The sequence below is a fragment of the Nicrophorus vespilloides genome, unplaced genomic scaffold (genome assembly GCF_001412225.1).
Source record: "Nicrophorus vespilloides isolate i.1.1-1 unplaced genomic scaffold, Nicve_v1.0, whole genome shotgun sequence".
NCBI classification, from domain to species: domain Eukaryota; kingdom Metazoa; phylum Arthropoda; class Insecta; order Coleoptera; family Silphidae; genus Nicrophorus; species Nicrophorus vespilloides.
Window position 1 is genome coordinate 45,611 of NW_017098356.1, and position 62,379 is coordinate 107,989.

Genomic DNA, 62,379 nt, shown 5'->3' on the forward strand with positions numbered 1-62,379 from the left:
AACAGATAGTACATCTTCCAAAAATATTATATTTGAATAGAGAAATTATCAATTTTTGTTTGGACAGTTATTTTTTTATCACTATAACAAGTTAGAGCTTTTAGAATTTTGTTCGTAAATCCGGGAGTTCGTAAGTCGGGTGATACCTGTATATATATTTATGTAATTTATTTATGTTTTTCCGCTTTTAAATATTAACAAACTTGTAAATATTTAGATTTATAGCAACGTAATTTAACAAAAATTTCAGAAAATTTGAATTTACTAAATTTACTTGATTAATTTCATCATAAAATCTTCATTATTTCAATTTAATTTAGAAAAATCATATATATATACAGTGATCAAAGGAATTATTTATAAAATGAAATAAATTACTTTTTATGATACATATATTTATAATTCTATAGTTAAATTTAACGAAAGTTCCATTAAATTTAAGAAATTTACTTTTAACAATATTAATAAAATTACAAAATTTTAACTTTTAACTTAACCCTTTGACATACGAATAAAATATAAATTATGTATCATTAAATTGTTTAATTAGTAAATAATTCAAGAAATATTAAAGACTACATTTTCTTAGATACTATATAATTGTTTCTTTTACTAACATTACGAAAAGTCAGTTTTTTTTTTCAAAACTAAAGCATTAAATGGCTTTATATTATTATTCAATACTTCTTGACGAATTTATTTTATTTTTATCGTTTACGAACAATTTTTTCATATAACTTCAGAACTTTCGCTTAAACTACTGACTACACTTTCGTTAAAAATACTTACGAGCTTATTATTTATTTCTCTACAATTTTACAGATTTGAAACTTTACTAATTATTATTTTTACCGCGTAATTAATTGAAAATTCTATAACAAACTTTAGACGTCTGGGACACGTCATTATATGTCAAAGAGTTATTTTTTATGTGACAGTTATTACATTTATTCATTATTCAACATTATCTTGTTTTGTATAACCGTTATTGTTGATATTATGTTAGCCCTAATTATTTTATACATATGCATGTATGTAAGTCATTAAGACTAAGTACAAATACCACTTTGGAAGATCCCATAACTAATCATTATTTAACGAATATTGTTAATCACCATGTTGTGCACAAATGCAAAGGGCCAATGACAACTAATATGTACATCTGGAAAGTTAGGTACTATCTTCCCTTACCAAATATTGTACTCCCACTATGCTAATTCACTACTATATAATATGATATTTATATAGTACAAGGTTAGTCCTAGATAGTCCCTAGTCCTAGCTAGTCGCTAGTCCAAGTTAGTTTTAGTCTTAGAGGAGAGTCCTCTCGAGTCCTAGTTAGACTAATAAAAACTTTAGTAATAAACATAGCAACTGGAATCTAGACATAGAAGTTATTAATAATCTTTTAGAGAATAATAAAGTGTTTATTATCATAAAAACTCCACTAGTACTCCACAATGACATAACAACGAGATTTTCCACAGTGTCCATAGATATTTGAATCCCGAGACACGACAACCTATTGTTAAAAATACATTAGCTTCAATTTACATTAGTTGCTTCCAACAGTTTTAATAGTTGAAAGACAAAATTGAATTTCAAAATTAATGATACTATTTGAAATCACTGAGCTAGAAAGGCTTATACTTGTTTTAATTAATTAATTTCCATTATCAATATTTAACAATTAATGAAAATACGAATTGTTAAAATATTTGAATTGTCTATGGAAAAGTCTTTGCTGTTTTATGCTTTGTTTTGATATGTTTTATAAATATAAAAATAATCTATTTAACGCAAAAAGCTTTAACTATATAAAATGCTAACTATGCTCGATCTAGCATATAAGGCAACATTAATATGATTTGTTATAATTAATAGTGTAAATCAGTGTAAATGTCAATGTCATCGCTCTGATGAAGATTTCTAATTTGAGAATGACTCGGACTCAGACTAAAAAAAAAAGAGAAGCATTCTTTTTCCCATATCATCTGTTGACCGATTCTAAAGAATATACCTGTTCAACGAGTCTTGTGTGCTTGCTTGCTTGCAAGCAAACGGTCACTTCAAACGTCCGTCTGCACATGTTCAAAGTCAAACGAATTCCAATATATTTCTCTACCTAATTAGCATCTCTCCCATAAATATATTATTTCATTTCTTAAACCAACAATAAAAATACATGTAAATAAAATATAAACAATAAATAACACTAGCTAAAATGATAATTTTAACGGGATTCTTGATACCTGCAATTATTTAATATAATAAATGTCTTCCTTGTTTTATTTTCCACAGAAATACGATTAGATATTCATATTTTATTTGTTGTTGTCTGCGTTCTTTTCGTGTTAAAAATTATTGTTTGGAATTTCTTTGAATGATTAAAGAATCTTGATTATCACTTTTCTTCCTCACGTCCTGTTTGAATCGAGCCTGCATCTTGATCGACGGTAAACGTTCTACAACACACACCGAATTCATTTTCTTCCCGCTGCAGCCTCCTCCTTTCTTCCCAACAATTCCCGGCAACGAGTTCTTAGAAACCGAACGTTCGTCGTAATTAACGCATTTCAATTGAGCGACGGTGGTAAAATAACTGTCCTCGGTTATTCCCGACGCGTAACTCTCATCCGTAACGTAATTAACCTCTTGTTCCTCGTAGGATTCTGAATATTCGCTGTAACATTTTGAAGGTGAAACGATTTCGAGATTGGATTCAACCGATTGCTCTGAAATGATATTTGATGACTTTTCCGAATCGAATTGTTGAACGAAGGGGATTGAATGGCTGGCGTGGACATCGATTGGCGACGGTTGCGGAGCGATGTCTTCCTCCCAAGTACCAGATTTGTAATTGATGATTTTCTCGTCGTAACTCTTCAGTTCCAGGCCCAGAATCTTAACGCACGCTTGGTGCCAGCATTGCACTATGAACTTCCTCCGCTGCTTATCCAAATAGTGTTGATAGCATATATCCAAAGCGTTTTGGATAATCTCTTCGCGGATTGAACAAACTATAGAAAAATCGTCTTCCTCGCTGAGCGTATCGTTTAATTTATTCACCACCGATTTCGATTGAGATTTAAGCTTCAACATAACGTCAGAACTGATAAACAATAAAAAAAAAAACATCCTATTGCTTCGATTTCCTGAAATTGAACCTCGCCAATTGCCTAATCGGTGGTAAATCATTGATGTAGAACCCGTCACCGGTGTGAGAACTAGACTTCTTCATGCTACCCTTCTGCGCTTTCGATTGATCTGCTTCTTTAACAGGAGGACAACTGTCTTCGAGGTACGGTAAATTCGTTTCCGGCTCTTTGGCCATCGCCGTGAAGAAGGACATCTCGGATGAAATGTCTCCGTAATACGAAGAACCTTCTCCGAAATCGACTGATACTTCACCTGTGATTTCCTCGTATCCTTTTCCGCTGCCAATTACCGACAAAGACTTTTCCACCTCAGCGGCTTGTTGCGACTCGACAGTGATACTATGCTTCTCCTCTTCCGGTTGCTCTATTATTGGGAGCGAGAGTTGAGCCCAAGTGTCTTTCGCGCACGGTTCCGGCGGTGCTTCGTTCTCCCAAAGCAACGAGTCCGAGCTGATGTTAACCACGTCCTTGTCGTAATACATGAAGGCTGTCTTCAAACCGCTGATCCAAGCGGCGTTCAAGCTATGCACCAGAAACTTGATGCTCTGCTTCTGCACGTATTTCTTGTAGCAGATGTCCAGTGCGTTGTCCACGATTTCGTTGCGCACCGAACACACGATTTGGAAATGCTGATCGGCGTCGAGGAATGCTTCGATTGAGCTGTCGAAGATCTTCGAATTCGAACGGGACTTCGATGATAGGCTTCTGGGGCGCTTCTTCTTCGCATGCTTTCCGCCTGCATCGATACCACTCTCAACACTACTCATAAGAAAATTGTCTGCGTAAATCTTTCAGTCTTATGACAAAACCGAAAAACCGTACAACTTGATTATTATTTCAATCAAATGTTTAAACCAATTCATATTGAACTGAATCACATAATAAAATATTTTAATTCAATAAATTGATTTTATTAACCTTTGCAAAGGTTAGTTTATTAAGTTTTTTTCTTTAAATGTCGGTTATTCAATAAATTAATATAATAAATGTATTTATATACATTTCGTCAAATTTCAAAATTATACAAAAAAAAAACAAGTTCAATTACTAATTTGGTCATTTTGTCAAAATTTTTAAGAAATAACTAATTTTTGGATATATTAAATATTATATTTTGATCAATCATAAATTTCCATATTTCACAAGATCTTCGTCATACACTACAATTTCTGTTAATAGATTTGACCTAAATCAATTCAGTTTCCTGAACAATCTTATAACAATTATTTTGGCTTATTCAATTATCATAATTTATCGCTATTTCCTGAACGAATTTCAATATAATTCTAAATATATGAGATCAAAAACGATGACCAAATAATATATGTTTTCTTGTTGTAAATATGAAGAAATTTCATGTTGCAAAATGATGTGTTTCGAAGAAGGTAAAGTCGCGTAGTGAATAGACATAGAGGGGACGACGCATTGTGTCCGAATTTAGTGCGATCGAATGGGATGAACCCAAACCGAAAGATGAACGTAAAAAAAAGAGAATATGTAGAAAAGAAGACGAAAGACGAGCAGATAAACCACCGATTTCGTAACTTGATTACCTTCATAATTATAATATAAAAGTGCCGGGATCATCTCGGATATTGTTCAGTTTTGTGTCAATCTTATCATTAGACAGAATATGGTAGGTGAACAAGCATCATTCTCAATTTTTATACAAAATAACATTACTAACAAATCGTTCGGTATTATTAGTTTGTGATCGAATTTTGGATTAAATCATCTCTTACACTTAATTGCATCTAAATCAATTTGGATTATTAGATTATAAACAGGACAATTTTGATATTTAATTCGTTTAATAGTTCATTTTGAAACTAATTAAATTTAATAATAATTGTTTTTATTCGTTTTCTTTGATTCAATAACATAATTTATTTTTAAACTTTTGTTATTTTATTAAATTTAACAATAATTAGTTAATTTTATATTAAATATGTGGAATTATGTAACTGAAATCAGTTAAAAAATCATAGTTATTTGTCATAATTAACAAAAGTTTAAATTCACAAAGAAAAGTATAAATTCATTAAATCATTGCATTTAGTTGTAACAAAATATCGAAAGTAAGTAATTTGTTAAAATTTGATGATAATAATTAATTTTTAGTTTAAATTTGAAATATTATAAACTTTTAAATTTAAAAAAATACTTGTAAACTTAATCTGACTAAGAAATGAATAAGATTTTAGTGCAATATAAAGAAATCATAGTGATTCGATTTCAATAAGTATTTATTTCATATAATATAAAGCAACAAATCATTTTTATAATGTACCAATTTTATAATCATTGATGAAAGAAAAAGTGTGCAGATCTTAAAGAAAATATTAATTATAACAGATTAATTATTACATTTGGAATGTTGCTAACATTTGTGACTATTTATAATTGAAATATTAAATTGTTAAATCCGGGTTTATACTAAAAAAGTTGAATAATTAGAATTTCCTGATTAATTTAATTTAAAAAAATTTGCATCAACGTTTAAACTGGTTTTATTTGTAGTAATTAGATTTAAACATTATCAATTTTTTTTTAATCGTGATCAATTTGCATCAAAACCAACGTAATATTGAACCAAAGACAAAAAATATTAGTAAAATGTTAATTTGTATTTCACTTTTCAAAGACAGTTCAATTACGTAAAGAAATTGACTCAACGTAATTATTATATAATGACTAAATATGTATTGATGCACATAAAACACAAATATTAATACAAGTTTGTTAATATGATTACAATCTTCGAATTCATTCAAATGCATCTTCGTAATTAATTATATTTAAACATATTTTTAATTGTTATGCATTAAACATAACTTGGCTTCGATTAGTCCGGTTTTACTATAAAAAAATCCAAATTTTAATTGGAAAAATAAATTCTCAGAAATCGGTAGTCAAGTCTCTTTTTGTACTGCTTATTTTAATGCTATTTTAAAGTCTTCGATTAGTACGGTTTTAAACAGATATTGGTATGTATTATGTAAATAGTAAATACATCAATATCTTGGCTTCGATCAGTCTAGATTCACTATAGAAAATTCAAAATAAACCAAATTTTAGATGATAAAATAAACTGTAAAAAATCGTTAGACAAATCTCTTTGTATGCTGTTCATTTCAATGCTATTTTTAAGCCCTCGATTAGCACGGTTTTAAACAGATGTTAGTATCTATTATGTAATTAGTATATACGTCAATATCTTAGCTTCGATCAGTCCGGATTTACTATAGAAAATTCAAAATAGACCAAATTTTAGTTGATAAAATAAATTCTAATAAATCGGTAGACAAACCTCTTTTTGTATTGCATATTTCAATGGTATTTTAAAGTCCTCGATTAGTACGGTTTTAAACAGATATTGGTATCTATTATGTAATTAGTAAACACATCAATATCTCGGCTTCGATTAGTGTTGATTTACTAAATTTAAATAAATTAACCAAATTTTATTATCAAAATAAATTCTATAAAATCGTTAGTCAAATCTCTTTTTGTACTGCTTATTTCAATGCTATTTTCAAGTACTCGATTAGTACGGTTTAAAACAAATATTGGTATCTATTATGTAATTAGTAAATGCATCAATATCTCGGCTTCGATCAGTCCGGTTTCACTATACGAAATTTCAAAATAAACCAAATTTTAATTGGCAAAATAAATCGTTAGACAAATCTCTTTTTGTGCACCTTATTTCAATGCTATGTTAAAGTACTCGATTAGTACGGGTTTAAACAGATATTGGTATGTATTATGTAACTAGTAAATATATTAATGTTTTGGCTTCAATTAGCCCGGATTTATTATAGAAAATTTCAAAATAAAACAAATTTTAATTCGCAAAATAAATTCTAAGAAATCGTTAGACAAATTTATTTTTGTGCTGCTTATTTCAATGCTATTTTAAAGTCCTGGATCAGTACAGTTTTAAACAGATATTGGTATGTATTATGTAATTATTAAATAGATCAATATTACGGATTAGATTTGTCCGGATTCATTATAGAAAATGTTAAAATAAACCAAATATTAATTGTCAAAATAAATTCTAAGAAATCGTTAGTCTTCTATTAGTATGGATTTAAATACATATTGGTTTGAATTGTGTAATTAGTAAATACATCTATATTATAGCTTCGATTAATTTTAATTGACAAAATAAATTCAAATAAATTATTAGTCGAGTCTCTGTTTATTTCAATGCTATTTTAAAGACCTCGATTAGTACGGTTTTAAACAGTTATTGGCAACATCGATTATCCGCACTATGCGTGGTATTGAAAGACAGAAAAATATAAGTAAAAATTTGGAAGTGTAACGTTAATTTCTATTTCGTTTTTCAAAGACAATAAATAACAAACTCGACAAGCGAACCGAATTCTTCACAATTCGATCATAAATAATAACACCTACGAAGTTCTTCGCATAACAAACATTACGAGAAACGAATGTTATAATATTTCATAATGTCAATAGTGCAAAACTATTTGAAATATCCTTTAAATAATTTATAACCGGATTTCGTCTTCACATTCAAATGAATCGAGAAAATAACAAACATATAATTATTAATAATATATCAATCTTTCACAAAAAAAAAAAACAAAATTATTATAAAGCATTCATTTTTTTTTTCTTTTGACGTATTTCAAATGCAAATGAGATGTCAGAAGTGTCATTTCAATAATTTGATCATTAGTTTTTTTTCCATCTTCTGTTGACTTTTAGTATTAGTTTTTTTTTCTTTGATAAATTTAACATTTAAAAAAATGTATATTTATTTAATATAGACTGAATTTTGATTAGTATTTAAATTTACTCATTGTTTTGATGCATTAATTTAAGAAATTATTTGAAAAAATTGAAGAAAGTAAAAATTGTGTGTGTATTTAATTTATAGTTTAAATTACAATAGAATTCAATTATTTGAAGAAAAAAATATAAACATTGTTGAACGGATGTTGACCTTTCCTCATCCAGATTGTTGCAATACTTAACACTTATTTACGAGTAGTTGACTAATGCTTGCAACGTCGATTTCAATGTTAGGAATGGTAATATGAGTCTATTAACATATTTTTTTTTCACTTTTGGTGAGAAGACGATTAACAAATCCATATTGAAATTTATGCGTATTTCCAAAAAGGAGTGGAACGAAAAAAAAAAATTGTGTGTGTGTGTTAAAAGATGATACATTTTGAAGGTTGCCTTCTTGTTAAGGTTACAACATTTAATTTATTAACAAGCCAGAAGACAACATCCAACGCTAATACGAACATCTTTCATCATTCAATTAGTTCCATCCGCAATAAACTAGTATTTCTCTCAATATAAAATATGTTTAAAAACCTTCAATTAATTTGAGATTTGTTAATTTTAAAATTCATATCTTTGTTGTTGCTGTTATAAACTTGTTTATTACAAAAACAAAATCGTGACATTCTGTAAATTAATAGGTATAAATTTAGAGAAATAAGATAAAAATGGGAGACTCTTAAGAAATTTATTACTGAATGAAAACGTCTTGTAATAATTAATCATTGCGCAAATAAACAACATATGTATAAATATGAAATTGCATCATTTTATCGGATCTGTTATCGATCTGATGGATTAAAGGAATCCGAATCTTTAAATTTGTGACACACGCAAACTAGGATCTTTCTGTATCCTTGACATTTTCCAGCAAGGGGAAAGGTCATAAACCCAGTACATCTCTGTACTATTTTCTACTTTTTTTTGTCGTTTTTGAGCTCACAGTTTGGTAATATGCTAATCTCGGATGGGCGAGTTTTAATTCCTGTGAATTGATTATAGTTTTTTTTGGGTATTTCACGTGTTGCAATGATGATTTGAAGGATCATTTATTTATTGTATTTATGCTGTTTTTAGTGTATTAATTATTTGTTTTTCTTTGCTTTGCAGCGGTTAGTGACATTTTTGGTTGTTGCTGCTCCGCTGTTGCTGCTTTCAGCGGTGACAGCCGAGAAGGAGAAGAGGGCTGTTTCTTCGTTCTCCAGTCCGAATAACATTTTCGGCTCGCAGCAAGGATACAACTATGATTCTCCGGGTTACAATTATCCAAAGCCCGAGATTCCTTTCGAAACGCGCACAACTAGGTTCATTGTTACTACTCAGAGGCCGACTACTCCTAGACCTACCACCAGGCCACCTCCGCCACCATCTCCAAAGGTTGTCGGATACGATTACCCAAAGCCTGTAATCCCTTTTGAGACGCGCACTACCAGGTTCATTGCTACCACCCCAAGACCAACGACTCCTAGGCCAACCACCACAAGACCTACTACCAGGAGACCACCTCCACCACCATCCCCAAAGATCGGTTATGATTACCCAACGCCTATTATCCCTTTTGAGACGCGCACTACCAGGTTCATTGCGACCACTCCAAGACCAACAACTCCAAGACCAACGACTCCTAGGCCAACCACTAGACCTACCACCAGGAGACCACCTCCACCACCATCCCCAAAGATCGGTTATGATTACCCAACGCCCATAATCCCTTTTGAGACGCGCACTACTAGATTCATTGCTACCACTCCAAGACCAACGACTCCAAGACCAACCACCAGACCTACCACCAGGAGGCCTCCACCACCACCATCCCCAAAGATCGGTTACGATTATCCAACTCCAAAAATCCCTTTTGAGTCGCGCACTACCAGATACATTGTGACAACTCCAAGACCGACAACACCACGACCAACTACTCCGAGACCTACAACCAGAAGGCCACCTCCACCAACCCCCAAGATCGGTTACGATTATCCAACACCCCCAGTTCCTTTTCCATACACCACGAAGACAACGACCAGGAGGCCAGTTCCAACCACCACTAGGCCACGCACCACCAGATCCATCACGACCAGGAGGCCACCACCACCAATCACTTACTTGCCACCAGTTACTACCACCAGAAGACCACCACCACCCCCAATCACTTACTTGCCACCAGTGACAACTACCAGAAGACCACCACCACCACCAATCACATACTTGCCCCCAGTCACTACCAGGAAACCAACTACTACCACCAGAAAACCAACTACTACCACCAGAAAACCAACCACCACTACCAGAAGACCACCACCACCACCAATTACCTACTTGCCTCCAGTTACCACGACGACCAGGAAGCCATACACTCCCGCACAGACCGTTACCAAAGTTTACACGGCACAAACGTTCACCACCAGGAGACAAACTCCACCAAACTATTATTTACCACCTGTCACAACCACCAAGAGGCCACCACCGCCACCAATCACTTATTTGCCACCAGTGACCACTAGGAAGCCAACAACAACCACCAGAAGACCAACCACCACAACCAGGAGACCACCACCACCACCAATCACCTACTTGCCACCTGTAACCACTACCAGAAGACCACCACCTCCACCAATCACCTACTTGCCACCAGTTACAACCACCACCAGAAGACCAACCACAACCACCAGAAGACCAACCACAACCACCAGAAGACCACCACCACCACCAATCACCTACTTGCCTCCAGTAACCACAACCACTCGTAGGCCACCAACGACCAGACGTCTGACTCCACCACCAAACACCTATTTACCACCTGTGACCACCAGAAAGACCACCACCACTCCAAGACCAACCACCAGAAGGACCACCACCACCCCAAGACCAACCACTAAGAGACCGACTGTGAGGAACACTTATCTGCCACCCGATACCGGCTACAGATCAAACGTCAACACTTATTACGCCTTCTAAATTTAGTTATTACAATTGTATTTATTGTGTTCCACCTGTCTCACTATCAAAAAGTGTTACTACTATAAAAACATAATGACTATTATTAATTCGACGACCTGAATAAAAATGTTTTGCATATAAGATTGATATACTACTACTTCATTGATTGCTGTATAATGTAAATAAAATACCTACATAAAAGTGTTTTCGTCTTAATAATTATTAACTAAAACAGATCAACATAAATAAATATACCGACTTTATCAACAATGTTATACTTATTTCTAATTAATAAGTATTATCAGTTTAATTAACTTTTGGTATCTAAGTTTATTTGAAGTTTTCTGTTTGACACATATCGAACAAACTAATTTTTCTCGTTGTTACCATACATATTCAAATATTGACAAAACTTTTACATATACCGTCTCGCTCGTCTAAGCATTTCTGTCGCAAAAGCAAAGATGCCTTTCAGGAAGAACCACAAGAACAATTCTAACATCCACACGACTCTTTACGATCAACATGTCGTCATTGTCCCGCCGCCTCCACCAAGGTAAATCAATTCTTGTAAAAACTTTCAATTGAGTTAATTTAACAAATGTTTAGATTCACCATAACAGAATGGTACCTGAACAATCGGCAGAGGTACAGGGCTTGCGACGATCAGCAAGCCCTGGCCGACAAAGTTCTTGCGGAATCGGATCGGGTCAGGGAGCAAACCGACGAGGAAACCAAATTGAATAAGCGAGAGGTTGACCATCATCTCGGGCAAAAGATACAGGACATCGAGTTTATGAAAGGGGAGATCGACAAGCAAAGAAAAGAAGTTGTAAAAGAGATGGACAATCTGACGCTGTACGCTGATAGAATAAACGATGCGGTGCGCTGCATCGACGAGTGCTACAATATATGCAAGAAGTGCATCATAATGCGCGAAGTCAGATTGGGAATTGATTTGGTAAAGTAAGTTGATGTAGCGATCTGATAATAATTGATGAAAAATATTTGTTTCAGTGCCACGACGATGTTGAAAGGGAGCTGCTGAAAGAAAGGGACGTTATCGAGGGCGCAAAAGCGCTCTTAACTCGAGATCTTCAGCAATCCAACGAGCAATTGCGGCGTTTACGAATGACCGTATACTTTATGGACAGAGATTTAGAAGATAAATGCAACGTGCTCAAAATCGATGAACACAATTTGGGGTTGAGAGAAGACTCTTTAAATCTCAGCATGTACCATGGATTCTGTCCGCTAGATCCAGCGTAATTAATTTAATTAAATCAGTTAATTAAGCAATTACTAAAATATATTTTTTAGCTCAATCACTGCAGAAGAGTGGGAACAATTTTCGAAAACGAGCATAGAGAATGGAGCCAAAGAAATAAACAGCGCAAGATTGTTAAGATCCTACGTTGATACCATTATAAATCAGGCGATGATGGATCTGAAGAATCAGTACCACGTCGTGAACGATGCTTTCCGTCGGCGCATCGAGGAAACGAAGGAATGCAAATCGAAAATGGAAATTCAGCATGCAGAGGTAATCAATCTTTATATGTGATTCCTTTATATAATTTTCGGGTTTAAGGTTGTGCGGCAAGTGAACGAGATAACCAGATCGTTGACCCGTTTGCAAAAGTCTATGGCGGAGAAGGAAGGTTTCATGGCTTTGGCGCATACGCGTTTAGGGAACAGGGCGCAAAGACCCGGTATGGAATTGTGCAGGGATTTGGTTGAAACCAATTTAGTGAAAGAAGTCACCGAACTTCGGTACAACGTATCCAGATTGCAACAAATGATGGCTGAGGTTAATTATTATATTATCCTAATTATACATGAAAGAGTTAAGCAACTTTCTTTTGATGCTTTAGGGCCAAGCTTCGATGCGGTATTTACTGAAGACTCAGATACAACTCGAGGAAGACATCAACATTAAAACGAACACTCTGAAAATCGATGAGGTGGATTGCATGACTTTGAGACAAAGCATGAACTATCAAAATTACTAAATACATAAAGTTTGTTTTTTGCATCAAATTATCGTCACAGTAGAATAGTACAATTCATATCACGAATAAATTACAATCAACCAAGATATATATTGTATTTTCTTCTTCATAACACATTAAAAATTATATTACAAGATATAAATATATTAAGTATAATAAAAAAAAGCAAATATATGTAAACAACACGAAGAGATTGAAAATTGTCAACAAAAAAAATCTCCTGGTACCTAAACCTAAAATGCAACTTCATAAATTAAGGCACAACATCCATCGTCCGTGCTGTTTACGCAAAATGTAACAAATAATAATATAAATAAACTAAACTAACTGAAAATCATGAATGAAAAACATGTGTGTCATAACAAGTATAAACACGAACTTTTCCTACTAATTATGAAACAGTAATCACATAGTTGAACGTTACGAAGCGCAGCGCAAAGGCAAAATTTAAAAAAACTAACCGTTCGTTAATTAATACTGAGCATAATTTCCCTGTGCAATCGCTCAAACAACAGAATGGGATCGTTTTTCTATCCTAAACGGATCTGGATTTAGTTGTGTATTGCAGATGCAAAACTGTTGCATGAGCTTACTTTTTCTTGGGCTCTCTTACTGGCTTATTGAGATCATTGAGCGATTGCAGCGGTTTCGTTAGTTTCGTCGGTTTCCTCTGGGTGAGCAAAGACGGCGTCCAACTGAAGGCAGAAGACGTCGATGGAAATACTTCTGAAATACGAGAATGTAAATAATAAACAATGCATTTTTTTTTTTAAATTTTAAATTTACCCATCAATCCTGCCATAGATACGTCGATGGGTGGCGAAGCGCTCATGGTAGGACGGGCGGTCGCGAATATCGTCCGACCCCCACTCGTTGAAGCTGCATTTTGATTAGTTCTTTTCTTATCCCTCGATACCTTCCTCTGTTGCTCGAGCTCGGGATATTGGATCGATCGGAATATCGATTCCAAAGGACCGATGCCGGATTCCTGCAATTGTAACCAGTTATAACCTGCACGAATTCGTACACCTTCATAATCATTCTTGTTACAGTCATCTTACCTTACAAAATTGGTTAATTGGGACAGTCTCTGTCCAGGAATCCATATTATGTGTATTTGGTTTTTGCCTCGAATGCCTTCTAATCTTTGCCACCTCAGAGTTTTCTAAAATAAACAAGTTAATTTCCAGGCAATTTTGTTGACGTAACAAAACATCTACCGGAAATCGGCGAATCCGATACATTGAAGTTGTTCAAATTGTATTCCGGTGATGCGTTTAATTCCAAGAGTTGTAGAAGTGTTGGAGAACCGTTCAAATTGTTTCTATCTGCAAATAGATAGAATGCTATGTAAGTATGACTTATGTCAATGAAAAACTGTATGGCACGAACTTTGAGGCTCCGGACTTGCCAGGAATGAAGTATCCAAATCCGGGAAACGCTTCACTTTGTTCGTATGTGATAGAACATTGTTTTTCTTTGGTGAACTATGACGCAAAGGTATTCCTTGTGCCATCGAGAGCTCCGCATATTCCACATCGTTCTCACCTAAAAAGAATGAATTTACACATTACACATTAGTAAATTGATTCTCTTTAGGATCTTATAATATTTTAGTTTCACATTTATTGCATATAATATTAAAAATCTTATAAATGAAATGAATGCAATCACAAGACATTATTTAGTTTATAGTCACAGACTAAAAATTTATTCAGAATCTATAGTGAAGAAATTTAAGTGCGAGTCATGACGATGAACTCTGTATTCAGTAACTTAGGATGACGAGGTAACGGTAGGTTCGCCGCTCTCTAAATGAAGATCTTTTTCGGCCACCTTGTCTCCGGAATCTGGCGCATTATTTGACTCTAAGGTTAACAAAATGTCATCTCCATATCCATTACCTTCAATACACAACAAATCTTTGATAACTTAAAAAAAATTTAACACATGCGTACTTTGTCTTGAGATTTGTACCTAATTTAAGACTGAATGTGATCAAAAAAAGAAAGAATCTTACCAGACATAGTTTCATTATCGACGTCGTTTTCGTCGTTCATATTATCCTCAAAGATAATATCCATTTCAGTCTCACTGAGATCGTCCTTTACCGAAAATTATATAATAAGAAACTTATTTTAAACTTTTATAGCAGACTTACAGATTCACTGCTATTAGAACTAATTGTCAAATTTGCAGTGGGATTCAGTAAATTTGGAGAACTCAAAGATACACCGAGTCCGAGCAACTGTCTCGGCGTGGACATACTACTACTCTCGGCAACTTCCTCCTCTTCGTTATTCACAGAAGTTTTATTCAAAATTTGAGTTTGCGTAGAAGACGAAGACAATATACTCGTGTTACTACCCTCTAGGGCAGTCGCGTTGCAATGGCCAATCTCAGTATTAGAAGCACGGTTTCCTTTTGGTGGTATAAGGACCATAGAACATCCAGCAGTGGTCGAATTGTTCTTTGTGGCCACTTGCTGAGTGTTTGTCGATGCAACGTTTGTTTCCATATTGCTTCCAGCAGCAAACGGCTGCTGTACATTTCCCGATTCCGCAACATCTTGAGGATTACTAACCAAATTAGCTGCAGCCACAGCATTCCTCGAAATTTCAGCTGCCAATCTCTAACAACAAATATACGGTTATAATTTCATTGACTTAACTATATTTTGTTTAAATTACTTCTTTAGACTCGTTAATTTGAGATATGTACTGGTTCTGCACAGTTTGCAATTGATTAATGTACCATTGCTGGTCTCTGCATCTTTGGTAGAAGGTAGGTGCTCGCACTTGGAACCTGTAATTTAATTTTATATAAAATATACTAAAATATTGTTTGTGCTTTCTAGTTTACCTTAGCACTAGCGTATCCAAAGGCACGTTCAAGTATCCTTCACTGGCCAACAGATCTAAACGGAAAAACCTGTTGTAACCCCAACACTCGCCCACTTCAAAGTCGGAAGCAAATTCGCGGACGATATTCTTTGAAGAATCTCTGCTTGCTTGGTGCACCATTTCCACGCGATATTCGTATCTAATAATTTAAAAACTCAATTATATAAGCAATTTGAGAAGCGTGCAATAATAATTACTTGGAAGTCTCTGGGTATCCTGCGCTTAACTCTAGGAACACTGAGAGGTAATTGCCTCTAACAACACCGTTACCATCGGGGTAAACCTTCAATCTCCAGCATAAACCGTTACAATGCAGCGGCGTAGAATAAACGGGATCGGCTTTCCTTTGAAGTTGCGAGAAGCCGTGCATTAAGAACGTACTGCTATCGTAGCTTGGTACAATCTCACTAAATAAGTAAATAAAATAAGTTATTTAATTTACAATATGTTAATTAGAAAGATTACCTATGGAAATCTGCTGGAACTGGCGCAGTTACAAAACTAGTCATTGGCTTCTTGCGGATGGCATGGATCATCCGCGATAAATCCCCACTTTTGGTGATTAGCTCAGATCTGCTGCAAGTATGCAATTGATGCTCAATTTCATGGAGCAAATGTTCAAGTTGTTCAGTTTCCTAAAAATAAAGAAATTATTAAATGTGAACTTTTTTTTTAATTCAATTAAATCACCTGAGTTAACGAATCCTTTTGACCCATGAGCGTCAACAACTTCGTCTTCAACTGAGAATCCAATCTAGCTATCATAAGCTCAACGGCATTCCGAATCTCCCTTACCCTTTCGTCCTTTGCCAATCTAACAGATTCCACGTTCCTTTCCTACGATTAACCATGTTGCAAAATTACAAAATTAAGTCATTTTACAGCGTACCACTTCTTGTACGATGCTGATCAATTCCATGAGGCGACGTCTTAATTGCGCGACTTCGTCTTTAATTTGTGTGATGTGCTGTTCGTAAACCTCTTCAAGAGGTTTGAAGGTGTGTCCGGAATGGGTTCCGCCCCAAAGCGCGCATTGGTGGCAGATGCAACAACGGCACGTCCAGCAATAAACGGATAATTTTTCGAAATGCGTCATACACCTTGAGGAATCAAGAATAAAATGCTTAAGTTTCAGAATGTAATTATTGTGTTGAATATTATTACTTGTCACGGTCGCCATCCTCGGCTCTTGTAGAAGTCAGAGAAACGGCCTGCAAACAATCCAACTGTTGGGTCACTTCCTCCACCCACCGGCAGTTCACCAGCTCGTGAAGATGCAGGGATGCCCGGCAATGCGGACACTGCGATCGCTGCTCTGTCAACCAACGTCGGATGCAGACGTAACAGCATAGTTTCGAGCAGTGAGGACACAGGTGCGCGTCGCGCAATTTTTCCATACAGATGAAGCATCGAAAGACCTCGGCGAGCGTCTGAAAAGAAAATATAATAACAACATTTAAATCCAATTTGTGGCGTTCGGTGAAATAAATAATCTAATCTGAACTCACGGATTCAGACGAATTAGACCAACATTGGGGGTTCATGGTTTTCTGATAGTTCATAGCCTCAGCGCGAAATCTATCCTATGTGTAAATCGTAACTTCAAATTTTGACTGTACGTTCAATTTTTTCCCGCAATTCGCCGAAATAACTGTGACATTTGATTTTTTTTCACGCTCACCTCATGCAAAACAAAAACAATCATCAATGCTAAAACGATCCCAAACTAAGACTTTTATATTCCTTACAATTACAAGTAAAATTCTAAAAATCCAATTTTTTTTTTAAATTAAATTACTAATAAAGCTTATGGTATTAATTCCAAAAGTTGTGTTTAATTTCTAACGAGAGTGCGGATATAACAAAGAAACTGCGGTGTTTTTGGTTTATTGATGAAATCAACTGAAACATATTGAAATAAACAAAGCAAATTTAATGAAAGAACAAAAAAACAACAAAAAAAAGTTGTTCAGTTCAGGATGCGTAATTACAATTGGATGTGGTTACGTGCAATTTATATTTAGAGCAGAAAGCCTACAAATTATTCGGAGAAACCGGTGGTAATTAAACACCGTAATAGAAATAAATCGAATACATTCGTTTTTTTTTTAGAAACTACTTTTTCAGTGAAATTAGATTAATGGTTAATTGCTCTAGAAATCCTCCTCTTTTATAAAATTTCATTAAAACAAAGAAGAATTTTGAATGTAACACGTTAACAATTCCAATGGTTGATAAACAAGAAACTTTATAATAACTTTTCGAAATAAGATGTACTTTTTTTAACGTTTTGATATAGAAGTAATAGCTTTATTTTAAAAGATACCTACAGGAATTTTAAGGGAATTCCAAGAATTTAAAAAAATGCCATTTAAATTTTGTAAATATTAACGTGACACTAATTTCTATCCTTAAATTAGTAGATTAAGGAGAGTAATTTTTTTAATAATTTTTTTTTATTATGGAAATTATGATATTATTTTCATATAAAGGTTAACATTATAATCTTGATTAAACAAAGAGCTTTATTCCAAAAAGGTAAATATGCTAATGTGACCCTGTTGATTCAGGGATTTCATTGGAAATACCCAACAATAAACTTTGTTTATGTGACTAAGAGAGGTAGGATGTTGATTTTTCTTTGTTGTTGTGTTTAAATTGTCTTCAACAAATAACGCAAATACCAAAGTAATAAAACTGTTGATAAGTTATGTTAACATTTTGTTATCATATTTACTATAATCAAGTGCACTGATTAACATTCAGTTATCAGTATAGTTGGGTAAAAACAAAATCAATACACGTACTATTGATAAAACAAATAGAGGAGGAAACTTAAAATTTCCATATTGTGTCTGCAGCATAGAAAGAACCTACCGGTAACAGGAAACAAAAGAATCTCGAGCAGAGGATACGAGCGATGTGCCCCATTTGTTTACATGTCGAGCATAAATTAAAAAGTTTACTAACCTCAACCGAATGGTCGTCGTTCTTGTTGCCACTTCCTGACTTTCCTCTGGACGTCATGGTGACAGACAACCAACAAGTTCTTTGGATCGACAAGTCAGAGGAGAGAAGATCACACGAAGAGCATGAAGATCGCACTGCTAATTTACCATCGTCCTCTCTTCCTTCTGGTCCTTCCTCTTCTTTATTTCTGTCTTTGTACCTTCTTCTTCTTTACAGGAGACTCGTGTCCAAAACAAAAACGCAACGAACTTTCAACGGATCCAACCGAACACCCACATTGGCCGAAAACAAAACAAAACCGTTCGCAGCTCCAAGGTGAAAAAAATCCTACCTACTAACGGATCGCGACCGTGACACCTGTCAAACAAGGCGGAAGATTCGCGAACTATACCACAGCTGATTTTTTCCTTTTAATTATTTTACATGTTATAGGCAACTTCTTATACATGATTGTACTTGAGATCCTTGAGATGCAATATTATATACAGGGAGTAGTTTTAAATTTAAGTCCTAAAGCATTTCGCTTAACGAGCAAAAATAATTGTAAGAAAAATGATTCGCTTAACGAGCAACGTTTCGCATAACGAGTGACGATGAGAAGAGAAATCCCGGATTGCGCGTCTTCTACATCCTTTTTAAAACTTGTGTACACATATTATGTGTATTTATGAATATGTTTCAAAATCCGCAAATTTTGGAACGGATGAAACTCATTAAGTGAGGTTCCACTATATACATATAGGTAGAGGCTCTTCCAAGAGGGAAGAAGAGGAGAAAAGTAAACATTTATTACGGATTTCAAACTTAGTTGGAGGTGTAGTTTACATACATTAATTTCTTCACATTATTTGACGAAAATATAATTGCAATTCTTTACTTTACTCATGCCATCATAATTAAATAGTTTGTCTACTTATAAATCTTTTTTGTTTTAAGCAATAGAACTGCTTGAACTATATAACTTCTTTCAATTCTCACTAGTATTTTCTAACTTAACCCTGTGATTCCATTTGGAATCATTAATATTTAAATACAATTTCGACGATTAAAACTGTTGGATGCAACTAATGTAAATTGAAGCTAGATGTATTTTTAACAGTAGATAATATTGAATAATGATAAAAAAAACAGCTTTTATAAAGATTTGAACAAAAAAAATTGGGTTGAAAAGGGTTAAATTCAATGAATTTATATATTTTTTTCATTCAAAAACACAAAATTGCATAAGATCTACTGTATAACTTCTTAGAATTTTTTAATAACATCTTCAAAACAGAAAAAAAAACTTACAATTATTAATTAAATATTTATACTTATAAATTCTGTCATATAAGCAAGGTATAATAAAATAAGAAGTAGAAGAACTGGATTCGAGCTCTACAAATTTGACTTTCTTTAATTAATTGAAATAAATGTACGTTTTTATCATTGTTGTTGATGATGAGGAGTAGTAAAGGAATGTCTTTCAAACATTGATACTTGACTTACTTGCATTGCACGAACTAAATTCTAAATTAACTTGACTTGATGTGTGTCAAATACAACAAAAGATTTGATCGTGCACAATTAATGTATAAAGGGGAAGGCAATTTGAGAATTTTCTTTAAAATTATAAAGAGCGCACACACGTTACGACGCTTTAGTGGGTCGAAGAAGAAGATGGGCATCAATGAATTCATTTCGTCCGTGCGTGCATTGTTGTCTATAAATAGAGTGATTCCAGTGTAAAAGAGTTTCAGAGCAAGCCGTGTGCGAGAAATTTCTAAATAATCTAATTATGGATACAAAGGACGCACAGAACTGTGAATTCTTCTCCCCCCTTTCCTTTGGGAACGCAACGATCCGCTCGGAAAATCCGTAGCGTACAATATAAAAATGTGTGCACATTTTATATTATTTATTTTATTTTTTTCCCACTAATTATTTCACTATAAACAAAAACTTAATGCACACCACATCAAAAGAAATTTTAACAATTCAATTGTTTAGAATGAAAGAAACATTTGTTTTTTTTTTAAATTATTTATTTATAAACGTAATCTGTAATTAAGAAGTTTATATGGACTGTAAAAGTAATAATTGTAGATTTGTTAAATAAAAGATAATTATATTATTTATTTTATTTTTTCTCAATAATTATTTCACTATAAACAAAAACTTAATGCACAACACATCAAAAGAAATTTTAACTATTCAATTGTTTAGAATGAAAGAAACATTTGTTTTTTTTTTAAATTATTTATTTATAAACGTAATCTGTAATTAAGAAGTTTATATGGACTGTAAAAGTAATAATTGTAGATTTGTTAAATAAAAGATAATTATATTATTTATTTTATTTTTTTCTCACTAATTATTTCACTATAAACAAAAACTTAATCCACATCAAAAGAAATTTTAACAATTCAATTGTTTAGAATGAAAGAAACATTTGTTTTTTTTTTAATTATTTATTTATAAACGTAATCTGTGATTAAGAAGTTTATATGGACTGTAAAAGTAATAATTGTACATTTGTTAAATAAAAGATAATTATATTATTTATTTTATTTTTTCTCACTATAAACAAAAACTTAATGCACATCACATCAAAAGAAATTTTAACAATTGAATTATTTAGAATGAAAGAAACATTTGTTTTTTTTTTAATTATTTATTTATAAACGTAATTTGTAATTAAGAAGTTTTTATGGACTGTAGAAGTAATAATTGTAGATTTGTTAAATAAAAGATAATTATATTATTTATTTTATTTTTTCTCACTAATTATTTCACTATAAACAAAAACTTAGTGCACACCACATCAAAAGAAATTTTCACAATTCAATTGTTTAGAATGAAAGAAACATTTGTTTTTTTTTAATTATTTATTTATAAACGTAATCTGTAATTAAGAAGATTATATGGACTGTAAAAGTAATAATTGTAGATTTGTTAAATAAAAAATAATTAAAAAAAAATAACTCTCGTGGCCCTTTTTCTGCCCCCTTTTGGTGCTTATCAATCTCTAGAAATTTTTGTTGTTGTTGAGATTCGAATTGTGAACTTTTGTATCGAATTGGCTTTGATTTAGTTTGTTTGAAATTGGAATGAAGGAGAAGCTGCAAGTGTTGCCTAGGTTTGCACAGCGCGCTCAGATGTAGTAACTGGAATAAAATTCAAATCTGTACCAGCGATGCGATATTTAATTTATTGCTATGAATTCCCTAAATATTCAATGATTGCAATGTTTTAGAACAAAAAAGTTGTTGGTTTTTTTTTAATATGCGAATTATTTCAATGTGTTATATAAATCAGAAGACATTATTATCAGGAGTGTTGATGGTTGTAATTTGTGGCGCGCGCGTTATGTAATTCACATATAGATATAGAGAGTTATTAACGAGTCCATGTCGCGAGATTGGATGTTGTTGTTACATAAGTAGGCCGGTTTCTTCAGTGTGTCGTGTCGCATCCGCGCGTGCAAGAAGTCAAACAAAATAACGTTTCGCTCTTTGGTCGAGTCGAGTGGACGTGTGAAATTGTAAAAAGTTTTCGGTAGTAGTAGTAGTAAACTATCGACGCCGGGGGTGCAGGCGTCGCGTGCGAAACGCGTCGGAAAGTTGCGAAGAAAGCCGAAATGACAGGTGGTTTCGGGCTTAACTACCTTCAAAGAGCTGCAAGTGAAACATTCAGTTCTAGAATTCACCTGGTACAGAGCGTTTCATCCCCCTTCAGCAATCGATAAACCAAGCGCTACGCCGCCTGCATTCGATTAACCAGAGTTTCAGCGACACAAAAAAATATATTACAATAATAACAAAAAAAACTTGATTAAAGTACGAATAAAGTGAATCCTCTTCATTGGAAGACGTTTCTTGATACTTCTCGCAAACTGCGGCAAAATGCCAAGGAATTATTATGCGAAGCTTTCGATTTGATTCGGTCGCGAGGGAAAAGCGCGTTTTTTGGGGACAAGAAACAGCAGCAGTGGTGTGAATTGGGACAAGAAAAAAATTATTTTTTTTTAAATAATCTAAAGTTAAGAAGCGATGATGAATAACCACCGGAAGTCGTCCGGATGCAATGGACCAATTCAAATGAGTGACGTTTCCGTTATAGACAATTGGAAGGACGCTGCGAACAACGGGTATTTGAAATCGGGCGCCGTCGAGGAGAGCGTCGGTCCACTCCTAGGGACCAGCGGCCCGGTTACCACCGTCGTCCAGGTTTCCGGTTCCGGTGCACGAACCATGGTACTGCCGGGAAGGTCGAACTACGCGAAGCAGAAGTGTCTTCTGATTGCCCTTCTCGCTTTATCATTGATAACAGGCGTCGCACTTCTCATGCTTATTAACGTCAGCGACACTTGCAGCTCTACCGGTAAGTTAACAATTGCTTCAAAAACAAATACTTAAATACTTCCTACACATTTCTCTTCTATAATATTTATTTACGACAACTTCAATTAATAAAATACATTTATAATATTCTCATGTTTTCCTATTATTTTAATTCAATCAACGTCGATAAAAAAAATCCATGTACAGGTTCCGTTCCAAAGGGTTGTACGTAAGTCGAATTTGTTCGTAAGTCGGGGGAATTTAAAAAAATTAACTTAACCACACTTTATCATGGTTTTTACTTTTATATATGTTAAATTCCGTATAATTCCTGACTGCATAAATTTGAAGAAATACATTAAAATAAACAAAATACTTACAAATACTTTTTCAATGTAGACACGACAATTATTTAATAAAAAAAAACGACAAAAGAAACAAATGCAACAAGAAATTATTAATTTTTTTTTGGTCAGTTAATTTTTGTTATCACTATATATCTTCTTGTAATAAGTTAGAGCTTTTAGAATTTTGTTCGTAAGTCCAAGAGTTCGTAAGTGGGGGTTGATGTGTAATTATCAGGCGTTTTTAAAAACAATATTTATTATGAAAAATGAAACATAAACATTTTCAAATAACATTTTTAAATGATTATTCCTAAGCGTAGTCACTTCAATAAATGCTTTACCTTTGTAAATAATAGTTTTATTGAATAAATATTAAAAAACACAGCAATTTCATTAACAAAACGCCTGATAATTATGCACCAACCCAATATATTTGTCTTAATTTTTAAATTCCTATAGGGTTTTATCAGAAATACGACAAGAAACACATATAATCAATTGATTCAACAACAAACAATTTTTTTAACATTCTTCTGATTCCTATTATTTACATTGTTATTATCAAATACATTTATTTAATAGAGATTATAGAGATTAAGAAAAAAAAACATAACAAATTGCTTCAATAATAAAATTGAGATTTATTTTTGATTGTTGGAAATTCACTACTTTCTAAGTTATTTCGACATTAATTGAGTTAATTAATTGCACTTGTTATCTTTAATTGTAATTAACTATATTGTAATTAATTTGGGACCGCCTCAATATAAATAAGCAAATAAATTAATTAATTAATTTGACAATTAATAAGATTTTTTCTTGTTATTGCAATTATTAAAAACAATTTGACTTACATTAATAATAAATACACTCTGTATACTAATTGAAGCAGGAAAATCGATCTGAACAAGATTCTTCTTTGAGTCGATTTATGTACTTGCAATTTAATTTAAACAATTTACTTTAATTATAGAACGTATATAAAATGCATTTATTCATGAAATTATTACTTAAAATCTTCTAAATAAGTGTTGAAGCTTCTGGTAAATGTCCCAAGAATATCTTATATGATCCGATATGGTCTAGTGGCTAGGATACCTGGCTTTCACCCAGGAGGCTCGGGTTCGATTCCCGGTATCGGAATTCTTTTGCTGAGTGAACTAAAATTATATAATTTTAATTACAAATACAATCGATAATAATTATATTGTTTTAATATGTATTTGAGCACTCTTAAAAACGAATTCCAATATTAAACATGCATCATTTTCGAAATGTAGATAAGTTTATTTTGCTTTGAGCTTAAGAGTTTGGAGTGTATTGTTTATGTTAAGACAAACTATTATCATATAATCCAAACACCATAGATAATTTCAATAGACTTCTTAGAAATTTTTAATCATTAACACTTAGTAATATAAACTGTGAAATTAGTTATTATCAGTTAAATAAACTAATATTTTGTCTGTTGAAACAAAGAAATACAATCAATTTTATTATAACAAACTATTTAACAATAATAAACAAAATTTGAAATGCAAATTGTTTATTTAATTACAAAGTACAAAATGTATGTAATTTTTATAATTATTTTAGTTGTTAGTTGTAAAAATTATGTTGTAACTAAATAAGTATAGGTAAATATTTAATTTCATTATTTGTTATCCAACAAATTTATCTGATTTCTGGAGTTAATTTTCTTGCAATATTTTTGAAATAACTACATAAATTAAAAATAAACATTAACTACGAAATATTGAAAACAAATTAAAAAAAAATAAAATTCCGACTACCACAATCCCGACAATCAAAATCCCGACTATATCGAAATCCCTACAGTGACTTTTATTATTATAAATTTCTACAATAATATTTTTATGGTAGTCGGGATTTCGATATATTCGGAATTTCGATATAGTCGGGATTTTGATTGTCGGGATTATGGTAGTCGGAATTTTAATACAGCCGGGATTTTGATACACTCGGGCTTTCGAACGTCTGGATTTCATATATTTCAATATTTATTGAAATATAATGAATTACAAAGTAATTAAAAAGTAGTGGGAAACCGTAGTCAAGGATAAGACGGCATATGGATTTGTATATGGATGTTTGTCACTTTATGGATATTTCGGAGTTACGAAAGGTTAAGGAACGGAAATGACGGGATCTGGATTTAATTTTGGATTTGAGTTGTTTGGAATGGGTAAAGGATATTATTACGTATTTATAGCATTTATAATTAATGAAATAATTACATGAATAAAAGGGAAACATAAATAACGAAGTTATCAAAAAAAAAATCATAATGTTATGTATCTATGTTAGTTTCAAATTAATAAATGTATCTTTAAGTAAATATTTCAAGTAATTCCAATATCAGGAATGAAAATATTCGTTTGCTTAATAACATTAACATTTTTTATTTATTTACAAATCTATGTTAACACTCATTTCAAGCAAATGTCTTAAGTCTTTCAAATTTTATATTATTAACTTTAAGCTTATTTTCATAATTCAATTATATGGGTCTATATCACAAGCACGACAACCGAAAGGCCGTCTATTGAAATCCCGACGTTTGAAATCTCGACTATATCAAAATCTCTATAACCATAATCCCAACTGTATCAGAATCTCGACAACCATAATCCAGACAAACATAATCCCGACTATATCAAAATCCCGACTATATCGAAAATTTTTACAATAACATTTTTACATTGCTATACTTTTATTAACAATATATTATTATTAATTTATTTGATTTCACTGAATTGTTCATAATAAACCTTAACATCTCAAATACAATTAGATTATTAATTGTTATTAATTATTATTAATAACAATTTAAAAGTGACTACGCTCCGGAATAATTTAAAAATGTTATTGTAGACATTTTCGATATAGTCGGTATTTTAGTTGTCGGGATTTTAATATAGTCTGAATTTTGATATAGTCAGGATTATGGTTGTCGGGATTTCGAACGTCGGGAATTTGATTGACGATATTTCGGTTGTCGGGCTTGCGATTACCACCGGAATTATATAATATGGATTATCCAAACATACACATTTACACACAAAGAAAAATAAATATTGAAATTTATATTAAAATTAAAAGAATTCATAACAAAACAATTATGAATACTTGTGTATATAATTATAATTACATAATTTTGGTTCATTAAATAGTTTTTTGGCAAAAGTATTCCGATACCGGGAATCGAACCCGAGCCTCCTGGGTGAAAGCCAGGTATCCTAGCCACTAGACCATATCGGATTTATATATAATTTTAAGCACTAAATTGATTCACATTCAACGAAGAATTACGTAAATTCCTTTCTAATTATAACCGAATTAAATTTAGCCTTTAACCCTGTAGTTCAAATTTATACAATCTTTCATATAAGTCCGATATGGTCTAGTGGCTAGGATACCTGGCTTTCACCCAGGAGGCTCGGGTTCGATTCCCGGTATCGGAATTCTTTTGCAATTATTACCTAAAAAAAAGAATTCATTATTAACAATTATTAATTGTAATTAATTATTATGCATAATTTCATGTGTATCATATTATAACATTTTGCGATGGTTAATAATTAGAATTATTGCAATAATCATAATTAAAAAGTAATTAATTAATATAAAATCAAATTTGTTGTATTAACTTTGTTTATAACTAAAAATGAAGAATATTTTTAAAACAAGATTATTATTATGTAACTTTTACAATGATTTATGTATAATTATGAGAATTATAATCTAATTTTCTTGTATCTTAGAATAAAGCAAACTTTGTGTAAGCTGAGATTACAGGAAATTAGTTAATATCATTATAGAAAGCAATGCATTTCATCCATTTAAGGACCTTAATCAGGCCCTTGGATTAAGGTCAGTTATAAATCGTACTGGTTATGCCGTAATCCTTTCAACTTGGAATATAACGAAACAGCTTTCGGTTATTGATGAATGTTTGACCGCAAAATCCGGATTGCTGAATTTAATTTAATAAAAAAAAAATAAAACAAAACTTTAAACGTCGATATAATTTCTTAACGTTGCTTTTTTTTATAACTGCAACGAGTTTTATACATTTTCATCTGAAAATTTACCCCCTCGGCATTATAAAAATGGACATTACGCAATCCCCGATAAGTAACTATCAATATTAGCATACCGTAATACATCGTTGACAAACGCGTCTCTCGCTAAATCAATATTTAGTATGAATTAGTCCAGAAGAAGCATCGGCGACACACAAACAATACCACTGCTGCACAGTTATAATTGAACTTCGCCCATTTGCACAGTTTATGATTAATTAAATCGATTATTACGTGCTGACAGTTTCAATTGACGCATAAAACAAAGACAATTGAATTTAATTCATTTATTTTTGTTTGCAGTCTTTGATTAAATATATTCAAGTTTTGTACTAAGTTACAAACAAATTTTTTTTTTTCCAATATATAGTAATACCTCGCAGAGTGCGGACTGTTTGAAATAAACGGCTTGACAAAACTTGTATAAAGTGAAAAAAAATTGTATAACATTATTTATGTACATATAAAAATAATACTGTGTATTCATTTGTTAGAAGCGACTTAATAAAACTTAAAATACTCATCAAATTATTTATGTATAAAAAAAATATTTTTATTTTGCTCAATATCCGGATTGATCGAAGCTTCCGCACTATGCGAGGTATTATTGTACATGTTTTCTAGTAGCTTGTAAATATTAAGTTTGAAACAAAAATTGTTAATAAAATAATGTAATTTTTGGTTATGTATCATTTTAAGTCGAGATAGAAAATAACGCGATTTTCTCTTGTTTTTAACTTGTTTAAGATTAATTTCATTGATTCTGACATGTTGACATTTTCAATTAACGAAAAAAATGTATTTTTTTAAGTCTTTGATGAAATATACAAGTTTTTTAGTAGTATGCTGTGTATATTATATTAGAAACAAAAACAAAAGTTGTTATTAATTATGTCATTTAATTAACAGTTTTAATAGCATTTAAAAATTACATTAAAATTAGAAACAAAAATTTGTAAATTAGGAAGAAGAAATAAGAACTGTAAATTTTTTTTGAAGTGCAAGTTTGAATAAAAACCATGTAATTAGAAGCAAATAATAGCAATATACATAACCTGTAAGTAATTTATAATTTTGTAAAAAGATGTCTGTGTGCAAATATAATTGATTGACGTTGATAAAGTAATAAAATATTATAATTTTTGGTTATGCATCTTTTTGAGACGAGATTTTCGGCTATTTGCATAACTTTAAATTAATGTAAATGATTATTACGTAGTAACATTTTTAATTGACGCAAAGACAATGAAATCTATATTATTTATTAGAAACAAAAATTATAAATTAAATGAAAAAAGAAAACTGTCAGTTAATTAACTTTCCCAGTTAAAAAATATGTTTTAAAGATATTAAATTAAAGAAAAATGTACTACACGTAAGTTATTTATATTTTTCTCTTTAAAAGAATATTGATTCCAAATATTTTACTATTAATTCCAAACTAATAAAATAAATACAATTTGAACGGAAATACTTGGTTAATATCGTTTTGTAATAATAGTTGATCTTATTTGTTTTATTATTATGACTGTAATAATATTATTATGAAATATTTTCAGGAATCTGTTTGAAATGAAAAAAATTGGTTTCTAACTAATTGGACTTTGTCTTTACAAATGTTATTATTACAGTTAAGTTCGTGTTATATGTTATATCGTATTCAGTATTAATTTGTTAACACGGTATGGATCGAATATAAGAAAATCAGAATTTGTGCAAATCAGAATAATTCGTATCGCGTTATATGAAAATCGTGTACATTGTTATATATAATTCCGCGTTATTTAGAGAAACGTATATAGAAACCACGAAATAAGTACATATAAATCAGATTGAATTGTTTTGTTTTATATGAATGCTGCTTTGTTATGTTTGTACGCTTGTGTAATAAAAATTTATGGATACAAAGGCAGTAAATATTTCATTGTAGGGTGAATTAGATTATATAGAAATCGTGTAATAAAAGTACTGCGCTAATCGCAATATTTTGCGTATAGGTTACACTTTTTTGGTATCTTTGATTTAATATACAAGTAGTGTATATTACGTTAGAAAACTGTCATTTATTTACGCCACATAACAAATATTGTAAGAAGAAAAACTCAACTCAAAACTCATTAATTAATTTTATTTCAATGTGAATTGAAGCAAATAAACATAATTTGTATACAATTTAAGTTATTTGAATAATTTTCTGTGTAAAAAGGAATATTGACTATAAATTAAATATTTTTTGTTTATAATTAATCGATTTATAATTAATTGAACTTTCCCCATTTACAAAGGTTTTTATTACAGCCAAGTCTCGCCTTTAATGTAATAATAAATTCAGGATTAGTATAGATCAGATTAATTTGTTAACTCGGTACGAATTAATCCGTATGGTACGAATATAAGAAACTCAGAATCCGTACAAATAAGTATCGCGATGTGTGGAAATCGTGTACCGTGTTATAGTAAAACCGCGTTATAAGATTTGTACAAATCAAATTAATTCGTACCTCGTTATATGGAAACCACGAAATAAATACGTATCGAAGCATCAGGTTATGTAATAAAATTGTATAGATACATAGGCAAAAAATATATGTTTACATATCTCAAATTCACATTGTAGTTAAGTTGGATTATATAAATACCGTGTTAAAAGAGTACTCAATATTTTGTTCCGTGTTATATGAAAACCGCGTTATGAGATAATCTATTATTAAGTGGTGCATTCAAGTTATGAATAATGAAGTTATGTAATAATATTTTATATATAATAAAAAATCAGTAAATATTTATTTACATAGCTCAAATTCACATTCTAGGAAATTTACTTAAAACCGTGTTATAAGAGTAGGAAGGCTGTCCTATTATTAATGAACTAAACTCAAAACTCATTTAATTATATTGAAATTATTTTTTCATTGTGAACTGAAGCAAATAAATGTAAAATGTGTACAATTTAACTTATTTGTACATTATTCTGTTTAAAAAATATTTACTGTAAATATTTTATTGATTAACGTCGATGGAACTAATAAAATAATTAAATTTTTTGGTTGCGAATTGGCACGGAGCGAGAGCGAAAATAACGAGATTTTCAGTTCGTAATTAATCTTCGACCCAAATAGAACGGAATCGGGCGAATAAATCCGTCGAACTTAATTGGTTTGTTTATCGTCCGTGATCATGCAAATGCGAGCGTTATGTAAAGAGAACCGAAATAAAATAATAATGAAAAAAAAAACAGAAAGATAATTTTAATTTCGATGAAGGATTCGAAACGTTAATCGGATTTTGTAACGACCGCATCAAATTGTATTTGCGTAGTCCAAATTTTTTTTTCTCGAACTCTTCCCTTCTATTGGTGATAGGTGGTTTGGCTTTTGTGCAATTTGTGTGTATATATCGAGTGGTCACGTAAACATTGGAGTGTTTCCCAAATGGACCCCACCCCACTTAAGGATGGGGAAGATCGATTATTCATCAGCACTACCAGTCACCGCAACATTGTGGCTACTGCATTATTAGAAGCGCGCTGACCACATCATCGCAACAGCCTCTCTTTCCTATGAACACCATCAGCAGAATCTGCAAAAACAACAACGAAAAAAAAATAAATAGTAAAGTCTACAAAACGTTCTATGCATTATGCAGCACCCAAAAGAGGCATTTGCGTCATGCATTCTATACTATACACACCAACCTACGTTCTCTGCTAGCTCTAGCTTCAACATCCTGGCTTCTTCAAGTTATTATTATTATTATTATTATCTTGCAAGCCGCGAGGCATCGCGCGCTCTGGGAAATTACACAGATATGATCTATATTTCCCCAGTCGGATCAAACCGAATTTCGCAACGTCCCCTTTAATGTTAGTATTATTCCGGGTAATTTCGCATTCCGTTTCCTCAAATGACTTCCATATTTGTTTTGAATCATATAGAAAATCATTTCCAACATCAAATTATAATCTCAGACAATCTCATTGAGTTTAATAATAAAATTTACATTATAGGATATTTACTTAAGTTAGATTATATAGAAACCGTGTTACAAGAGTACTGCGTTGTAATAACTATCTATTAAAAACCAAAAAAATGCTTGATTAGTTTAATGATGTAAAGAAAGTTATTTATATATAAAATTTGTTAATTACATTTGCAAATATTGTCCAATTGTCGGATCAAACCGAATTTCGCAACGTCCCCTTTAATGTTAGTATTATTCCGGGTAATTTCGCATTCCGTTTCCTCAAATGACTTCCATATTTGTCTTGAATCATATAGAAAATAATTTCCAACATCAAATTATAATCTCAGACAATCTCATTGAGTTTAATATTAAAATTTACATTATAGGAAATTTACTTTAGTTGGATTATATAGAAACGTGTTATAAAAGTACTACGTTGTAATAACTATCTTACATTGCAGTACTCTTATAACACGGAAATATTTTCTTCCGCGTTTTATGAAAGCATTACAGGAATGTTAAGTCTCTAATTAAATCTATTAATACCAAAAAAATGCGTGATTAGTTTAATGATGTAAATAAAGTTATTTGTCAAATTATAATCTCAGACAATCTCATTGAGTTTAATAATAAAATTTACATTATAAGAAATTTACTTAAGTTGGATTATATAGAAACGTGTTATAAAAGTACTGCGTTGTTATAAGTATCTTACATTTGCAGTACTCTTATAACACGGAAATATTTTGTTCCGCGTTTTATGAAAGCATTACAGAAAAGTTAAGTCTTAAATTAAATCTATTAATATCAAAAAAATGTGTGATTAGTTTCATGATGTAAAGAAAGTTATTTGTAAATAAAATTTGTTAATTGCATTTGTTTACAGTGAAACCTCGCTTAACGAATTTCCGGATTTTTACTAGTATAGTGAAATATATTCAAAAATACAAATAATATCTGTACATAAGTTTTAAAAATGATGTAGCAGCACGCAATCTGGGATTTCTCTTCTCATCGTCACTCGTTATGCAAAACGTCGCTCGTTAAGCGAGTCATTTTTCTTACAATTCATTTTGCTCGTTAAGCGAATTGCTCGTTATGCGAGGTGCTCGTTAAGCGAGGTTCCACTGTATCTTTATTTCTTATATTTAATTAAGAAGTTTGTTCCGCATTATATGAAAGCATTATAGGAAAGTTAAGTCTATAATTAAATCTCTTAATAAGTTATGACATTTCCAATTGATGGTTTAAAAGTTAATTTAATTTATATTTGTTGGTATCTTTGATGGAATATACAAGATAACTAGTAGACTGTTGTGTATATTACGTTAGAAAACTCATTTAATTAAGCCACATAATAAATATAAGAAATAAACTGAACTCAAAACACATTTCATTACATTGATATTTTTTTAAATGTGAATTGAAGCAAATAAATTTGTATACAATTTAAGTTATTTGTATATTTTTCTGTTTAAACCAAATTTACTGTAAATATTATTGTTTAATGTCAATGAACTAATAAAGTAATTACATTTTTGGTTGTGAATTGGTACGAACCGACAAAATCAAATTATAATCTCAGACAATATCATTATTTTTAATTCAAATAACACATTTTATAGCTTAATAAAAATATTCTCTTGTTTTATAATCTAATAATAATATTTATTGCAACAATAAAGTATAAAATTAAAAAAATACTTAATACTATAATATAAAAGAATTAAACTGCTGCAAAGGCCTAGTGACAATAGGTCATTCTGCCCGCATAATTTAATAATTTTATTGAGAACATCTCCAAGTTACGACTAATATCAAACATCAAATTATAATCTGATACAATCTCATTGAGTTTAATAATCATTTTTAAGAAATAAAATTCTCATCTGCAAATAACACATTTTATAGCTTAAAAACATAGTTGTTTTTTGTAATTTAACAATTTTGCAGAAAATATTACCAAGTTACAACAAACATCAAAATGTAATCTTAGACAAGAAAAAACTTAACTTAAGTTTCATGGTTAAATATAAGAAATAAAGATAATTCAATTGGACAATATTTGCTAATGCAATTAATAAATTTGTATATATAAATAACTTTCTTTAGATCATTAAATTAATCATGCAATTTTTTTGGTTATTTTACAATTTAATAATTAAATAAAAATATTTCCAAGTTAAGACTAATATCGAATATCAAATTGTAAAATAAGACAAAATATAAAAAAAAGGTATTAAATTGGAGAATATTATTATGCAACTGCATAATAATCATCAAATTAATCACGAAATTATTTAATCTCTTGTTGTTTTACATTTGCGAATGATGTGATCAACGCTTTGATTTTGAGTCAAATTAAACTCTTCTTTATGCCCTCCTACAAGTACTGAATAAAGAAATCATAGTAAAAGATACAAATAGATATGTAGTAAAGAAAGTAATCTGTAGTATTTTTTAAATTATTTATTAATGAAACAATTATTATTAACTAAAGAAACTGCACAAAATCAACGTACTGTTGTGTCCAACCATTATTATTATAATTGTTAATATTCATCCACGGCGTCTCTTAGTCGCATTATTATATAAACATATACATCAGCATAATAGAACCTCCACCGTGATTCCGGTTCGATACACTTTAATATAAACAAAGGGGACCAAGAGTAAACATTCCCATCGATACTCCTATACCTTTACTCCGAATTCAAGACCTTATTATAAACACATAATGATCATTACACGTACAATCGTAATCGATCATCTTTTTCATATAAACAAAGCATAGGATTATTTTGTCCTGGTCTTATAATAAACAAAACCAACAGGGCAGAATCCCGTGGGAACGCTTAATCATCAATATATACAAACCTTACTACCGATCACAACTTTCACGAATTTTCAAGAATTAACTTTGTAAGTAGAATAAGTATTTAGAATTAGTCTCAGTAAAACCTTCAAAGACTGATATAGTCCCAGTAAAACCTTAATAGATTAACATAGTCTTATAAGAATCTAAATATGATGAGCATAGTCTCAGTAAATCTTAAATCGACCAAATAACGATTAAAGTTATATAAAACCAAATGAATTTCATTAAATTTCCAACTATTGAGACTCCACAATGACAACACCAGACAATATTCCACTGTGTCCAGAATTCCATTCCTGGGACAAGACAGTACATAACTTATATTTTATTCACATAATTTTCATTTTAATTAAAATTATGCAAATTTTAATATGTATTTAAATGAAGTAAATATATATAAAAAAAATACAACAATTACTTTTAATTAAAAATACGAGAAAGTCGTGATAATTATGAAAATCACATTTTTAATTAAATGTTTACCAGTAATTTAATTTGTTTTAATTTTTTTATATATAATAAATTCGTTTAGTTAAATATTAAATATTGTACAAACTTTTTTTTGTTGAACATCTGCATTTGTACCTTTGTTTTTTTTTTCTGTTGCACGAGAATTCCGAAAAGTAAACCGAAGAGAGATTAAAAAAAAATGTTATTTCGCCTGTGGGGAAAATGTATATAAGTTTGAAGCAAGAACCGCTCCAACCTTGGTTCTGCTGAAATTTATTTCGGCCCACCCACCAATTTAATTAACGTTGCAATCCTTAAACAACGTCCAAAATAAAATGAAAAAAAAAACGAAACGAGACAATGTGGAAAAAATAAAATATATATGCATTACAGACGTGAGGTAAATGGGCCACGGCCTAAACGGACGTTTCAATTATGTAAGAAGACAATTGTATGTGCTGCACGTTATAATGTGCTTTGCAAACCAATCGATTTCTTTAGATACACAAAAAAATATTTACACTTTAGAAATCATCAAAATCGTTTACATAATTTTGAAATTAAGTTTTTAAGATCACTTTAGTTTATATTTTATGAAACTATCGATTTCTTTGCATTTGTATTAAAAGAGAATTAAGTAGGAAAGTTATTTATTTATTTAGATCGATGCATTTCCAATTGCTTTGAATTTGATGTTTCAATTCATTCTTATTTAATCCTTTAAGTTTATCCATTCCTGAAAATTGTATTTTCATTGGTTAATCTATTGTTTCAGGTGTGAAGAACAGCATGTGTCTAACCGAGGAATGCGTTCGTACAGGTAAGAATGTTTATGTATTCGGTTACACCTCGCATAGTCCGGGTAATCCGGATTATTTGAAACCGAATATACAGTTTGTTTTTACATTTTCAAACTGGATTATAGTGAATCCGTACTGATCGAAGCCGCACCATGCGAGTTGTTGCTGTAATTATTCAATTTAAACTGAAAATTAGGGATTTTTCATGGAAACGAAATTTGATTGTTCGTAGTTTCGCGTTTGCGGTATTACAATTACGCGTTTCTGGTTTGACATGGAGCCATTTCCAAAAATCCAATTAAAATTCGGTCGAAGCGTACGCACATCGCCGAGCTCCATATAATGAGATGTAATTCCGGTAAATTAAGCCCCGGATCTGCCGTTGCGGATGGTTTCACGTCGGAAATTGTTTCATCCCATTTATTTATCTTAATATAAAATTAAACTGGAATTATATAAAAAAAAATGTTAATTAAAAAATGTCAATGAGCAATTTTTGAATCAATTTTCGTAATTTCCTTATTTTTCATATACACACATTTTTATACACAAATATAAAAATTAATCTATTAATAATTATAGTAAACCCTCCTATAACACGGTTTTCATATATCGCAGTATTAATTAGTCGCGTTATAGGAGAACTGAGTTTCTCATAACATACTTTTCATATAGCACGATACCAAATAATCGCGTTATACGAGAATTGACTTTAAAGAAAACCTATATAAGTATCAATTAATCGAGTTAGGTGAGGATTAAGTGAACAGTAAAACGATTTTTAACGCGATATTTTTTAATTGCGTTACAAGAGGTTATTTTATATTTTGATAAAAATCTTGCTAATAACGGTCGTGTTATAGGAGAATTCAGTTTCTCATATAAAATGGTACCAAATAATCGGGTTATACGAGGGTTGATTATAGAGTAAAACCTTTTTTAACGCGGTATTCTCTTAAAGCTGTATCAATTAATCGCGTTATAAGAGGATAATCTATATTTTGATAAAAAAATCTAATATCGGTCGTGTTATAAGAGAATTGAGTTTCTCATAACATGGTACCAAATAATCGCGTTATACGAGGGTTGACTGTAGAGTAAAACCTTTTTTAACGCGGTATTCTCTTAAAGCTGTATCAATTAATCGTGTTATGTGAGGGTTGAGTGAACAGTAACACGTTTCTTAATGCGCATCTTTTAATTGCGTTATAGGTTAGTCTGTATTTTGATAAAAATTCGCGCTAAAATCGGTCGCGTTATTCTTTTTTAACGCGGTATTCTCTTAAAGCTGTATCAATTAATCGCGTTATAAGAGGGAAGTCTGTATTTTGATATAAAAACAAATGCTAATACCGATCGTGTTATAGGATAATTGAGTTTCACATAGCATGGTACCTAATAATAGTGTTGTACTAGGGTTGACTGTAGAGTAAAATCTTTTATTAACGTGGTATTTTCGTATAGCTGTATCAATTAATCGTGTTACGTAAGGGTTGAGTGAACAGTAAAACGTTTTAACGCACTATCAATTAATTGCGTTATAAGAGGTTAGTCTGTATTTTGATAAAAATGTTGCGGATAGCGTCGCGTTATAGGAGGACTGAGTTTCTCATAACATGGTACCAAATAATCGCTTTATACGAGGGTTGACTATATAGTAAAACCTTTTTAACGCGGTATTCTTAAAGCAATATCAATTAATCGTGTTATATGAGGGTTGAGGGAACAGTAAAAGGTTTTTAAAGCGGTATCAATTAATTGCATTATAAGAGGATAATCTGTATTTTGATAAAAATGTTGCTAATAGCGTCGCGTTATAGGAGGACTGAGTTTCTCATAACATGGTACCAAATAATTGCGTTATACGAGGGTTGACTATATAGTAAAACCTTTTTAACGCGGTATTCTTAAAACAGTATCAATTAATCGTGTTATGTGAGGGTTGAGTGAACAGTAAAACGTTTTTTAATGCGGTATCAATTAATTATGTTATAAAAGGTTAGTCTGATAAAAATCTTTCTAATAGCGGTCGCGTTATAGGAGAATTGACTTTCTTTTATAACATGGTACCCAATAATCGCGTTATACGAAGGTTGACTGTATAGTAAAACTTTTTTATTGCGATATTATCGTGATATGTGAGTTTGAGTGAATAGTAAAACGTAAAAGTTTATTTAATCTTTATCAATTAATCGCGTTATAAGAGGTTTGACTGTATATTGATAAAAATATCAAAATTCATTGCTTTATATGTTTCTTTTTTTAAAAGTAATGGATTTTTTTACATAAAGGTTTAAAAATAAATCAGAAATTATGAAAACTTCTTTGTTCGTCTTTAACGATCAATTAAAGAAGTTTACGTATATTTTTGGTATTCTGGGTTAAATAATATTTTCAGAGAAAAATGTCGTGCACGTGGCTACGGCTGTACGCACGCAACGTAACTCCACTTTTAGTCGGCTAATCAATTCTGAAGTGGAAATTTATAATTGTTATTTTCCTATTCGATACGACGGTTACGTTTCCATTTCGAATACCGGGAATCTGCGACGTGAAATTTCAATCCAATACGCCGCAAAGCAAAGCTTGGAAATTGAGTTGTGCAACCTTTCATATTGATAATTGTAAGAACTCAAATATGGTTGCATTACTTGGAAACATGACATTAACAATACGTTACATTTGTAATTGAAATTTATTGTGGCAATAAATTTCACTATTTATTTAGAGTTTCAATATTTGATACGTTTTTTTTTGTAAAGTTAAATGAAATTGATATAAAAAATAAAGATACATTTTAGAAAATATTTCAGTTTCATAATTGAAATATAATTTTCAGTTATAATATGAATCCTTTGGAAATGTCACGAAATAGTCTTGAAATAATTGTTCAATTATGTATAAGGAAATGTATTGAAGAAACATTTTAGAAATGATTTGAATATCAACGGAATGACAAGTTGAAATATAACAGATGATTCTCAGGTTAAAAACACTGGTTTCCAATGTGAATCCTCTGGCAATACGATGAAACGGTACGTGCTTTTCGTGCAGAACGCCGAATGCATACTGATTCTTTGACTAGATTGAAGCCGTCCCAGTTATGATTATGCAGCCTCCTCCTTCGACGTGTTCATTATGTAACTTTGCGAAACGAACGGACGGTCGGTCTGTAATAAACTTGCGGCGGCGAAGATACAAAGATACAAACCAGAACGTGGAACGAGCGAGAGAGGAAAGATAAAGAGATGTACTCCCTTATTATTGCCACTTATCACATCTCAACTCGTTTCGCTCTCATAGCAGACACTTAACAGATTTTTACGACAACGAGCGCAGCATCTCATTCCATCCACTACAGCTGTTTATTACATCTCTTTCCGCCGCGAGATATGCAGCTAATTATCACGATTACATTCGCATCTAAATAGTATTTCAGAGCTTTGCTTTCAGCCGCCCACAAATAATGCTTCCAAATTTAATAATTTTAATTAAAAAAATAATTTAAAAAAAATATAAGCAGAGTAAATTAATATATATATATATATATATATTTTATTCAATTTTATTGTAAGGTTGTAATCAAGTTAATGAAACTCGTGCGACGGACTAGTATTGATCAATTTCAGGAATGTATTTTTCATTGCACTTCTGGCGGTTGAATGGGCCTTTTGAGAGTGGCACAGAATAAAACATTTGGGATGAAAAAAAAAGGGATGGAGCAGGAAGAAGGGACAGAGATAAAGGACGCGCCGAACAAAAAGCGTGCAGGCCACGTTCCCTAAATTATTAAACGGTCCAGTAGTTGCTGTTTTATTTATGTTTATGGGTGTCCCTTTTAACGGGTCTTCTTTTTCTACTTCTATTCCGCAGCGTCTTCACTTCTATCCGCGATGGATCATTCGGCGGATCCTTGCGTCGACTTCTTTCAATACGCTTGTGGTACTTGGAATAAACAACACATCATTCCGGAAGATAGGAGTTCCATTAGCACGTTCGAAGTGATGGCTGATCAATTGCAGATCATCCTTAGAGGTACTTAATAATGTACTTCGTTTTACTCTTAAATAAATGTTTTGTATGCAGGTGTTTTGGAGGAAGAAATCAATGAGTTAGATAACGAGGCCACCATCAAAGCGAAGACTTTTTATGGAACGTGTATGGATACTAGTAAGGATTGTTTTTGGATTAGGATTCAGGTGTGTAAAATCTGTTTTCGTTTATGGTTTTTTAGTGCAGATTCGGATGGTGGGCGATACGCCGTTACGTGCCGTTCTGGATTCTCTTGGTGGTTGGCCTGTAGCTGTCGAAGGTTGGACACCACCGGACTTCTCAATCGAGCAACTATTGGGGCTGATCCGAGGGACCTACAACGAAGGCATCCTCGTGGAGCAGTGGGTCGGACCGGACGACCAAAATAGCTCCGTTAACATCATCCAGGTGCGCACAAAGTAAGAAGTAAATAGATAGGCACATCATAAGGGAAGGGAGACTTTGCTCAAGTAGTAGTTGTTGTTGATGTTGTTGTTATTTGTGAAGTAGTGTACTATGAAATTCACCTTTTAATTCATCACAGCATTAAGATTAATTTTACAAGTGTTTGGGCTTCGATATGTATAGTTGGATCAGATGCAGCTGGCTTTGCCTAGCAGAGATTACTACCTGAAGGCGAGTAGCGAAGGAGACATGGAAGCTTACCACAAGTACATGACCAACATCGCCCTTCTTTTAGGAGCCAACAAGACGACAGCTACTGAAGAACTTAGAGAAGTCATCGAGTTCGAAAGACGACTTGCCAATGTAAGTATAAATTAAAACAGTGATCTTCAAAATGTACATATCTTCAAAGACTTTTTTTTTTGGAAACTAAAAAATTTCTAGTAACAACTGCCTTCATTTAAGACAATATGTCTTAAGTTATTTCAATATAATAAATTTACTCATAATATCTATATATTTTTACAAACAAGATCTGTGGATGGTAGGAATTCAGCAATGTTTGCAGATCATTGGTTAAAAAGTTCTAAAATAAGTTCAGCTCTTGGATGCGACCCTTCAGGCTGAGCAATTCGTTGCACTGCTTGAAATATTGCGGATTGCATGAATGCACTCTTCAGATATCGGTTGTGGAGAAGTCTGGAAGTCGTTTACGAGACATTCCGAGTTGAAAAATCAGGACGTTTTCTGTCTTCTTATCCCGCATTTCCCCGGAGCAAAATCGTCGTCGTCTCCATGGATTCCGGAAGGATTATTGCCGCTTGGGAGATTTGTCATGAGGCGATTTCACGTCCAGTCGGACGAACGCGATTTATATCGAAACCATAGCCGCTTTTACCGCAGCGAATCAAATATTGGTAGAAATAAATCCTGTCCCTCTTTCAATACTCTAGATTTATTATTATAGTAATTATTATTTATAATTGTATTTGAATTTATTGGAGTAATTATTGTGCGAGTTGAAGGATCTTGGTAAACAAAAATATTGTTAATGTTACAGGCATCTTTACCGGAAGCCGACAGACATGATACCAGTGTAATTTACAAGAAGTTTACTTTGAAGAAGCTGCAATCTCTGGTGCCTGAATTCAACTGGGAGGTTTATTTGAAGGTGTTCTTAGATATTAAGTTCACAGATGATGAGCCTGTTGTTGCATACGGATTATCCTACTTCATCGAAATGGGGAGGTTGTTGAGGATCACCGATAGAAGGTAACAATGATTATTTGCCTTTGAGATGCAGTTGATGTTACTTATTATGCAGGGTAATCCACAACTACGTGATGTGGAGATTGATAATGGCTTTGGTGCCGCACATGATAGACGATTATCAAAGGGAACGTGTGGACTTCAGGAAAATCCTTCTTGGTATACAAAGTGAGAGGCATAGGTGGTCCCAGTGCGTCGAGTGGACGAACAAAAAATTGGGAATGGCAGTTGGTGCGCTTTTCATCCACGAAAACTTCAATCACGAAAGCAAGGTGATATTTCCTTAGCTTTCTGATTAGATCGGGTTTAAAGACTTTGTTTAACTAGGAGACGGCTTTGACGATGATCCATACCATCCGAGAAGCTTTCAATGAGTTACTCGCAGAGAACCATTGGATGGATGATGAGACGAGGGCAGTTGCCAAAGAAAAGGCTGACGCTATGAACGAGAGGATAGGATATCCCCAGTTGATCACCGACAAGGAAGAACTCATCAAGGAATACGCAACAGTAAGTCTTTTTTGCTATTATCTTATATTTCCTGAATTAAACTTTTGTCTTAATAATACTTAAGCATTTGTTAAATAACTATTTTCGGATTCACAGGAGGGCTATGTAATCTAAATTAAACCTAATCTCAGATAGTTTTAATGGAATCGCGTTTTTTTTTCAATTTATTATAATCCTGTGGAGTGTTGAATAGAGTTATATAAAGTTTCATCACAGAATTAGCTTCCAATCCCATCGGTTTCCACTTTGCACATAACCATTATGTTTACCTACTGAATCCGTTCATATGATGATCATGATCATCAACATAATGCGTGCTTCATGGTGATATGCGACAATTCCCGTTTTTTGGTGGTGAGGGGGAGAAGGATGGAGGAAAGAGGAAGGGTTTATCTGCACCGTCATTTTCAACGCCGAGCAAATTAGATCTGTCACGCTTGGACCGTTTTAATTCGCTTTACGTCGCGCTTTCGGCAATCCCGCGCGTAATGCATTTAATTTCCTCGTGAAAATTAAATGTTTTCAATTCGATAATGATTCTTCGCGTTTGGAAATGTTGTAAACATTTACTCCAATTATAGCCCTTATTACATTTCCTAATTGAATTTCAATTTATTAAATCCTAAATTTTAATACTTTCTATCTGCAAATTACATTAGTTCTTGCACATAAATCCCACAGAGAAATCGATTTATGGGACTATGATTTCAAGGAATTATGTTTCATTTCTTTGTGACTATTAATAATCGCGGTTGATCGCATCGGTAAACATCTTCCTTGCTCGGAAACTTTGTAAGTTTAATCGTTTGGAAACACATCTGAAGAAAGGTATACGTAGCAAAACTAGTCTTCGCTCGAGTAAACCACTTGCAACCCTTATAAATTAAATCAATATTAAGGGATTATTTATTCATGTTTTTTTTTTTGTAATATTTCAAATAGCTCAACATAAGCAATGACGGCTTCATGTCCAATATTTTGAACGTCCTGAAATTCGACGCAGAGCAGAATCTCCAGAAGCTACGATTACCGGTTGACAAAGACAAATGGTCCACGGAACCTGCGGTAGTTAATGCCTTCTACAATCCCAACAAAAATGATATTGGTAAGTGCTATTGTTTAACAACAAACTACTACATTACACTCACTTCTCGACTTACGACGCAACTTCGTAAGTCGAAATGTAATTAAAAATGACAAAATTACAATAGACTCGAGGGATATATTTGATGAAACTTGTAAAATAAATCGAAGTTGTAAGGTCATAAGTCGAAAAGTTATTTTATTAAACTCTATTTTCCATGAAATATTTCATTGACTTCTCTGATTTGAATTCATCGAATGCATTAATCAAAACCATCTGGCGTTCATCCATTCCCAATGCGATTCACTAAATTACAGACTTTAGCAAAGACATTCCAACTCGCAATAAATCTGAGCTGAATGCAGCCGATAAATGGATGATCGCAAATGAAATCATTAAATTCAATGGCTCCAATTGAAAACCATATACACATATATAAATACATATATTCTATTGATTGCCATACATTTCATTTTTACGGCCATAAATAAAATCACATCAAAACAAGTCGATAAACAAGTTATATATAATTATGAAACAATTCATCTCGATTGACCGACTTCTTCTTGCAATGTAATGTAATGTAAATAGAGTTTGTAATTATTTTTGCGTGTCTTTTGCTTTGATTCGATTAGATAATTAATAGATATGAACATTTACATAACTGGTATTTGCGAAAAATGCAATTCGTGTTTGTTTGTTATTCTGGAGGTATAAGTGTTCTTGTATAAGACTCCGTGGCGCAACGGTAGCGCGTCTGACTCCAGATCAGAAGGTTGCGTGTTCAAATCACGTCGGGGTCAATCAATTCTTTTGTTATTTTGATAATAATTGAAATACTTTATTAATCACATAACTTATAGTTTATTTAATATTATGTAATATTATAAGAATTCTAGATTTGAAGTGCTACAAAATATTGTAATTAATATTTATATTGTATAATGACAAATTAATGTAATAGTAATACAGTGGAACTTCGCTTAACGAGCAAAATGAATTGTAAGAAAAATGACTCGCTTAACGAGCGACGTTTCGCATAACGAGTGAGGATGAGAAGAGAAGTCCCGGATTGCGCGCCTGCTACATCATTTTTAAAATTTGTGTACATATCTTAAGTGTATTTTTGAATATGTTTTGAATATGGATTAAATTCGTTAAGCGAGATTTCACTGTATATGAAATCATTACGAAGTAAATTGGATTTAGTTTTGATGATTTGGAAAAGGGTGATTAAATAAAGAAGGATTTGGTATGTTGGAAGAGAAGTAACCTCAAGCGCATTCAATTCCGAATTCATCAAAATCTTAATATGTTTCGTAATGGTCGAAGTTCAAAAGTGGGGAATGAAGTAATATAATTTGGAGCTCATCTGCAGTTGCAGGAGATGGGAAATTGGGAAATTACGTCTCTCGGAGGGCGGCTGACGACGCTCGTGCAAAAACCGAGGCGATCAAATGAAAAATTACTTTTCCACATTTATTTTACTCTTCTCTCTCTCGTATCTTCTGTAGCGTGTACATTCGGAAACCCTACAAAAAAAAAGAGAAAAGAGTATTGAATTAAAACTCGTTTCCAATCTGGTTCAGTGCATAATCTGTAAATTTCTGCAACGAAATTTATCGCCAAATTAATTAAATGTTAAATAACTCATTTTTTTTCTGTCTCTTTCCAACTGTTGCAGTGTTTCCTGCCGGTATTCTTCAGCCTCTCTTCTACAGCCAGCATTTTCCAAAATCCCTCAACTACGGCGGGATCGGTGTGGTAATTGGCCACGAAATCACGCACGGATTCGACGATAAAGGTAACGTTTTGCGCAATCACCGATTGCATCCAGTCATCGCGCCTCGTTTAAGGTAAATTTCGGTCATTACTCGAACGAACATGTGATTTCGAAGGAGGTAAATTCCTTTCGATGTCTACACATCATTAATATTCTGCGAGGGGTGTTTACGCAGCACCAATGCGTTGCGCAAATCAAAACAACATTTGCAGCTCAAAACAAACAACAATCTGTATATTTTCATTTGGAAACGCATTCTTTTTTTTTGTAAATTTTGTAAAATTAAGTTAATTTTATAGTATAAACATTATTTGCGTATCCAAATTGTATTTTCAGGTCGTCAATTTGATAAGGAAGGAAATATGATGCAGTGGTGGAACAACGCTACGATCAAGGCTTTCAGGGAGAGAGCCCAATGCATCATAGACCAGTATTCCAGGTACAAGATCGAAGAGGTTGGTCTATACGTCAATGGCAGAATGACCCAAGGAGAAAACATCGCTGACAACGGTGGCTTAAAGCAGGCTTTCAGAGTAAGAAAGCAAATATAAGTTAAAGTGATATTAATTGAATTATTGTTAAACTTAGGCTTACCGGAAATGGGTATCAGAACACGGTGAAGAACCGGAACTTCCGGGATTGAACTTGACGCACAACCAGCTGTTCTTCCTCAATTACGCACAGATCTGGTGCGGATCAATGAGACCTGAAGATGCTCTGACGAAGATCCGCTCGAGCGTACACTCTCCGGGTCCTATCCGTGTCCTGGGTCCTCTTTCCAACTCCCTGGACTTCGCGAAGGCCTTCCAGTGTCCTCTTGGATCCCCGATGAATCCCACGAACAAATGCAGCGTGTGGTAAATATCGAAGGAACGATGATGACCGCTCGTCGGAGATGGAGTGGCTTAATTAGATTGATGGATCGTTAAAAAAAATTAAAGTACATGGAAGAGCAACAAGCGCAACACGAGCTTTGCCAGGGTTGATTACCTGATGGACGCAACAGGCTGACAAGAATTTCCTCTTCAAATCTATCTCTTTTTTTTAAATCTAAAACCTCGTCTATTTAATCGACTCGTCACAAACGCAGGTGGCGCATTGTAATCCTAGATACAAGCAAACATATTAATAATTATTAATGTATTTAAGACGTAAGTTTATAAGAGTGTATCTAATTTTTAAGTGCAATTCTCTTACTACTAGGAATAAGTTTTTTTTTTTTTTAAACAAATTATTATTTATTTATCTAAGGTTTTCATACTCGTAAGTGATTGTACAATCGCTTAGTACTTACCACTAATTATTTATGATCGTCAATCCAATAATTAATTTGTCAAATAATAAATGACAGAACTATAATAATATAATTTATTTACATAACAAATACGTTTAAAATGTGCTGAAATGCACACGTTACATTAACAATTTTATTATATAATTGAAATAAAGAAATGTCAAAGTGGAGAAGTATGATTTGTTTAATTTATTGCGCAATCCATTAATATTTATATGTTTTAATTGTAATTTTAATCATTACTATATGTAAATATAAAAAAGAAATAGTTTGCTAAGCAATTAGGATTTAGGATTAGGTATCTTAGGTCGTTAGTTTGTCTCTATAGAACTCATATACTACTTAGGATTAAAGAAAATAAATATTAAATAATCTATACTAATGTAATTTAAATACACATTTGTTTTTTTTTTTGGTCGTTTGGTGTGATATTTATTAATAAAAAAAATAATATCAAACAAATGTTGTCTTTTATTCTTCATTGATGCCCTTACAACGATTCAATTACATAATATCAGCAAATCGAAGTACGATTTGTATTCGCACTTCTTGATGATGTGACAAAAGTGAAGATGCTGAAATGAACCATTTTATTGATTTTCAGGATCAACGTAATTACATAAATCAACAAGAAACGTAAACTGGGGACCGTCAGTTTTCGAATGGGTGCGCTGAAATTGATTTTGAAAATGCTTGAAAATTTAGGAAATATTTGCCCAATTCTTTTAATTACTCGAAAAATAATTTACTTTTTTTGTATTTTGTATTCTGAATTAGTTACGTTATTACGATTTGCAAACTTCTCATTTTTTGCCCTAACAATTCGACTATTACAAGCAACCAAATAAACAGAGATTTATGTTCGGTTGCAGACATCAAAGAAAAATGTATTTATTGTTGCATAATTTTGCTAATTGTATAGATTAATTATTGCCCTTATTGTGCAATAATAAACACAATAAGGGATTCAACGTAATGCAATTTATTATGTAAGAAAACTTACGTAATATTAATTATGTCATCTATTATGCAAATCAATAAATATTTCAGATTATTATGTTGAAATGATGGTAATTCTTAAGGAGACTAAAGTAAAAAAAATAATTAGGGTACTAATAAAAGTGTAATTATCGTCTAGAAAAAGGATAGCAACAAATATTTCGTATTAGTAATTGCTTAATAATTATCTAATAATCACCGTTAATATAATTAACAACCAATCAGCAGCAATCATTTACACGTATTTTTCTTACTTGAATTGGGGATTAACTTACGTAAGAACTGGCATAGATAGTTAATTACATTTGCGGTTAATTAATAAATAATTTAAATTGAGGAAGTTCAGGAAACGAGTATACTTTGAATTATCTATATTTTATTCTTTAAACATTGTCTCTTCTGTACAATTTACCTAAGCACACTTATTTAAAAACTCAAAAAACATGTACATCTCTTTGTGTGCATTTATAATAGTAGTCATAATAGTAATAATAATAAGGAGTAACACTAATCTTACAATGCTATTATATAATATGTTGTATATACTTGTTTTTTTCTTCTTCTCATATGTTTCATTTATTTATAATTTAATATTCATATATTCTCATTAAAGTTATTCCTTAACGGATACAGTAGTGCACAGTGAAGAACAAAATTAACTAAAAAAAATTGTCTGCCTGGAAAAAATTGGTATGTTCAGAGAACATTTCAAGCAAACACACGACGTGATGTCTTGTTTTCCAAAGAAAGAAACGCGGCGATGAAAACAATAAACATAAATAAATAAGAGAACATAAAGAGAAAAAAACTCACAAATCGACTAAAATTGAGCTCAATCGTCGCTTCTTTATAAAAATCTTGTTTTTTTTTTAATAATATTAGCAGTCTTCGCAAACATTGTTAATTCGGCAGCTAATAGATTATATAATAATAATATATGAGCAATCTTAGCACAACTTTCTTTTCCATTCTTTCCTCGTCTACTATTCCTTCAGCTTCGCGCACGGCGTCAGGAAATTTTCATAATCATCTTCATCATCTTCGCATCCAAATAAGTTACATCATCGAGTCGAATTTAAACAAAAAAAGAAAAAAAAACACAAACAAAATAATAATAATAAAAATATATTATACGTTAGGGAAACCTCACAGCTCGGGTTTCTTATTAAAAAAAATAATAATAAATGTTGTGAAGAAACGAAAGAACGAACAAAAAAAAAATAACTAAATGACTATTAAATAAAAAGCTAACTAGCTCCTTAGTAAATAAAGATACAGGTGGACATTCTGAAATCAGAATTTAATATAATATAGTAATAATAATTATAATTATAATAAACAAAATTTAAATAATCTTCATGGGACAGGTTGCGTCGGTGGAGAGTAAGTCTTTTTTTTTGTGTATGTGTTTTGTGTGTTTACAACGTTGATCTTCGCATCCGAAATTCAACTGAAAAATTTTGCCGCGTGTGGAGGAGGAGGATCATCAGGGTTTTATTTTTGTTGTTTATTGTTGTTGTTGTTTTTTTTTTTTGGTGTGGTGTAGAACAGTGTAGGCCACGAAACACATTCCTTCCGTCCAGATTTGTTGAATTATATAATTAAAGACACATTTAAAAAATATATATTTATACGATCTCTTCTCGTTCATCATCTCCATGGCGCGGCTGGATTACGCTTAACTGTAACCTATACTCTGTGACACCCCGTTCACCGTTTTCGACTTCAAGACATCGTTCTCGTAGGACATCACCGTCTCCTTTCCGTTCTCAAACACCCTTAAAAAATAACTAGATTAGTATACTTTGTCTTTAGTGATTATAGAAATGTCGTTATACTTCTTGGTTGTGATCTTCTTTCCGTTAACGAATTTGGTGGACGTCGATGTCCTCTTCATGTTAACGTTACTACCGCCGCCGTTCGTGAAGGAGCCGTTGAACGTGCTGAAGGAGCTGAAGCCGCCGCCTCCGTGTGATCCCAAAAACTCGTCCATGATGCTGCTGCCCAAGCTGAAGCCGAACGGGCTGAAGAGCTGTGAACTGAGCGCCGTCTGCGGATGAGAGTTGCGGTTGCGTCTCCTATCTCTATGACCGTGGACATGGTGTAATTCTGTCAACAATAGCAAAAACAACATTAAAATATAATTTATACATGATATAATCAATTTTACCTCCAAACAAACCGCCCAACGGGGAATCCCCAAAGAACTCCCTGAACACGTCTTCGGGATCTCTGAACGTGAAGAAACCAAAGTCCATGTCGAAGTCATCCTCGTGTCTGCTGCGGCCTCTCGGACTTCCACCATTGATCAAACCTTCTTTTCCGTATTGATCGTACATGCGCCTTTTCTTCTCTACAAATCAGAATAAAACAACAACAAATTAGTTGACTCAACACGTCGAATCGCGATACCAACGATTGATTCGATTGCAAATAATTAAGTGATAATCCATTAGGAAAACTTTGAGAACTAGAAGATGTTTCCAAAGTTACTTATCCTACTATAAAATAAAACGAAACGCCAATTATTCAAACAAACAAAAGTCCAATGCTTCGAATCCTCGATGATGAGAACAAATTGAAGACAGTTTCTTTATATGCTTAATTTATTTATTTATAAACAATTTTGTATCCATCGAAGAAAAACAAATATTTAATTTGCTAAATAAGCTATGAAATGGATTTGAATGTTATTTGAAACTGAATTATAATCTGATTGAGAAAATTAAGTATGTTGCAATGATATATATAAATTTTGCAAGCATATCCATCATTTACAACAATTAGTTTTAATTAGACAGTTATCTAAAATCACGGTTTTGTCGAAGCCGTTATAAAATCTTGGAAATGTTTTAGGAATTCATCAGATCGCACTTGCACACTTCATGCCAGTTGGATAATAATCCAAGTAGGAGATGAAATGAATACCAGAGAGAAGCGCTCATTAAAATACACGATAAAGGCCAAAGCGTGTTTGTAGAGTCACTCGAGTCCGAAATAGAGATGCAATTTGGTAAGCGGCGTTTTATTTTTTTTTTGGAACGTTAGCAAAGTTGTATTAAAGCTGAAATTATCGTAATTCTCACCTTAAAAGCAATCATACAAGAAAATGAAATAGAAAACAACATCACAAAGTTGGGTTAGTTAGTCGAATATCAATACTTAAAAGAAAACGAGATGGCTGGATTAATATTGTTATGGGCTTAGTTAATGCGTTCGAAGAGATTGATTGATAATTAATGTGTGGGATAAGTAATGAAGAGGGCGAAAAAAAACAGAATAAAATCACGCAAAACTAGTACCGAAGAACCGATGGAAAGGGGTGTGCGAGTCGAAGTACGTCCTGAAGGAGCGCGCCGTTCTACTGCTAGACCTCTGGGAACTCCTGCTGTCGTATATCTTGCGTTTCGAATCTGCATTTGATATTTCAAAAAAAAAAAGAGTGTTTTCACCTATGCTAAGTGCTTTTCTAACATAATACATTAAATTTGGGAACACAAAAAAAAAGTGTCGAATAAATAAATCAAACGAAGTCGCCGACTGTTTCGGAAAAACTCACCATCTGAAAGGACTTCGTATGCTTCGGAGATCTCTTTGAAACGTTTCGTCGCCTCGTCCATGTTCTCTGGATTCTTGTCTGGATGCCATTTCAGCGCTAGCTTACGGTATCTGAAAGAATAAAAAAGATACAATTAAAATCAGTTTTTGAGTCGCAACACAATAAACACAAATGTAATAGGTGTCTTTAAATATATTATAAGTAGCGCACCAAATATGAGAAGAAGTTACTTAACAAACGAAAACAAAACGCTCGGTTAATTCCAAGCACGTTCCGCGTATTCACTTCTTCCGGAGAAGTTCGTTGGCCCTTATGTGTCGCTATTCGAACGCTCAAAGGAAGATGATTCAATAATTACGCAATTGATGATCTATTTAAAAATTTGGTGGATGACGAGTACCTTCTTCTTTCACAAGATAAAAAAAAAAACGGAAATGAATACAGCCGCTTATAATTAGAAAAACCAAAACTTCCGCCACGTTCGCCGCCGCCTCATGCGATGGTGATCTTGAACGTGGCCACACGAAAATAATATAACCTCAGCCAATGTTAAAAGTACGGGAATCGACCAACATTTTTCGCGGTCACAACGATAACAAAAAAAAAAAAAAAGGAATTGAAAGAGGTAAGATAGAACTATGTTTAGGAACTTAGTCATCTGGCGACGGAGGCGCTATCCATGGCCACCTCTGCCAAGAATAAGAGACGGAAAAAAAGGTATTTTTTTTGTGCTGCGACCCTAAGGAGCGATGAATGGGCGATGAACAGGTGGTTTTGAAAATATCCTTAATAGGCTTCCGAGATTCAAGTTGTAGGTGAAGCTTGTAACCAAAAACTGTATGCGTGTATACGGAGTTATTAATGAATACGCGATGGATTGGTGGGGAGAGATGAAGCAGGAGGAGACGGGCGGCAGCATCAGCATCAGCATCTAGAACGTCAGCCCCCAAAAATAAATCTGATTAATGCGCTGTTTGGTGAAAATTGGGTTCATATTGGATTAAAATCAAAATATTTTCGACCGACGCATATAAATAGTTCAATTACAACAAACACAAACCCGTGTGCACGCACAGCAAATGCACCACCCGAAAACATTTGCAGCAGAAATACAATTACAAATTTACGAGCATAGGTAAATGGTATTATTTTAACTTTGAGAAACATGATCATCCTTCGTTTTTTCCCCCTCGTGTTTACCACCGTCGCGCTTTACGAGTTTACAACGAAACCTGTGTTGGGAGGCGGCGAAAACAGATGCAACAGTAAAATGTATTTTTGCGCTATTTACTTTGTCCACAAAAAAAAAAACAATTATTTCCCCTCAGTGATTCATATCCGTTAGAGTTCGGATACTTTGACCCGATGTTTGCTGTTCACTTGAGGAAAGCTTCCGAACTACTATAAAAAGAATATGCAAATGACACAGCGTTTACACGCAGCGATAGCATCAAAAGTAATTAAAGCCAATCCTCGCAGTGGGAGGCTCAAGATTAGGATCAATAACATAAGCAAAGTGTAGCGCGAAATGTTCGCGAAAATTTGAGGTATAAGGATAAGAATAGAACGCCAGACGAAACAGTTTTTATCTCGTTGAAATCTGCGCAAAGGGTGTCGTTTATAGGGATGTTACGGGATTTGGAACGGCCTAATACCACCGGAGAAATGTTGTAGAAGTGAGGTGGAGGGAGAAAAGGGAATTGTTGGGGCGGTTCAGATGGAAAAGGGCCAATATTGATCTGGCGCAGCGAGGAGGCAGTGGCGGAGGTGACCTCGGATTGCACCATTATTCCTCCCATGACACACATCTTTTATCATTACCGTCGAACCTAAGCAAATCAATGTTCGACACATGCACTTCAAAAAAGGAACATTCGTTCACGATTGAAGAGCTTCAGGAAGCGAGCAACAATTGGGGAGAGAGAAATTGAAAGGCTTCCTTTGAACCTCGGAACACTGAACAACATATACAACATTCGTGTGTGTCGTTTCTATAAGCAAAAATAGACTCTATTCTTTGCACGTTTATTTCCTGGCACTCGCGGATACATCTTTCCCTCGTCAAGTACAAGGTTTATTTATAATCCCCCGAAATGACAACGTCCTTTGTATACAAAGAAAAAACGAATAAAGTTATATTCCTGTTCACTCATTCTATCAATTTGGACATTCAAGCAAATAACAAAGAAGAAACTTTCCTATTCAAGCTTATACAACTCATACTTATTCCACATTTCTACAGATAAATTGAAATGTCTTCATTAAAAATTAAACTTGATTATTAAATAAGTCTTCTTTGTAGTTGAATGTAATATGCTAAAGACAGTAAAGTCTTCTAAAGTGGTAAAATTAATCAGATATAAACAAAATACTTACGCCTTCTTGATATCAGCGGTAGAAGCGCCGCGTGGTACTTCGAGGACCCTGTAGTAGTCCACCATCGCGGCGCTTGAGTTGTCCTTGCGCCCCAGGGTTAAAAGAACTTACTGCAAAAAAGAAAACAACAATCAGTATACTTTGTTACATAGAAATAATGTCTTCTTACAATTTGCAGCAATTATAAATGTGCATTTGCAAAACCAACAAATGTTATCATAAAGCAAACAAAACCAGCAAATTAATTTTCACCACGAACCGTAAAAAAGCTAATCAGTGAGTTTGCACATTCGGGATATGAATCTTCCACTTCAGATAATGAATGAAAAAGTAATATGTATATGTATTTATGTAATACACAGGCGCCGCAGGTCATCGGCCTTTTCTTCTCCATTTATTGGCTCGTGTGATTTCGCTTTTAGTAGGAGCAAAGATGTGTCTACGAAGAAGAGGTGTTCGAAGGCGTCGATGAATTATTCATCGAGTCACAAAGCCAAAAAGAAGAAAAAGCCGACCACTTGCGCAATACTTCAGATTAGCATAAAATTCGCGTAGTTCAGAGTGAAAAAGAATCGTCGCATTTAATAAAAAAAAAATCCTCCGGATCATAACATTCAATCTTACATCACGACAAGGTCGCTTATGAAATCAATAGTAGGGTAATAATGTTAATAAAATACCATATACCGGTATTACCATATTCGAGTTAAAGTTTCACAAAGTCATTTATTTAAACTGGAAACATTTTCACACGACAAAACCGAACTGAACAAAAAAAAAGCAACAACAATTATCAAATCCATTATTATTATCTTCGATATTTTCCGTTTCGCAAACAAACGCGCAATTCGCTGCCACCATTACGTAACGTACGCAGCAATCAATACAAAAGCGCAACGATTGCCTAAGTTTTATAATTTGTATTTAGAATATCAAATTTGCAATTTGAGGTAAACATTACAAAAGTTACTGAAATAACAATGTATGAGTCATTTTCTTTGTCGTATTTTAATTGGAACAAAGAAATAATAAAACCGCAAATGAAATCCAATTAAGCGCGAAACAATTACAAAATTAGTGAAAGTTTATCAAATGAAAATTTAATAATTAATTTACAGTTAATTAAATATTAAGGTAATGATAATTTCTAACGACAATTTTCGTGTAATAACGGTATGAAAAATTGTTGTGGACTTTCTGTCGCAACGGTGGTTTCCCATGAGCGACGTCCAATTTTCCACATCATTATTTTCTTCTATTATTCAATGCCTTGGTTCACGATCAATGTTTGTTAATAATTTCACAATGGAATTGTACTACACCGCAATGACGAAAGAGACATTTTATTTGTTTGTAACCGCTCATTTCTTTAACTCTAGACCTCTAGACCCATTTGTAAAAATAAAAATTAAATTTTAATGGATTTGCTGATTAGAAGGTGGTAATTCTTCTTTCCTAGACATTTTCTAGAAGATTAAGATAAAACTAAAAAGGTGGTACAATGCGTGTACCACACCCTCACAGATTTAAATCATAAAATATCTAAAGAATTGTCAATCCTCCACAAATAAACCAATTACTTTGTCCAAATAGTTTATAAGACAAAAAAAAACTGAGGCTTGTAATTGAGAAATGTAATTTTTACGGTTTTTTAAACATTGGGAAAGTTAAATTTACAAATGAATAATGATGTATTATTTCCATAAAAAGTGTACTTTTGATGATGTTTTCAAGTAAAGTAACTTTGTTATAAAATTAGGATAGAATTGAATCGTAATTAATAAGAAATGTTTTGTTTATATCAGGAAGAAACTAATACTTAAGATTTGTATACAAACACAAAGATAAATTTAACCTATTTTAGGATTTAAATGTGTTAACTTCATAAAACTATAATGTTTAGGTCTTATTTTGCTATTGGTGTCTTTTCTACTATCGTTTCTCAAACTATGAGTCTAGCAAAATAATAGCTATCTACTCTGTCAAAACGAGTAATTGGTAAATACGACAATTGCGAAGCATTAAGGTTGTCTGATCTATTTTGTAATTGGTAAACATGTATCTAAAAAATGAAGAGTAAAAAAAACTGGAAGTGTTCCATTCCTACAAAAGCCGACGCAGATCGAATCGACGTAAAATGAACCCATATTTACAGTGATGTAACTGTAGGGTTTAGTTCTATAGCATGAGTATAAAATCAGCAATTAATAAGCGTTATTTAGCATCGGCGCTATTGTGAATGGGCGTAAACCGATTTTTATATAGTAAAAAGTCTAATTTCTTCACAATTGTATACAATACAAACATAAATAGGATTTAAACTAAAATATCATGTTTAAGTATCATTTTGCTGTTGTTATTATCAATACTTTTGTAGTTCAATTTACACCGGTAAAAAAGCAGGAAATGAAGCGATAGTTTATGTCACCGTATCGTGTAAACTGACCTTAAAACAGTTTACAATTAGTTCCATTATACCCTTTGCAAGTTGTTACAAACTAACAAGAAGAAAACAAGAAATGCTAATATAGGCATCCTTTTTTTCTTCAATTGAAAAACAAACTGCCTTCGAACGAACACCTGATGGATAGGTATGCAAGGCCCGAAGGATATGGCTACGGTAATTATGAATGCATTAACCGGAGGCGCGCAAAACTCGACATCGAAAAGTGTGAAAACGCTCTTAAAGATTACTTCAAAATCCACTTACTACTGCTGCTTTTTTTGCTGTTTTTGTTGTATCGATTAAATAATATGCGCTTAGCGTACAGAATCTAAATGAGCTGATTACCGGGTTATTAAACCGTCCTCGGGCTGATGATGTTGATGCTGCTTCTACTTCTGAACATTCTAACGTATTATTTTTTTATGTATTTAATTCTGTTTCACTTCACTTTGACGTTTTTCTTTTCCGACGTCGTGATTTTGTTGCAGTTGTTTTTCGAAACGACGACTACTAGACGACATGTATCTGCCTGAAGCTCGACGGATTGATTTTCCTTCCTCAACCCGCAATTCTGAGCAGACCTAGGTGTGTCGCGCTTAGGTAAACATGTGCTCGAAGGTGTAGGCTATTCAATTTGCAATTTGAATATCTTACCAGACCAATGATTAATCAATGGGACGCTGATGAGTTATTGCTACCGGATCGATTTGCACTCACTGTCAGGAAATACTTTATACATGTATACGCACACCACGAGGTTTCGTATTATCGATTATTGATAAGGAGAAAACATCCATTTAGATATAACAAACAAAAAAATTGGATCGTTATCGCTGATACGTTTTAATTTTGTTGCAACTTGAGCTCGGATAAAAGTGGATTACAACTGATTAAACAGCATATGCTAAACGTGTACAAAACAAAGAAAACAAATATAAATTCATAATCTAACAAAAAAATTGACATATGCGAAATAAGTTTTGAAATAGTTGAGAAATTATCTTGATGTTAATTATAGAAATTGAAGTCATTAACTATTTTTAGATGTTTTACTAGAAGAAACGATAGATTTTAACCTTAATTAATCCTTAAAATTATAAATTGATTAATTAATTAATTTATTATACAAGGGAGTGGTAAAATATTAAGTGTTTTTTTCTGTTCTCTTCCAACTTTAATTAGTTACTGTTTTATATAACTTAATTGAATCAGTTAATTATTTCTTCCAACTTTATACAATACAATTTTCAAATTAAGATGTTTTGTGTTAAATTCTTCAGGTTTAACAAAATATTCTTCAATAATCATTTTATAGCTTAATTGATACATCATAAATCAATTCAGAGAAAAATAATTTTATTTTGTTCGATTCGATTGTTAATTTATTCTAGTTGAAATTTGATATTGAGTTATACTAAAATATTTTTAAAAAATGTTCTTAAATCATAGATTTGTACCTTTATTTATACATCATTAACTAATTCAGGAAGAGGCAATTTATTTTGTTGAAATCAAGTACAAATTTCTTTCTTTCCTTTCAACTTCAAACAATTCAAGTAGAAATTAGATATTTATAAAAGTATCTTCATGTTAATTGTTACATCATGAATCAGCTTATAGAATTGCAATACATCTTGTTCGTGTTAAGTGTTAAATTTATGTTGGTTTCGCAATGAATATTCGGAAAATTTCACAGAAATGCACGTAATAGTAATAATAATGATTGTTGTTTATGCGCGCGAATGTTACGCAAACTGCGGCCGCCTTCCTTCCAGTTGCAAATTATCGGTGTTCCAAGAAATATAAAGAGAGAAAGAACGATGGGAAAAAGAAAAAAAAAACAGAGGAGGAGAAATGGAGAAATAGTAATTTTTCTTAGATATAATTGCATGCAGTTTTCCACCTTTCGCATCGATTTCGTAACGGCACTTTCCTACAAACCCAGGGGCTTTCATGTAACTTCTGTAAATAACTGCTTTTATTTAATAAACAACCCTTGATTTTGTTTTTATATTTGCATAAATATTTATAGCAATCTAACATTTGTCACAATAAGATGATAAGTGCAACATAATAACCACAAATTCTATGAATGAAATTGCGCAAATATGTATAGCATTTTATGGATAATAAATAGTACATTATAACGTATTTAGAAATGAGTCTTTTAGATGTTTTTCTTTTTCTTCTAAAATTTGTCACAAAAATTGGGTATGGTAAGATGAAAAGTGCAACATAATAACCGCAAATTTCAATATATTGGAATGAATGAATATTTATAGTATTTTTCAGATTAAAAAACACATGTAATTACGTATTTAGTATTGATTATTTTAGATGTTTTTTTCTTCTTTTAAAACAACCACACATTTCAATGTATTTGATGAATGAATTTGCACAAATATTTATAGTATTTTTCGGATTATAAGACGCATGTTATTGCGTATTTAGGAAATAGTCTTTTAGATGTTTTTTTCTGCTAAAATTTGATTAAAAAATTGGATACGACGAGATGAAAAGTGCTCCAAATTATAGTATAATTAAGAAGAAATACAACAACCACAAATTTTAATGTATTTGTTGAATGAATTTGCATAAATATTTATAGTACTTTTCAGATTATAAAACACACGTTAATACGTATATAGAAATGAGTCTTTTAGGTGCTTTTTTTTTTTCAAAAAGTTGTCACAAAAATCACAATTAACCACAAATTTCAATGTTTTTGATGAATGAATTTGCACAAATATTTATAGTATTTTTCAGATTATAAAACACACGTTAATACGTATTTAGAAATGAGTCTTTTAGATGTCCTTTTTTGCTAAAATTTGATTAAAAAATTGGATACGACGAGATGAAAAATGCTCCAAATTATAGTATAATTAAGAAGAAATATAACAACCACAAATTTTAATGTATTTGTTGAATGAATTTGCACAAATATTTATAGTATTTTTCGGATTATAAAACACAGGTTAACAGGTATTTAGAAATGAGTCTCTTAAGGTGCTTTTTTCTTCTAAAATTTGTCACAAAAATCACGATTAACCACAAATTTCAATGTTTTTGATGAAGGAATTTGTAGAAATATTTATAGTACTTTTCAGATTATAAAACACAACTTATTACGTATTTAGAAATGAGTCTTTTATATGTCTTTTTCTGCTAAAATTTGATTAAAAAATTGGGTACAATGAGATGAAAAGTGCGCAAATTTGTGAATTTGCATAAACATTTAAGTAATTTTCACAAATTTGTGAATTTGCATAAATATTTATAGTACTTTTCAGATTATAAAACACACGTTATTACGTATTTAAAATTGAGTCTGTTACTTGTCCTTTCTCTATCAAATTTGTCACAAAAATTGGGAATTATAGTACAATTAAGAAGCAACACATCAACCGCAAATTTCAATGTATTTGATGAATATTGTATTTTTCTGATAATAAGACGCACATTATTACGAATTTAGAAGATGTTTTTTTTCTTCTTATAAAATGTGTCCCAAAACTTTAGAGCAAATCAAAACTACTATAAATTATAGAATGAATTTAAGAATCAACACAATAAATAAATTTAGATTCATTGATAATAATGTAAGACTCATATGTATTGCAAATATTTACAATTGTTTCGTCACTTAACGTCTGAATGAATCTCATTGTAGATAATCAAATTTTAGAGATAATTGTTCATCAATGATTGCAACTAGGTTACTAAATTATCTGTATATGCATCAAATTAATTCTAGACTTTAAAAATTTTAGATTTTATAAATATTTTGAAAGTATTTTGAAAGTATTATTTAAAAAATTAAACAAATAATCAAAATATTGATTTAGTTTATTATATAGATGCAGATCATAAATCTTTTGGAAGTAAAATAAGAATGATTGAATAAATGAATCATCCCCCTTTTGTAAATGAATATTTAATGATGCAATAAAAATGATAAACCTATTGAAAGAGCTATAAAAATATCATTTATTATTTAAGTTTTTTCGTTACGTGTACTTTAGGTTTTTATTTCGAAGAGTGCATTGAACAAAAAAAATATAGAAGCAATTCGCGTTTTACTGCCAGTCGTAAGTATTTATTGTAATCGTTATGTGAATCACCACATGAAAAGTATACGTTTAAAAAAAATATAAATTTACAATTTGAAAAAAACTTTTGAATTTTTCTTCTTGTGAATCATTATATGAAAAATATAATTTTATAAATTGAAAGATAGACTTTTTTTCTTTTGAATCATAAGAAAAATATAATTTTATAAGTTGGAATAAAGACTTTTAAACTTTTCTTGTAAAAAAATATAATTTTAGTAATTGAAACAAAGATTTTTTTTAACTTTTCTTCGTGTGAATCAGTGCAAGAAAATACAATTTTAGTCATTGAAACAAAGATTTTTGAACCATTCTTCTTGTAAATCACTATAAGAAAACTATAAGTTTACTAATTGAAAGAACGACTTTTGAACCTTTCTTCTAGTGAATCGCTATAAGAAAAATATAATAAGAAAAATTCAATTTTAGTAATTGAAACACAGATTTTTGAACATTTCTGCTTGTGAATCACTATAAGAAATATATAATTTTACTAATTGAAACAAATAATTTTGAACCTTTCTTCTTGTGAATCACTATAAGAAAAATATAAGTTTATAAATTGAAACAAACATTTTTGAACCTTTCTTCTTGTAAATCACTATAAGAAAATAATAATTTTACTCATTGATACAAAGATTTTTTAACTTGTTTTCTTGTTAATTACTATGAGAAAACTTTTACTAAAAGAAACAAAGATTTTTGTCCCTTTTTCTTGAACTAATTTTTAACATTTTTCATGTCAATCACAATATGAAAAATATAAATTGAAAGAAAGGTTTATGAACTTCTCTCTGTTTTTTTTATAGTTAAAAAAAGTTAACAAAATAGTTTACTCTGCAGATTCATTAAAATTTAACGATTAAAACGCAAATAATAAAACGCCGGTATAAAACTAAAGATTTATACAAAACGTAAACCTTGGAGTGGGTTTACATGAACTTAGTTGAGTCACCCTGTGTGTATATATGTGTTGTTTTCCCCGTCAATGCGGTTGTTCTCAGGTTCATGCTTTAATACCATTAACTTTTTAATCACTTAACGAGATGAAGAGAAGGCGCGGTATTTTTATACCCAGTCTAGGTACTAAAATCCGTATTCCATCCAGTTTATTTGCGGCATTTCATAATATAAAAATACTGAAATTCACATAAAAAAAACTTTTTACTATATATTTTTTTATACGTAAGCATTAGCATATTCTTTTTATATTATTATTACTATTCCGCAATAAATTAGCATGTAAACTCGCGTCGATAAAACAAATTCGTGATATTTCTTCCATCTAACGAGAATAATAGCAACAATAAAAAAAAGTAGTGGAGAAAACGCACGGTTTCGCAACGTATTTTGCGAAAGAAATTCACTCTCTTCTTTTTTTTTTCTTGCACGAGTTCCGAGTTGTAACTAGGAAGAACGAGACCAGAAACGGGTTAATGAATCTTAAGAAATGGAACTTCAAATGAGATCGTGATATAATAATTTCTTGCAGGATTACTTTGAAAAAAAAATAATATAGAAGAAGTAAATACAGACGGTTTGGGTTAATTGCGAAGCTACTCCAGGAAATTTCTATTTACGGACAATTAATGATGCCTAGGGTAATTTCGTTATTACTTGGAAATTGGAGGTTTATTGAATGAAAGCACCACTTTAGAATAATCACAAATATAATCATGCCAGCAGCAACCTGAGTTATTACCGTGAAAAGAGAAACTTTATGGCTTTATGGTAATAGCATTAGTTTAAATCCTATTCATTCATTATTTCAACAAAATTATGAGTAAATTATTTACATTTCCATAATCAATTTTCTTATAATGTAGTTTATTTGTTTGTTTGATTATTTATATTGGTTTGTTTATACGTTAATTCGGCGTGTCCACGTCCAAACAATGAACCCCATTCACGAGGTTTTCCTAAATTAAACCACTTCGAAGCCGTTTCGCACGACGCTTAATATAGAGTGTGTAGAAGAGACATGTTTACAAACGTTAATGACTTTATTTACGAACGGTTTGCCCCCGCGGACCAGACGACAAAGTGTAAAGATTTCATATTTCGTAGGACAAAAAAAATTAGATAAATATTTTCATTTTGCTCAGAGACATAAATATTATCATTGTCTCATCACAGACATTCGCAAATATTAACAAAATCAACTGAACTACGAAACGTCAACTACAAAACTATAATGTGAAGTACGAAACGTCAACTAAGAAATTATAAACTGAACTACTAAACGTCAACTGCCTAATTACAAACTGAACTACAAAACGTCAACTACAAAACTATAATGTGAAATACAAAATGTCAACTAAGAAACTAGAAAGTGAATTATCAAACGTCTGAGAAGTACGAAACGTCAACTAAGAATTATAAACTACTACAATACGTCAACTCGAATTACAAACTGAACTACGAAACGTCAACTACAAAACTTATAATGAGAACTACGAAACGTCAACATTGAAACTGCAAACTGAATTATGAATCTATAAACTGTCTTATTAATGAATTGCACGGAAACACAAATATTGACATTGTCGTCATGGACTTTTGCAAACATTAAAAAAAATCTACGTCAACTACGAAATGTCAACTAAGAAACAACAAAATAAACTACGAAACGTCAAGTACAAAATTACAAACTGAACTACGAAACGTCAACTAGGAAACTGTAAACTGAATTATGAAACTATAAACTGACTTATTAATGAATTGTACGGAAACATAAACATTATCGTTATAGACTTTTGCAAACATTAAAAAAAAACAACGATAACTACGAAATTTCATCTACGAAACAGCGAAATTACAAACTGAACTACGAA

At 32.0% G+C, this 62,379-nt stretch overlaps 5 protein-coding genes and 4 non-coding genes across 10 annotated transcripts; 6 read left to right on the forward strand and 3 right to left on the reverse strand.

Annotated features, from left to right (window-relative positions):
• Positions 1 to 4,631: 4,631 nt before the first annotated feature.
• Positions 4,632 to 11,048, forward strand: LOC108562227 (proteoglycan 4-like). Its single transcript, XM_017920497.1, has 2 exons — positions 4,632 to 4,637; positions 9,066 to 11,048. Exons 1-2 carry the CDS (start codon positions 4,632 to 4,634, stop codon positions 10,941 to 10,943), a joined length of 1,884 nt encoding a protein of 627 aa, XP_017775986.1. The 3' UTR covers positions 10,944 to 11,048.
• A 341-nt stretch (positions 11,049 to 11,389) lies between these two features.
• Positions 11,390 to 12,937, forward strand: LOC108562228 (tektin-1). Its single transcript, XM_017920498.1, has 6 exons — positions 11,390 to 11,481; positions 11,535 to 11,886; positions 11,943 to 12,190; positions 12,246 to 12,468; positions 12,517 to 12,735; positions 12,800 to 12,937. The coding sequence occupies exons 1-6, from the start codon at positions 11,390 to 11,392 to the stop codon at positions 12,935 to 12,937; spliced, it is 1,272 nt and encodes a 423-aa protein (XP_017775987.1).
• A 148-nt stretch (positions 12,938 to 13,085) lies between these two features.
• On the reverse strand, positions 13,086 to 19,191 carry LOC108562240 (E3 ubiquitin-protein ligase TRIM37-like). Its single transcript, XM_017920513.1, has 15 exons — positions 18,811 to 19,191; positions 17,005 to 17,270; positions 16,730 to 16,940; positions 16,531 to 16,677; positions 16,306 to 16,475; positions 16,038 to 16,247; positions 15,800 to 15,979; positions 15,628 to 15,742; positions 15,099 to 15,569; positions 14,958 to 15,042; positions 14,330 to 14,485; positions 14,158 to 14,283; positions 13,999 to 14,102; positions 13,724 to 13,925; positions 13,086 to 13,663 (listed from the first exon to the last, which is right to left on the reverse strand). The coding sequence occupies exons 1-15, from the start codon at positions 18,865 to 18,867 to the stop codon at positions 13,527 to 13,529; spliced, it is 2,637 nt and encodes an 878-aa protein (XP_017776002.1). The 5' UTR covers positions 18,868 to 19,191; the 3' UTR covers positions 13,086 to 13,526.
• A 3,038-nt stretch (positions 19,192 to 22,229) lies between these two features.
• LOC108562238 (neprilysin-2-like) lies at positions 22,230 to 46,069 on the forward strand. The gene is made up of 13 exons (XM_017920512.1): positions 22,230 to 23,172; positions 35,652 to 35,696; positions 39,550 to 39,711; positions 39,763 to 39,846; positions 39,911 to 40,116; positions 40,297 to 40,476; positions 41,174 to 41,385; positions 41,438 to 41,654; positions 41,710 to 41,892; positions 42,835 to 42,997; positions 44,661 to 44,780; positions 45,096 to 45,292; positions 45,348 to 46,069. Exons 1-13 carry the CDS (start codon positions 22,842 to 22,844, stop codon positions 45,618 to 45,620), a joined length of 2,373 nt encoding a protein of 790 aa, XP_017776001.1. The 5' UTR covers positions 22,230 to 22,841; the 3' UTR covers positions 45,621 to 46,069.
• On the forward strand, positions 24,551 to 24,622 carry Trnae-uuc. The gene has a single exon. It is a non-coding gene; the product is annotated as a tRNA-Glu (tRNA).
• On the reverse strand, positions 26,690 to 26,761 carry Trnae-uuc. The gene has a single exon. It is a non-coding gene; the product is annotated as a tRNA-Glu (tRNA).
• Trnae-uuc lies at positions 26,893 to 26,964 on the forward strand. The gene has a single exon. It is a non-coding gene; the product is annotated as a tRNA-Glu (tRNA).
• On the forward strand, positions 43,708 to 43,779 carry Trnaw-cca. The gene has a single exon. It is a non-coding gene; the product is annotated as a tRNA-Trp (tRNA).
• A 2,092-nt stretch (positions 46,070 to 48,161) lies between the features above and the next one.
• Positions 48,162 to 53,097, reverse strand: LOC108562241 (dnaJ homolog subfamily B member 6-A). Of its 2 annotated transcripts, XM_017920514.1 has the most exons (6): positions 52,988 to 53,097; positions 50,612 to 50,721; positions 50,355 to 50,465; positions 49,223 to 49,405; positions 48,891 to 49,161; positions 48,162 to 48,830 (listed from the first exon to the last, which is right to left on the reverse strand). In XM_017920514.1, the coding sequence occupies exons 1-6, from the start codon at positions 53,050 to 53,052 to the stop codon at positions 48,731 to 48,733; spliced, it is 840 nt and encodes a 279-aa protein (XP_017776003.1). In that variant the 5' UTR covers positions 53,053 to 53,097; the 3' UTR covers positions 48,162 to 48,730. The 2 variants fall into 2 exon arrangements, with proteins under 2 accessions (XP_017776003.1, XP_017776004.1); XM_017920515.1 differs by lacking the exon at positions 50,355 to 50,465.
• Between the last annotated feature and the right edge of the window lie 9,282 nt (positions 53,098 to 62,379).

Bases quoted from the DNA above. Each gene is read 5' to 3' on its own strand.
- LOC108562228 (XM_017920498.1), top strand. From the start codon at position 11,390: ATGCCTTTCAGGAAGAACCACAAGAACAATTCTAACATCCACACGACT. The intron at 11,482-11,534 runs GTAAATCAATTC...ACAAATGTTTAG, and splicing joins GTCCCGCCGCCTCCACCAAG to ATTCACCATAACAGAATGGT. The intron at 11,887-11,942 runs GTAAAGTAAGTT...TATTTGTTTCAG, and splicing joins TCAGATTGGGAATTGATTTG to TGCCACGACGATGTTGAAAG.
- LOC108562240 (XM_017920513.1), bottom strand. From the start codon at position 18,867: ATGACGTCCAGAGGAAAGTCAGGAAGTGGCAACAAGAACGACGACCAT. The intron at 15,570-15,627 runs GTAATTTAAACA...ATTTGTTGTTAG, and splicing joins AAATTAACGAGTCTAAAGAA to AGATTGGCAGCTGAAATTTC. The intron at 15,043-15,098 runs GTAAGTCTGCTA...TTTTCGGTAAAG, and splicing joins GTTCTAATAGCAGTGAATCT to GACGATCTCAGTGAGACTGA.
- LOC108562238 (XM_017920512.1), top strand. From the start codon at position 22,842: ATGATGAATAACCACCGGAAGTCGTCCGGATGCAATGGACCAATTCAA. The intron at 23,173-35,651 runs GTAAGTTAACAA...CTATTGTTTCAG, and splicing joins CGACACTTGCAGCTCTACCG to GTGTGAAGAACAGCATGTGT. The intron at 42,998-44,660 runs GTAAGTGCTATT...CAACTGTTGCAG, and splicing joins TCCCAACAAAAATGATATTG to TGTTTCCTGCCGGTATTCTT.
- LOC108562241 (XM_017920514.1), bottom strand. From the start codon at position 53,052: ATGGTGGACTACTACAGGGTCCTCGAAGTACCACGCGGCGCTTCTACC. The intron at 50,466-50,611 runs GTGAGTTTTTCC...TATCAAATGCAG, and splicing joins ATACGAAGTCCTTTCAGATG to ATTCGAAACGCAAGATATAC. The intron at 49,162-49,222 runs GTAAAATTGATT...TATTGTTGACAG, and splicing joins GTTGGGCGGTTTGTTTGGAG to AATTACACCATGTCCACGGT.